Raw genomic sequence first — 69,230 nt, forward strand, 5'->3', positions numbered from 1 at the left:
ATGGGCGGTTGCACAGGGCCTGGGGCCACTCTGGGTCTTTGTCCCCCAGGGCGTGGGAATCCTAGGGAGGTGTTGCGACCTGCCTGGGGACCTGAGCTGGCTGCCTGGGGGACTGGAGGGTGGGTGCTGGGGACAGGCTGCGGCACCTGAGGAGGTCACTTCCTGTGCCCTGCCTGTCCCGCCGGGTGTCTCTGAACTGCCTTGTGGAGTGCGTGCTGTGGTCTGGCTCGAGATCCTCTCTGGACTTTCCCTCTGACACCGATGCTGGAAGCCCACCGCCTCCTGCAGGCCCGTGTCATCGTGTCCAGCTGAGGGGGCAGGACTGGAGGTCTCTTCTGCGGCCTTGTGCCCTGGTTCCTGTCCTCCTGACCAGTGCCCGGCCTCCACCCGGCCTCTGGGCTGCCTCTGCGACGTGCTGATGTCCTCAGTGCCTGAGCTGTGGGTGGCCACGGAGAGCAAGTGACTCACTGCCAGGTACTGAGGGTGACGGCCCCGTCCCAGGGTCGTCTGCCTGGTCCCTGCAGCTGCGTGGCTTCTCTGGACTCGGGTTTTCCTGCCGTGACCGTCTGTGCTCTGACCACCGCGAGTCCAGACCTTGCAGGCTCCGACAGTGAGCCCCGGCTGGCGTGCCGTGCGGGGGCTCGTCCCCACCCTCGTGGCCCTGAGGGCCTCTTCCTTGCCCCCCACTTTGGCCCCGTCTGGTCCTGGCTGAGCGACTCGTTCCTGTTTCTCCCACTGAACCGGATCTCAGTCACCCCAGCCACCGTCCCCCGTGCAGTGTCCCCGATTCCTCCTGAGACCTGGCTCCACCGGCGGGGACGGGAGCAGGCCATGACTGTGACGGAGTGTCCCGGGGCTCCCTGGGCAGCTGGAGCAGAGCCCTGAGCGCTGCACCTGGGGTCCCTGGAGCTTCAGGCCAGGGCCACACCTGCCCCTGCCGGCAGTGACCAGGTGTGGAGGGCGAGGGCCGTGGCCGCCCGAGGGCAGCGTCCCCTTGGCACCACCAGCTGAGGGGCAGGTAGAGGCCGCCCAGGGCCACCAGGGCCTGAGCTCAGTGGAGAGCTGGGGCACCTAGAGCTGCTGCCCGTGGCACGTAACACTGCCCAGCAGGGGCCTGCTCCAGCCCGGGCCTCTCCTGCCTCCTGCTCTCCCGGTGGGAGGAGGTGTCCTAAGGAATCACAGGTGGCTTCTCCTCTGTCCCCCTGGCCACCAGCCCCCAAGGCTGCAGCGTCTTGGACCCGCGGCCCAGGCCACAGGAGTCACATCAGAAACACGTGCGTGTCCCCTGCCCAGGAGCCAGTCAGCTTCGGGGCCGGCCGCTGCGGTTCTGGGTCTTCCTGGCCCCGACGGCTCTTGCTTCTTTTCCGTTTTTCATTTTTCTTAAGCGGTGTGTGGAGGGGTACCAGCGCCTCAGCATCTGTGCCCTGCTGTCCTGGGGATGGCAGGAGGGGACCCAGACTGTGAGTCCTGGAGAGTGTCAGCCTTCCTGAGCTTGGAGGGTGGACCCTGGGCAGAGCAGGGGGTTAGGGACCAGAGGCAGCCAGGCCTCCCGGAGATGGCCTTGGCGTCCCCAGGTGTTACTCCAAATGGTCCAGACCCCGGGTGACACCCCTCTCTGTGGAGGGGACAGTGTGTCTTTCCCACCCCTGAGTCCCCTTTTGGGCCCCCACCAGCCTCAAGTCACAGGGAATAGTGGCCATTGTCACATCTTCCAGGGACAAACCCAGCTTCGTTTTCACGGGTCTGTCCTGTGCTTCTGCTGACAGCGGCTGAGAACTTAATTGTTTTATGACCTTGAAAAATATAGACTTTGAAAACCAAATGTCAACTTGCTGATTCAAACAGGAGAGGAAATGCTGGGCCCAGTGGTGCAGGCCTGTGATCCCCGAGACTCGGAGGCTGAGGCAGGAGGATGCCAAGTTTGAGGCCAGCCTCAGCAGCTGAGTGAGGCCCTGTCTCAAAGCAAAGGGGACGTGGTTCAGTGATAGAGCCGCCCTGGTTCAGCACTGGGGGCGAAATGGAGGAAAAAATTAAAAAACAGAATGAAGCATACAGAGTGGCAGGGAGCGAATACCCGGGCAGCCTGCGGCCAGCCAGCTGCTCCCGCGGCTCTTGAGGCTGCCAGGCCAGCTTTCGGCCTCCCTGGGCTGTTTCCTTGGACGGCTTTTTCAGGTGGCCTCCTGAGTCCCCAGGACAAGAGCCGGCTTCGGCCTCACCAGGACCCCGCCTGCAGGAGGCCTGGGCAGGAGCAGCAGGGACACCGCCCCCCAGCCCCTGGCTGGTCACGCTTCCTCTGGGCCCTTTGGTTCCCCTGCCCCTGGGCCTGGCTCAGCAGGTGGCCGAGCTCCCAGGGCCGGGTTGGCTGCCCGTCCGCCAGGACAGTTTGTCCTGGAGCTGGAGCCCCTGTCCCGATGGCCCTGTGGCCTTGACGCGGTGGGAGACATAAGCCCACGAGTTTGAGACCAGCCTGGGCAACACAGTGAGCCGCTGTCCCCAAAATCACGTAAATAATCAATAAAAGAACTTGGAAGCCGCTGCCCTTTTGGTCCCCCAGCAGGGTCAGAGGCCTGTTTCCTGCCCTGTCACTGTTCTTCTCCTGGTTGTGTCTGTTCTAGTGGGTGTGAAAGGGGATCTCACGTGGCTTCGTTTTGCATTTCTCCAGGGATGAGTGACCCTGGGCTCCTTTTCATCTGCTCGGTGTCCGTTTGCACGTCTACTGTGGAGAAAAGCTTGTTCAAACCTGTTGCCCGTTTTTAAGTAGCATTATTTGTGTTTTTTTGTTCAATAGCAAATGCTCTTTACATATGCTAGAAACCAGTCCGTCTCAGGTTCGTAATGTGCATCATTCTCTTGCCCCCTAGAGGTTGTCTTCCCGCTTTCTTGACAATACCCTTGGAAACACTCAAGTCTTTAATTTTGATGAAGTCTAGGGTGACACTTTTTTAGTTGTATTTGACATCCTGTCTGAGGACACTTTGCCTAACCTGAGGTCACAAACATCTACTCCTGCGTTTTCCTAACAGACTCTACTTCCAGCTCCTGTGCTGAGGCTTGGGCTGCGTTTGAGTAGGCTGTTGGGTGACCTGCTGGCCCTGGTGTCTAGTGGTCCTGGCACTGTTTGTTGGAAGACGGTTCTCTCTAACCGACTCCACACGTAAGGTCTTGTGAGGTCTTGTTCTGGATCCCAGTTCTCCAGGCCTGTCCATCTACGGCACCGTGTGCCTCTTACGAGCTTGAAAAGGGAGGACTGTGGGGGAGGAAGTGGCACGTGCAAAGCCGAGGCACGGATATGCTCCCCTGCGAATGGAGGCCACACAGCCGGCGTCCCCCACAGCTCTGGCCAGCCTCGGGCCTGGCCACATCTTGCTTGGTTTCTCCCCCAGCCCAGTGCTGACCGGGGCAGGAGCAGAGGTGGGGGCAGCCAGACAAAAAGGGGAAGTGGCGTATTTCTCATTTTTACTAACAGCCAGTGTTGGCCCCTGGAGGGGGCCCGTCGGCGGAGGGTCACTGCAGCGTCCCCTTCTGGGGTCTGGGATGGGTGTGGTGGCAGTGGCTGCCACCGTCCTGCAGCCCACCCCCACTCACCCGGAGCTGGCCGGCCTCTTGGGCCTCAGGTCCAGACGCTCAGAGCTGCTCATCTGCAGACGTGTGACGGGGTGGCTTTGGGGACGTGGACAGGTGACAGGTGATGACCACCAGGTCCTGGCCTTCTGGTGTGCCTGATCGTGGATGTACCTGCAGCAGGCTATGGGCTCCACAGGGCCTTGGGCAGAGGGGCTCCCTCCCAGGCCACCTCTGTCTCTTGCTGGACACCTGCCGTGGCCGCCAACCGTCTCCTGCCCTCTGTGCACTCTGCACCTGTGTTCTCTCAGCCACCAGAGGGTCCCTGAAGGGGACAGGTGGATGGTGTGGCCTCATTCACAGCCCTGTCGCCCTGTCACCTCCCATGCTCCTGGACGGAACTGGGTGCCCCTGGCCTCCGAGGCTCCTCCGACTTCATCGTCCACCTCCCTCCTTCCCTGCGCTGCGGCCTAGTGGCCTCCGCTTCAAGTCCTCCCCTTCCGAGCGCTTTCCCGCAGAGTCCAGCTCCGCTGCCAGGCCTGTCCTCAGAGGCCCTGCGCCCCGACACGTCCCTCCTCTGCGCCCCCCCACGTCCCTCCCCCCATGCACTCCCACACGTCCCTCCCCCTTGTACCCCCGGCACGCTCCTCCCCCCCCTCCCCTGTACCCCCGGCACGTCCCTCCCCCCCCCTGCACCCTGCACCCCTGCATGTCCCTGCCCCCCCCCGTAGCCCCGGCACATCCCTCCCCCCCCCGCGTTCTGCAGCCCCCCCCACTCTCACCAACCACATAAATGATTCATTACTCATGTCAATAGGTGCTAGTCGCCCTCCGTGCTGTGAGGCAGGCGTTGATTTGAGAGGAAGGCATTTCTAGGAAACGTTTAAAAGGTCATAAACAGCACAGGGACTCAAAATGCGGCCAGACTGGTTGGACTCATGATCTGCTGTGTGACCTTGGACAGCTGACCCCACCTGGCGGGGTCGACGTGAGGGTCGGCTGGGGGCAGGAGTTTGTGTGCTCCCCTGTGGGTACCTCCGCCTCCCCTCCCGCGGACACAGCCCTGGGCCTGGGCAGGAGCTCAGTGGACCCCGGGGTCCTGGGCACAGGCGTCTGGGCCTGGGGAAGGGGCCGGTCCTCAGGGAAGCAGGGCTCATTTCTGGGCGGCCCAGGGGCGGCAAGTGGCCGGGGCTTTGCAGTGCGTGTTCCGCAGGAGCCCTGCGGGGCGACAGGGGCTCATGGTGCAGGTCTCCTCACAGACACCAGGAGAGCTGCATGTGTTGAGCACTTGCTGTATGCGTACGGTGCTTTCCGTAGTGTCTGGTTCGCCTCTGCCGATGTCCCAGTCCACACCCCCCGTCTTTCTCCTCGGAGGCCCTGTCCTCTCGCTGGGTCTGCGCTCTGCGGCTGCTCGGGGAGGTCACAGCAGGACCTGCCTCGAGCCCCGAGCGAAGCCTTCGCCACCGTCATCGCCAGCGTCCTTGTTGCTGGTGTGCGATGGGGAAGCTGAGGCTCAGGAGGGCCGTGGCTGGCCCCAGCTCCCAGGGGCTCCCCCAGGAGCAGGGCAGACCTGACCCGAGAGAGCTGGTCTGCAGGGATGGTGCCTGGCCTTCCAGAGACAGAGGGGGGCGGCGGACAGGCTGGGCACGCGTCTGGGCACTTGCTGAAGGGAACTTCCTGTGCTGGTGCTGTCCAGAGGCGGGCGGGCGGGCTGGCCCGGAGGAGGGGCCTGAAGCTCTTGCCCCATATCTGAGGCCTGGCACGTCCCTGCCCCTGAGTCCCCCACCATGCCCAGCAGTGCCCGCCTGTGATCAAGGCTGGCCTAGCGTCCCGCGCGTCCCAGCCTGTGCCTGAGGTGGGGGCTGAGCTGACAGAAGGGGCGGGTGGCTGGGGTGAGCCTCACACGCCCATCTTGAGTCCCCTAGGCCAGGGGTGTCTTGCGGTGCTGGGGATGGAACCCAGGGCCTCGTGCATGCTGGGCAAACCCTGCGCCACTGAGCTGCATCCCCAGCCCCAAGACATGTTTTATGCCCATTTCACTAAGAAAACTGGGGCTGGGGCAGGATCCGTGGCCACCTCCGTGACCTGCCCTTCTCCTGTGTCTGCGTCTGTCTTTCCTCCTCCAGAGGCACTGGCTCCTCGCTGTGCTTGTTTTATACCACTCGTGCCCCTGCCCCAGGTCCCTTGCACGTGCTGGTCCCTCTGCCCTGACACTCCTCCCTCATATTATTACAGGTCCCCCTCACTTCAGCCCGTGGCTGCTCAGATGTGAGCTCCTTGAGGGTCTCCCCGACCTCCCTGTTTGAAGTCACCTGCCCCAAACCCTGGTCTGCTTGGTCTTGTGTGTGTCCCTGCTTGGAGCTGGTTCTGTCCGTGACTCTGCTCCACTAGGACGTGCTGTCCACCAGGCGAGGAGGTTCATCTCCAGACCCTAGCTCTCTGCCTGCCATCGAGGAGGTGCTTGGGTGGCCTTTATAGGAGTGCACGAGTGACGTTCCCAGCCCAGGTCACACCGGCCCCGCTAGGCCCCCACTGACGTCTCCCTCCTGCCTCTGCCCTGCCCAGGAGCTGGCCAAGAGGACCCCAGGCAAGCACCCCGACCACCCGGCGGTGCAGAGCGCCCTGCAGGCCATGAAGACCGTTTGCTCCAACATCAACAAGACCAAGCGGCAGATGGAGAAGCTGGAAGCCCTGGAGCAGCTGCAGTCCCACATCGAGGGCTGGGAGGTGCGTGCGGTGGCGGGGTCCTGCCTGGAGGGGCCGGGTGGGAGACAGACCTTAAACAGAACAGGCCTCAGCACCGGTCACCTGCTCTGAGTCCTTCCCCTAACCACCCTACAGTAGCCCCCAGTGTGCTGGGCAGTGAGAGGGACGGATGGTGTTTCTGGGGAGGACTTGTGGGGGAGGGCTTGGGGACTACTTTTGGGATAGTTAGGGGAGGACTCAGAGCAGGTGACCGAGTGCTGAGGCCTGAAAAGCCCAGGGCGGCACCCTAGGTGGAGGAAAGAGCAGGTGCAAAGGCCCCAGGGGAGTGGCGTGCGCAGCAGGGCAGGAGCCCGAGGGTGAGCCGTGAGTGGGCAGGATGGGGCTGAGGACCCCAGTGAGATACATGGCCTCTGAGCCTGGTTAGCTTGTGCCTCTCCCCACAGGGGACAAAATGCCCCCAGTGGTGATTGCCAACCCAGGATGACAGGTTTGCTCTCAGGTGATGAATCCAGGACCTGTCACTCTAACCTGTGTCTGCCCTGCTGTGGTGAGGGACCTCGCTGGTCACCTGCCCAGGTCCCTCAGGGTGGGGAGCCCAGGCTGCCCAGAAGTCAGGTGGATGCCAGATGCTGCCCCGCCTGCCTGGCTGTTGAGCTGGGCCTGCGCCACCTGGACCCTGGATGTCCCTCCTGCCATCCTGGCAGCTGGGGGTGGCTGCCTGGGCTGCAGCCCCTTGGGGCCCTCCCTCAGCTGGGCCTGAGCTCACTGGCTCTCTAGCACTGTCTGGCTGGGTCAGTAAACCCAAGGCCAGAGCTGCCCCCACCTGCTCAGGGCCTGGCCTGTGCTCAGCCGCAGCCACCTCTGATAGAGCAGCGGTGTCCCTTGAACCTGGGAAAATGCCCTCCTCACCCCAGGCTGCTGGCAGGGAGGGCCGCAGAACCCTCTGCCACTCCTTGGCCAGTTGTTGGGGAGGGAGGCGGCTGGAGGGCCTCTTGCCAGTGACCCCCTCCCCAGCTCCTTTCTCAGTCCACAGACTTCAGGACTGCAGCCTTGTCCCCAGGGGGACACAGCAAGGCTCCAGGCCCTTGCCCCCGCCTGGCTGCTCCCCTGGCTGCCCTGCTCCTCCTGGTTTCTCCTTCCCACCTCTGGGCCTTTGTCCTGCTGTCCTCTGCCCAAGTCCCCCGCTGCCCTTCCACTCTCTCTCCGCCACTGTATTGAGATTATCTGGGTTGCAGGCAACAGAAATGATGTTGGATAATTTAGCGGGGGTGGTGGTGGCAGGGGACAGGGCTCCCTGGGAGGAGGTGGGGCAGACCTGGGAGCCAGGCGCCAGGGAAGTCTGAGGAGGGGGAGCCCCGGGGACCACCTCAGGGGCCGCTGCTGGGAAGAAGCACACACCTGCCTCCTGTCCTGCCTCCACCCCTCAGGTGTCCCGCACCTGGGCAGGGAGGTTCCTGTGGCCCCGCAGGATGGTGACTCCTTGTCTGGCCCTGGGGTGGGGGTGTGTCCTGAGCACGGTCCTGCTCAGGACGTCTGCCAGGGAGGGTCGGCTGGGGCAGAACCCTACAGTGCCCTGCGCACTGGCCTGTCATCTCCAGGCTTCCGGGGGGAGACGGGTCGCCCAGGTGGCCCTGAGAGGAACCACATGCCCTGGTTCTGATGGTGTCAGTTGGCAAGTTTTCAGTTGCAGGGACAAAGCCTCAAGTGGAAGGGGACTTAGAGGAGCAGCGTGGATGAGGAGGTGTGGGCGGTGGCTCTGGCGGGATGTGGCTCAGAGTTGCCAGCTCACCTAAGGCCACTGTGCCCCTCTGTTCCTTGCCAGGGAGACTGCCAGACGCGAGAGGAGGCCGTGGCGCTCGGCGTGGGCCTGTGCAACAACGGCTTCATGCACCATGGTAACCCTTCCCCGGCCTCTGCCCAGCCCTCCCTGCCCGCCTCGCCCGTCACTCAGAGCGCGACTCCTGCTGCCCGCCAGCCCCTTGCGCCGTTCCGGGGGCCCATGTCAAGGCAGCCTTCCTGCCTGTGGCTGGGCCCACGTGGCCTTCCAGACTCATGGTTCTGCTCTTCTCCAGCCGGTGCCTGTTGTGTCCCAGGCTCGGTGCTAGATCCTGGGGACAGCAACGAGCAGGACAGGTCCCAGTCGTTTCTGTGTGTGTCCCAATCAGAAAGATCACATCTTCTGGATCGTTCCAGGTGGTGCAAGTGAGGAGGCCTTGGACTCTCACTCTGAGCAAGGCAGGAGTCCCCAGAGGTTCTGAGCAGGAGGGACGTGGTGACTTGGGTTTCTTCTAGACCCTTCTGGCTTCAGTCTGTGGGGCGGGGCAGGGGCCTGGTGGAGGTCCAGGGCAGGGCCACGTGGCTAGGGCCAGGCGGTGGCACAGAGGTGGGAGAGTGTTGGGTCAGGAGACCCTAGGCCTCGGGCCCTCGGCCGGGTCCTCCCCAGCTGCCGCTCTTCTGATGAACTCAGCTTGGAACTTTCTCTTGAAAGGCCAGGTGACAAGTGCTCTCAGCTCTGCGGGCCACAGGGTCCCTGTCACAGCCACTCTCTGCCCTTGTAACACAGAAGCAGCTACACACAGCACTGAACCAGCTGGGCATGGCCATGTGCCGTCAGACTTTATTTAGGGAACCAGGGGCGGCCACCGTGTTCCAGCCCCAAGGCCTGCCTTCTGGCTTGTGGGTGGGGCGGGACCTGCCTCTGGGGGGCTCCCCGCTGGGCCTCAGTTCCCCAGCTTTCCCAGGAGGCCTTGCCATCTGCCATGGTTTATGGGGTCCGGGCTGCTTCCTGCTGTTCGTTTCCCCCGTGAGGCTAGGTCACCCATCTGCCCTGGCTCAGTGTGCCCAGAAGCTGCCCTTGTGCCCCTGGGGCCTCCCAACAGCTCTGCTCGCCCACCAGCCAGCTGGGCCGGACCACTTGTTTGTGGGTGAGGGTAATTAGGGGTCCACCCCCGCTGCTATTCCAGGAAGGCTGCTGGGAGAGGACATTCCACAGGGGGGTCCCAGCAGTTTGGATGCTCTGGAGGGTGGGAAATTGCAGGGTGCGGCCCTTTTTTCCTGTCCCTGCCACGACCTCAAAAATAGGCTAAAATAGGAAAAAGAGCCCAAGCCCAGGATTGCGGCCTTGGCCAAGTGCAGGGCAGGCACAGAGTGGGGCTGGCGGGACCTCCTGCAGTGGAGCTGAGCTGTCCCAGAGAAGTACCCCCAGGCTGGACCCCTCTCATGCCAATACAGGCTGTCTGCTCTTTTCCCTGTGGATGAGGCTGGACGTGCATGTGGTCAGGGTCAGCAAGGGTCCAAGCAGGGGACCTGACTCCAGGTCTGTGTGGCTCATAGAGCCTGGCCAGTGGCCTCCACAGAGAGGTGTAAGTTGGGCCTCACCTGGGGATTCCCTGCCTTTTCGGGACACGCCAGCAGGACACAGCACTGCGTTCTCCTCCCACTCCCGGAATTTTCTAGCTTCGTGTTTACAGTAGAGGCCAAGCCAGCCCGCCCTCCTGGCTCCCCACTCTGGGGGAAGTAGCAATTTGTGTGTCTGTTTTCTCCAAAGAGGTGATATGGTGGCCAGACAGGTAGGGTCCTGGCGAAGTGTCCTGGGGACTAGGAAGAGGAAACACTTCCTTTGTCTTCTGTTCCGCCACCAGATCCCCCGTCTTTAGGGGTGCGTCTAGGCAGCTGGTTCTCCTGGCCGCAGGGACCCGCTAACCTTAGGCAGCTGGCTACCTGAACCTCACAGGCCGGATTCCCCTGGCTTATTTCACCCAGCCCTCGCTGACAGGCCCGGGGGGCAGCACAGGGAAAGGAGGGGCCTGCGTGGGGCCCCAGTGCGGCTGCTGACCCTGACCTGGACGGATTTGTCTATCGGCCTGGGCGTTGGTCTTTCCACCTGTGGAAGGGCTGCAACAGCCTTTCCATCTGCCCAAGGGGTAGACGAGCTAAGCACAGCCACAGAGGCCTGGCCCGGAGGTGCCTGGTGACCCTAAGCCATGGCCTCGGGCTGCATCTGGTTTCTTGTGTGCATTTTCCTGGCTCATCCTGGTACAGGGGTCAGCACTTTTTTCTGTAAAGAGTCAGATAGTGGGAATTTAGGCCCTGTGTGCCTTGTGACCTGTCACACCTGTCCAACCTTGGCATTGTGGCTGGAGAGCTGCCAGCTGCGGACAGTGTTGGGGCTCTTTCCAGTAAAACTTTATTTGTAGGAACAGGTAGTGGGCCAGACGTGTGTCCTGGAGCCTCAGTTTGCCGACCCCCTTGGTTTGTGTCCGTACCTGCCTTAGCCCCGAGGTAGCGTGCGTGTGCTTGGCCGACTGTGGCTTTACTGTTCACAAGCAGGTCTTCCACCCCCAGGAGTCCTGGTGTGTGGTGTGAGGTAGGGGTCTGGCTTACTCTTTCCCGAGTCAGAGTCCCATCCGCAGAGGGCTCCGCAGTCCTTTACGCCCGTCACACCCTGAGCAGCCAGGGGGTTTGGGACATACCAAACCTGTGTGGGGCTAGCCCAGCCCTTGGCTGCCAGGTGGCAAGTGTGGCTGACGTGTGGCTGTGAGTCTGACCGTGGCTTGTGTGTCTGGGTCTGCAGTGCTGGAGAAGAGCGAGTTCAAGGACGAGTCCCAGTACTTCCGCTTCCACGCTGACGAGGAGATGGAGGGGACCAACAGCAAGAACAGACAGCTTCACAATGACTTCAAGCTGGTGGAGAACATCCTGGCCAAGCGGCTGCTGGTAGGAGCAGGCTGGGCCTGGGCACCGTCCTTCCCAGGCCTCCTGTGGGATTGGAGGTGGCCGGAGGCCAGGTCACTGCATGGCCCAGGCGCCCTCCTCACACAGGTCCGGGGTGCTGGGCGCCCTCCCTGAGTTCCAGCTCCACTTGTCTTCCCGGCTGCTGCAGCCTGGTGCTGTGCCCGGGGACGGCCTCCCAAAGCCACTTCCCTGCCCCCCAGAGCCTGGGTCTCAGACTGGCGCCTACCTGTGTTCGGTGGCTGTCGATAGCTCTGCAATTCAGGGAGGTCTCACAGCTTTGCAGGAAGTTGACCCGCCTAGCCCCCCAAATCCTGTTTCTCTGTCCACCAGTGAGCACCAGCCCCTCCAGATGCATGGTCCCAGCGGGTGGTGGACAGGGGCTCAGAGCGGGTTGCTCACCCTGCCCATGTCAGAGCCGGAGTCGGCCTGGTGTGGAGACACTCAGTGCCTTCTGTGGGTTCCATTTCTCCTTCCTCTCCGGGGCTCCTTTCACACCCAGGGTGGGCTGCAAGTGCTCAGCGTGGCCTAGGGGACTCTGCCTCTCCCCTCCACCTCCGGTGCTGTCCTCGCCCGGCCCCAGCCACCTGAGCCCTTTCCTTCCCCTTCAGTGCCTCAGGGCCGTGGCCCGCTGGCTGCTGCCTGGGGTTCTTCCCCACTCCCATGTCCAGCCCTCAGCTCCAGTGTGGCCCTCAGCCACCCAGGGCAGGCCCCGGCCCTTAGCTGCTGTCCTGTAGTTCAAGCTGCTCACAGCCCTGCACTGCGGTCTGCGGTTGATCCCGGGCTGGCCCTCCCCTGCGGTCAGCTGCAGAGGGGGACTGTCCAGTCCATCTTGCTGGGGATCGTGTCTGCCGTACCCACGGAGCGCTTGGCGTGTCTGACCGGCGCGGCTCCCTGGATGTTATTGCATGGCTGCGCCCATTTCCCTGTGTCCCCAGGAGCCCCAGCACCTGCTTCCAACAGTAGAGGGCTGCTGCTCCTTGAGCTGCTTTTCCACTCCCACAGTCATGGGGCTGGGTGTCTTGGGTCTGCTTTATTCATTAAGTCATTTATTGAGCACCTATGGTATGCCAGTGGATGGGGAGACAGCGTGTAGAGAGGGGACTGTCCCTGGGTTTGCAGGAGGAAGGGGTGACAGATTGAACACACACCAGGCTCTGGCGGGAGCCAGGTGGTGCCCTCACCTCAGGTGCCTACTGTGTGCAGGTGGGGCTTGTATTTGGCCTGGTCTGGTTGCTGTGCTGCAGGCCCCTCATCTGCACCCCACCCTGGTGGCCCTGGGGCATGAGGAGACAGCAGGATCCCAGTCCTGTGGGCATCAGGGTGGGGTGCCCTGGGCACCTCCTGCCTGACCGGGTCTGCTTCGGGCCCCCAGATCCTGCCCCAGGAGGAGGACTACGGCTTCGACATCGAGGAGAAGAACAAGGCCGTGGTGGTGAAGTCGGTCCAGAGGGGCTCGCTGGCCGAGGTGAGGCCCAGGGCTGCTCTGGCAGGGGCTTGTGCAGGTGGGAGGGCAGCTCAGCAGGTCTGGGGACGAGGGCTGGTGCTCTCTCTTGTCCATATGGGGAAACTGGGCCCAGGACCCCTGCAGGTACTAGGGAGCCGGACGCCCTGGCCGCTTGGCGCTGTCCTGGTGCGGCCCACCAGCGCCCCCTGCTGGCGCTGTGTGGAGGCCCAGGACACACTCAAGTTCTGAATCAGTTTTGGAATGAGCTGCGAAGATAAAAAACCTAAATATTGGTGGCTCGAGCAGGAGGAGCTCATTGTCCCCTGGGCATGGTCTGGAGGAGAAGGAATGGGAGGGGATCTGAGCCCCAGACTCGCAGCTTCTCCTGGGTGGGGAGGTGGGGCTGCAGCTGCCAGGCCAGGCAGCCCAGGCTCCCAAAGCCCTTTGTGAGGGGCAGTCACGAGGTGGGCACCCTGTTAGACCCCCCACCAGTGGCCCCTGTAGCTGGGTCCAGACCCAGGCCCCGCGCCCTGCAGGGCTTCCCTGGGGGAGCCGCCTTGGCCCGCTGGGCTGTCCCTGTCCTTGAGGAACACAGGGAGGGCCCTTCACTGTGGATGGCAGTGTTTGCACTCACACGCCTGTCCTCTGCTGCCCCCAGGATGGCCGGCCTGCAGGTGGGCAGGAGGATCTACTCCATCAACGAGGACCTGGTGTTCCTGCGGCCCTTCTCAGAGGTGGAGTCCCTCCTCAACCAGTGCTTCTGCTCCCGCCGCCCCCTGCGCCTCCTGGTGGCCACCAAGGCCAAAGAGTGAGTGACCCCGGGCCTGGTGCCCAGCCTGATGGCATGCTGAGGAGGGACCAGTGCTGGGGCTGGTGGGGTGGGAGCTCTGTGGCCTGGGGGGTGGCCGTCACTGAAGCCACCATGGGACACGCTGCCCCTGCTCTTCAGTAGCCTCGGCTGGGCCGAGGGGCGTGGGCCTGGCATGCGGCCCTGTCAGCATGGACGCAGCTCCTGCCCTTCATGGGCCCCTGGTCAAGTGGGGGACAGAGCAGGGGACAGAAGTACACTGGTCGGGGCGTGAGATACGTCCCCAGCTGGGGCAGCGAGTGAGCCATGGAGACGCACAGAGCTGGCCTTAGACTGTGATAAGGTGGCCAGAGAGGTCACCAGGGCTCCTCATGGGGACTTCTGGGGGAGCAGGGCTCCAGGCAGAGGAAGCAGCGGTGCCTGGGCCTGTGGTGGGGCCATCTCTGGCAGCTGTGAGGCCCAGCAGGGAGGCCGAGGGGTGCGGACGGGTGGGGGAGGCCAGCGGGACAGGGCGGCCAGGCCTGTGGGGCCCTGCGCCACGGTGAGCCCTATGGAGAGCGGCTGGAGGTTCTGACGGGTGCGGGGGCTACAGGGGGAGAGGGAGGGGCGGCGGGACAGATGAGTTACAGGGGAGAGTCGTCCATGGAAAAGTCATGCTGGGTGTCTACGCCTCTCTTTTATTTGAGGCCAGCGCTCTGTTGCCGGGAGGGGGGCGTTCTGATGTGACAGTTTCAGTAAAAGGCCAGCTCGTTCAGGGAGATCTGAGCACGGTTTGGCCCGTGCAGGTGGCGGAGCTGGCCAAAGGGGAGCCAGCCGTCTGCTTGACTTCCGGAAGCACCTGGGGTTTGGAACAGGCTTAGGGGATGGCTTTATCTGGCACACGAGGGGACGTGCCAGAAAAGGAGGGACAAAGGCAGGCCTGGGGACATAGCCTGGGTGGGCGTGTCCAGGACAAAGGACGCCTGCTGCCCACCCTAGCAGGTGTGGCCCCTCTCTGCTGTGGTCGAGAACGGGCCCCAGCGTGTCTGACACTCGGGCTTTCCAACCCCTCTCTAGGGGACTGGTGGGTGTTTTGGGGGGACAACACCAAGGTGTGCTGGGCCACTTCTCACCCTGCCGTCTACGATAATTGAGTCAATGTCCACGGGGGTGCTGGCCTGGCCTCCAGGGCTCCTGGGTGTGGGGGCAGTGCAGGCAGGCCTGTGGAACTTCAGGGCTCTTGGCCACTGAGGATTGGTGGCGTGGACTCTGGGTAACTGGCATGTCCCCTCATGTGGGACTGGGCTGCCTGGTGCTGCTCTTGTTTTGGGCTGAGTTTCCCAGAAGCCTTAGAGGCAGGGGCTCCCCAGGTGGCCCCAGGTTATGGGGAAGGATGCTGCTTTCCTACGGCCTTTCCCTGTCACTGTGCCTGCGGCAGGACCATCAAAGTCCCCGACCACCCAGAGGCCCTGTGCTTCCAGATCCGAGGAGCGGCCCCGCCCTATGTCTTCGCCATGGGGAGAGGTGAGCAGGAGCCTGGCTGACCAGCAGCAGCTCTGGGCTGGGGCTGTCTGTGTCCCCGGAGTTCAGAGTCATGGGGACCCGTGCACCCAGCTCTGCCGACCCGGGTGCCATTGGCATTTTTCTCCCTTCCTGAAGCTAAGACTTGGGAACACTAAGCACACGTGGGCGGACCAGCCTGAGAGACACCAGGGAGCCCTGGGGACCACGGCAAGGTGACGGGCGCTGTTCGTCCCTGAAGTGGCAGCGCTCTCCAGGCTTGGCCTTGCGGGGCAGGGACTGGCCCTGGAGCCAGACTGGGCATGTCAGGAGAAGTCAGGGTCCCACAGAGCCATGCCGCAGCCCCAGGGCCACCAGCTGGAGGCCTCTGCTCTCTGCAGCGCCTTGTCCTGGAGAGGAGACGGGCAGGTCTGCAGGACTGGGCCCAGCATTGTATCTCAGGGCTTCCTTCTAAACTCTAAAGGTCACTTTTGAGGTCAGAGTTATACCTCTAATATCTGTTCACTGAGAAAGTGAACAGAGGGCTCCCGAGAAACGGAGAGCATTTTAGAGTGAGCTTGTGATTTATCTTTGAAGCAGTGATCTGTGACTGCGGGTGACTTGCCTCCTTCTCCAGAGGACATCTGGCAGGACTGGAGATGTTTTCAGTGGTCACAACTGGGGAGGATGTGCCATTAGCCTCTAGGGCAGACCGGAATGCAGCTGTCACCCCGTAGTGCCCAGGGTGGCCCTACAGAGCCGAGCTCCCTGGCCCAGGTGGAGGGAGTGCAGGGGAGAAGCCCTGCCCTGGAGCAGCCACAGCGTGTAGTGATCAGTGTGCCAGCAGCTCTCCGTTACTATAACAAAATACTCAAGACTGTCACCCTACATGGAGGAAAGGTTGGCTGGGCATGGTGGCACATGCCTATAATCCCAGCAACTCAGGAGGCTGGGGCAGGAGGATCCCAAATTTAAGGCTAGCAACTTGGTGAGACCTTGTCTCAAAACAGTCCTGGGGCTACCCCCTTGGCCCGGCTCTTCGTGTTTCCTCCACCTCTGAGAAAGCACCCAGCTGGGTCCAGGCCTTTGGGGACATTCCAGGTCTACACCGTAGCAGTGGGTGAACCAGCCAAGCCCAGCAAGGCTGCCATGTTCCCGAGCCCTTGCCCAGAGCCGGGCTCGGTGCTGGATGCCTCCTGTGCCAATTCCCTGGTCTCTCAGGAACCTTGTGAGTGGCTTGATCCTTGTCCCCTCTTAGCAGTGAGGACCCTGAGCCCAGCAGGTGGAGGAGTCCTGAATGATGGTTCCGTGGACAGCAGGGTGTGCCCTTGTCACCTGCCCACACAGGCAGAATCTCAGTCTTTGTCTGCAAGTCACATTGTCCCCAAGGCCCCAGGGGATGCGGGAGGAAGGTGCACCTGGCAACTGGTAGCGCCAGCTCGAGGCCCGGCTTCTGGCCAGGTGGCCTCGAGGCTGCCGATCCTCCTGAGCCTCTGCTCCCCTGGCCACACGGGCTGACCCTGGTGCAGGACCACGGGTTGTGCAGGGCAATGAGGGAGACGAAGCTCTCGAGTGACCTGAGCCTGGATTCAGACCCGGCTCCTCTGTGTGTGGCCTTGGCTAGCTGTCCCCTCTGAGTCTGTCTCTTCTGTGAAGTGGGGTGCCAGGTCCCACTCTGTGCACTCGGGGGCCACTGCTGGCTCCAGGGGGAGGTGTGGCCAGGTGCCTCCGGTGGCCTGCCTTGCCTGCTGCACCCCGCCGCCCTGGCCCTGCCTCAAGCGCTCCTCCCCCAGGCTCCGAGGCCATGGCTGCTGGACTGTGTGCCGGCCAGTGTGTCCTGAAGGTCAATGGCAACAACGTGGCCAGCGAGGGTGCCCAAGAGGTCCTGGAGCACTTCCAGGCGTTCCGGAGTCGTGGAGAGGAGGCGCTGGTGAGCGGCCGGGGCTGGTGCCCCCCCTGGGGAGACGTGCGGGCAGCACAGGGGGCTCTGCCCAGGGCACCAGAGGACTGGCCCCACCCCCCACCTGGGTCCCCAGCTCTGGGATACAGACAGGGGCTCTAGGCAGGGTGGCATCGTCCACCCCCTCTGCTGTCTGTCTGGGTGTCCACGGCCAGACTGTGACTTGGCCTGGGGACTCGGGTGCTGGCACTTTTCAAGGCTCCCTCCCCTGGCAGTGGTGGGGCGGGCTCCATCCAGGCTGAGGGCAGGGCGTTCCCGGGGGCCTTGGGAGCTCCAGGGACATCTGGAAGCTCCTTTAGGGTAGTGTCCCTAACTGGCCCAGAGCTGAGCCGGTGGCCCCTTGGCCCCGTCCCCTCCTCCCTGGCCGTCCCTCTCACAGCGGCTCCTCCCAGGGCCTCTACCACTGGATCTACCACACCCATGAGGACGGCCAGGAGGCGCGAGCCAGCCAGGAGAGCCCCAGAGAGGACCTGGGGGCCCTGGAGGACGACCAGCCAGACTCTGGTAGGGGGAGGCAGGGTCGCGACAGGGACAGGGCGGAGTCCTGTTCTGTGCCAGTGTCCTGCCCACCTGTGGGACTGGGTGTGGGGGGCAGGTGGGCAGGCTCTTCCAGGGCGGGGTGGACGGCAGCAGGCAGCAGAGGCAGCCAGCGCCGTGGAACGGGCTCCGGCCGCCCTCGAGTTGAGGCTCCCGTTGCATGCCGGTGCCAGGGCTTGGCTGCGTGGCGCGGTGCCCTCCTCAGTGTCGCCTGCCCCCTGGCTTCCAGCCTGGCCCCTGCTGTCCCTGGGCCCACAGCTGAGTCTGCGCGAGGACAGGCCGGTGGTCAGCCTGACGGTGGACAACGTGAGCCTGGAGCACGGCGTGGTGTACGAGTACGTGAGCACGGCCGGCATCAAGTGCCACGTGCTGGAGAGGATCGTGGAGCCCCGCGGCTGCTTCGGCCTCGCCGCCAAGGTGCTGGGCAGGGGCCCTTCTGGAGCCCGAGGTCCAGTCCCTGTCCCTGCACCTGGCGGCCATGGGCCGAGGAGGCGACTTGTCCCTTAGCCTGAGTCTGCAGCATGGCCGCCGCGGACCTGACCTGGGGTGCTGGTAGAGCCTGGACCCTCCCGGCTCAGTGGGTGCTCAGCGGCCACTGCTGCTTCTGCAGGTCCTGGAGGCCTTCGCTGCAGAGGACAGCGCCTTTGTGCAGAACTGCGGACGGCTCATGGCCAGGAGCAGCGCCATCGTGACCATGCCCCACTTCGAGTTCCGCAACATCTGTGACACCAAGCTGGAGAGCATCGGCCGGAGGATCGCCTGCTACCAGAAGGTAGCTGCGCCCCAGAGGTCTCCACCGCCGGCTGCCAGGCATGGGACCTCACCTGGGGTATTTTTTTTGTCAGTGTCAAACTCCAGTCCAACTTTGCTTAAACAGGAAATTTTATGGGTTTCTGTCACTGAAGAGTACATAGGTGAACTTCAGGCATGGTTGTATCCAGGCTCTCAATCGGATATGACACTATTGCAGGAGTACGGCCACTCTCCGTCCCTCGGTTTTGTTCCCCACGTGGCTTCACACTCGGGCCATGAGGTGGTGGCCCTCATAGCTCTGGCCTTAGCGCTATCAGAGGGAGCTCTTGCTGGCCCTGTCCTAGTCCCTGTTGGGGGGAAGGCAGCCCTGCCTGAACCTCAGAACTGAGCCAGGAGAGACGGTTCCTTGAGGCCAGCTCAGGTGCAGCAGCTGACGTGGAGAAGTGGGTGCAACTAAGTCCTGAGGCCCCCACGCCCCGGCCTCTGCCTGGCCCAGGAGGGACAGTGTGGGGGCAGTGCTTCCCATTCGGAGGCCCTGCTTCCTAGGGGTGGCCCAGAATCCCCGGTCCCCACTCACGGTCCGTGCCCCCTCTGTTCTCAGTTTGCAGCTCAGCTGAGGAGCCGGGTCAGCCCCGCCTTCAAGCAGGCAGCCCTAGAGCCCCACCCCCTGTGCGGCCTGGACTTCTGCCCCACCAACTGCCACGTCAACCTCATGGAGGTGTCCTACCCCAAGACCACCCCCTCGGTGGGCAGGTCCTTCAGCATTCGCTTCGGACACAAGCCCTCCCTCATCGGCCTTGACCCTGAGCAAGGTACCTGCTCGTCTCTGTTAGAGGCGGTGCTTAGACTCACACTCTGGTACCTCAACAGAACCGTGTCTGGGGGCCAACAGTCCAGGCTAGAATGGTGGCTCCGTGGTCATTAGGAGTCCAGGCCCTTCTATCTTTCTGCATCACCATCTCTAGAAGGGGTCTCTAACTTTCAGGGTGCCTCATGGTGGAGTATGGCTGCTGGTATGCCAGCCACCATGTCTGCATTTCCAGACAGGAAAAGCCAACCGTGGTTAAAGGTGTATTAGCATCAAACTGAAACTGTCTTCTTGAGGTAACTTAGTGGATCAAGATTCTGAAAAGGGCAGTCGGACGCTGTGGTGTGCACCTGAAACTGAGGCAAAGGATCACAGAGTTTGAGTACAGCATTGGAACTTAGTGAGACCCTGTCCCGAAATTTAAAAAAAAAAAAAAATTAAAAAGGCTGAGGTAGAACTCAGTGGTAGAGCATTTGCCTGGCCTGCACGAGGCACTCAGTTCCATCCCTGGTACCGCCAAAAGAAGGAAAAGAAAAAGAAAGTTCTGGCAGGGAAGTTCCCTCTCCCGGAGTTCTGGGAGTGGGTCTGCTTTCGCTGACTTCCCGCCTGCCCTCCTCCCCCGCAGGCCATCTGAACCCCATGTCCTACACCCAGCACTGCATCACCACCATGGCTGCCCCGTCCTGGAAGTGCCTGCCTGCTGTGGACAGGGACCCCAACGGCCAGGCTCTCAACGACAGCCTCGGGCCCCCCAGCAGGGCCCTGGGCCAGGAGGACCGGGGCCTGAGCTTCCTGCTGAAGCAGGAGGACCGTGAGGTGCAGGACGCCTACCTGCAGCTCTTCACCAAGCTGGATGTGGCCCTCAAGGAGATGAAGCAGTACGTCACCCAGATCAACAGGTGAGCCGAGGCAGGGCCCGCGGGGCGGCAGGGCCCTTGGCCTCACTCCACAGCAGGGGAGTGAACTTGTTGAGGCGAGCGGTCCTATACACAATGGCCTGCGCTCATCAAATGCTAGGGGCACTCCTACCCCCAAGGTGACAACCCAGAGTGTCTACAGACATTGCCAGATGCCCCTGGGGGCCATAGTACCCTTCCAGCAGAGCAGTGAGTGCTGCAGCCTCCTCAGGGAGGCCGAGGCACTTGGTGAAAGCCTTGGGATCTTTGTTCTTTTAACATCCCAGGAAGATAGAGAGCTGGACCTGAGGTCCCCCTTGCTGTGACACAGCAGGGCACATGCAGCACCCCCTGTGCCAAGGGTGGGCACTGAGTGTCTGCAGGGCAGCAGGGTGGGGCAGAGCAGGGTTGATGGCACCTCTGGGATGGGCAGGCCAGAGGTGGGCCATTCTGCATGACAGTGACCCCTTTCTTCAGCAAACATGTGGGGGAGGAGACAGGACGTAGCCATTAGGACCCTGGAGACCAGCCACCAGAAGCAGCCTCTGGATGGGGCTGGGGCCCTCCTGGATGTCGCCCTCTAGGAGATGAAGTAGTACATCACCTGCCTGGAGGGGACGATTTTGAGAGTGTCAGGAACACTTGAGCAGGGACCAGGTACTAAGGGGTCTAAGGAACTGCTGATTCCGTTCTGCAGAGTGAGAGGCACATGGTCACCTTAAGACAGGGCGTCTTCCTGGAGCCTGTTGGCATTTTGGGTGGGTCATTCTGTGTTGTGGGCCGCCCTGGGCACTGTGGGTGGGTGGCAGCGTCACCAACCTCTATCCCCCAGAGGCCCTAGCACCCCTTGCCCCTGTGGTGACAACCCAGACCATCTCAAGACGGCGTCCAGTATCCCCTGCAAGGCACATTGCCCCTGGGGGAGATCGGAGGCTGAAGAGCCCTGTGCTAGAGTCACAACGGGGATGGACAGGGTGACTTGCTCTCGAGGCTCTCTTAATCCTCAGGGCTGGGAGGGGGGGCTGCAGGGACAGGTGGACCCCCTCGTGCTGCGCCCCTGCTGCAGGCTCCTGAGGTCCTGTCGCGCTCTCTGCCTCATGGGTGGGGACTTCTCTGTGGAGGCCGCGGCTGTAGGCTCAGGAGCCCGAGGCCTGGGCTTTACTCCTGGCCTGTTGGCCGTGTGACCTCAGGCTGCCTCTCTGACCCTCGGTTTCCTCACCTGCAGAGCGGGGCCAGTTGTGACCCTGATCTCCTGAGAGGCGGGATGGTGGCTAGCCTGGGCTTGTGGGTCGCCTGTGAGGCCCAGCACTGTGTCTAACATGTGGCGTGTCAGTCCCACCTCCCAGCCTTGAGACGCCTGTGACACCATCCTGCTGCGCAGGTCGAGTCTCATGAACAGTTTGCCTCGGGCCTCTCAGACAGGAGGTGGTGGCGTTAGGGTTTGAAGGGGCTGCAGCCTGGGCAGGAACTGCCTTTTGAATGACTTTTCCTTGTGCGCGTGTTTACCTGCCATCTGTCCCAGGTGCTCTTGTCCGTGGTGGCAGAGCCCAGGGGTGTCCGAGGCCCTGCGGCCTGCCGTCTGGAAGCCATGCCCTCTGGGCCATGTGCAGAGCCCCAGCCCGTGCGCAGAGCCAGGCCAGGAGCCGCCAGAAGGCGTGAACCTGCGCTCTCACCCCGGCAGGGCTGCGGGCGGCTGCGCAGTTGTGGTTGCCTTTCCAAGGGGTGACACAAAACCCTGGACAGCTACCTGTGCAGGATCAAAGGTCACAGCTGGTGAAGCTGGGGCCTGGGCCTTTACCTGGAGCCCTTGCCCTGCAGGCTGCTGTCCACCATCACGGAGCCCACCCCTGGCGGGGCCTGTGACCCGCCCCTGGCTGAGGAGGCCTCCTCCTCCTCACTGGTCAGCGAGGAGAGCGAGATGGACAGGACCGACCATGGGAGCATCAAGAAAGTGTGCTTCAAAGTGTCCGAGGAAGACCAGGAGGACTCGGGCCACGATACCATGAGCTACCGTGACTCCTATAGGTGGGCATGGTATGGGTGGCCCGGGGCTTGGTGGGACGGCCAGCAAGACAGTGAGCCTCTGACCATATGGAAGTTGGGACCATGGACGTTTTGTGGAATGCGGTGGTCTGGCCCTGAGACCTGCCCAAGGTGCATCCCAGAGAGCCCACCCAGGTCCCCGCCCAGGCTGGCGCTTCCATCTGGCCTGGTAGACGCCACCCTTTCAGCCATACGTGTCCCAGTGCAGAGGAGAGGGCTGATCTGCCCACACGGTGTGCTTCAAACTTGGTTTAAGACCTGTGGTTTCTGCCAGGCATAGGGATGCACGCCTGTAATGCCAGAGCTAGGGAGGCCGAAGCAGGAGGATCCCAAGTTCAAGGCCATCCTGGCCAGCTTAGTGAGGCTCTGTCTCAAAATAAGTAGATGATAGGTAGGTAGGTAGGTAGGTAGAGCTGGGGGTGCACCTTAATGGTAGAGCACCCCGAGGTTCAGTCCCCAGCACTACAAAAATAAACGCTATTTATTTTTACTTGATCTGAGGAATAAGTCTGTTTCTTTTTCTTCTGAGGGGCCGTGAGCTGTCTTGCCACTGGTTAGATTAATTGTAACGACATCAGTGAGGCCTTAATTAGCGGTTAAGTAGATTAGAACTCAGTTCCCTGTGCTAACTCTGCCTGGCTGCTGGTAATTCCTTATCTCAGCCTAATGAGCCCCGGACCCCCTGAGAAGGGCCTTGTCACCTTCAGCTGCAGCCAGAAGGAGTCCTAGGCAGCCAGACCCCTCTGGTGGGCAAAGCCCAGGGCTGCAGGGATGCGGCCAGCGAATGCTCCTCTTGTCCCCACGGGACCTGCCTAGTCCTTGTGCCCAGTTTCCTGGAGTCTGTAACCGGGTCGTTCTCGCTGCGTGTGTGCCTGTCCTCGGAGCTCCGAGGCCAAGGTCCCTCGCGTCTCTGGGTTTTCCTTCTGAAGTTCCTGTTCCTCTGGTTTTTCATTGAATTGTCAAAGAGCGTGGGGTGGAATTTTGGAACAGTTGCTCCTGATTCCTTGAGTTCCTTTTGGTCAGGTGAGTGGTGGGTTGTGCCCAGAGTCAGGGTTGTCCCTAAGAAGAGCCAGGCACTCGGGAGCACTGGGGACCTTGGACAGTGGTGACAGCTGAGTGGAAGCAACTCTCCGCTCTGTTTCTGTGCTGGGCCATGAAGCGCTTCCCCCCGGCGGACCTGAAAGACCCCGGGCTGGTTGTCCCCTGGGCTGGGGCTTGACCGTGCTCTGGAGCGGGTCTGGGTGCGGGGCCAGGGGTGCGAGCGAGGGTGACTCGGCCGTCTCGCCCCAACGCAGCGAGTGCAACAGCAACCGGGACTCGGTCCTGTCCTACACCAGCGTGAGAAGCAACAGCTCGTACCTGGGCAGCGACGAGATGGGGTCCGGTGAGTGGGCCGCCCAGCGGGGCCGGTTGGTTAGCGGGTGTCCTCCTGCTCTGTTCCGTTGTTTGGAGTTCGTTGCTTTGAATCGCATGGAGCCTCCTTCTGTCTGCTGGTTTGGCAGGTACTTAGTCAAGCACCTCTCACGCACCAGGTGCTGGAACTTAGCAAAGCTAAGATCGCCACACAGAGCAGATAGAGACCTCGGTGCGGTCGTGCACCATGGCCTATGGTTGCATGGGATGTGTGGGTGGTGGGTGCTCCGAGGTCCCACAGATCCCTGGAACCAAGGGGGCCCATAGGGATGACCATGCACCAACCCAAAGTCCAGATAGCACAGGAAGGTTTAAAGAAGCCAGTGAACTCGAATCCAAACCCGTCGTGCTCCCAAGTGTACCCACCGATGGTACTTGGATGCCGTCGGCAAGGGCACATGTATGCAGAGGGACATGCGGTGGCTGGCGGGCGGCTGGATGGACAGGTGGATGATCAGAGGAGGTCGTGCTGTGTCTGCAGCGCTTCCTGAAGCCTGACGTTGCTGTGTGTTAATTTCAGTCTCATTCTCTCAGACTTAGAAAGTACACTTTGTGCATAAATAGGTCACACGTCCACATGGGCCATTATTGGAAAGATAAGAGACAGGCTGAGGTGGCGGATCCCTCCCACCCTCAGCCACGGCCTCCTGCTGCCCAGGCCGCCCCCCTGCACCCCGTTACTGCTGTGTCCTGCCAGAGGACGTCTCTGCATAAAAACTTGCCCCCATCATGTGGCAGAAGAAAAGAAGGCCCAGGCAGGCGGACTGTGTGGCTGGGCTCTAATGTCTCATGATAGAAGATCAGGCCATTGAAATATGTCCCCAGAGGGGTTCAGTGGAGCTGATTTCACTGGAACAGGGGCTGTGACTCTGTGGGGCTGGGATCCAGGTCTTTGTCCTCAGTGCCCTCATTTGTGGAGTGGGAATGACAACAGCTTGCCATCTGGGGGGTGTTTGTGCTTCTTGACCATTTTTTAGATGAAGAAACAGAAGCTCAGAGAGGTCCAGGGATTTGCCCAGTGACTCAGCTGGGGCCTGAGTCTGGCAGGCTACATGTCCCCTGTGGGTCTAGGGCTCTATAGCCGTGTGGCCTCCTTGAGAAGAGGTTGGGGAGGAGCGGGGTGGGGCAGCAATGACTGACAGCCACGCTCTGTCTTCTGCCAGGGGACGAGCTGCCCTGTGACATGCGCATCCCATCGGACAAGCAGGACAAGCTCCATGGCTGCCTGGAGCACCTCTTCAACCAGGTCGGCCTCGTCCCAGCCTGGTGTGGCCCTGGGTCCTCGAAGCCCCCTGACCGCCACGCTCACCGGGGGCTTCTTGTCTCCAGGTGGACGCCATCAACACGCTGCTCAAGGGGCCGGTGATGGGCAGGGCCTTCGAGGAGACCAGGCATTTCCCCATGGAGCACAGTCTCCAAGGTGAGGGGCGCCCGGTGGGAGCAGGCTGGATGCTGGGCACACACCCCTGCTGCATGGCTCTGGCTGGTCCTGGCTGGCAGACTCCTGCCTGAGGGCCACATCAGCCCACAGCCTGCTTTCGCTCAGAATCTGTCTCCACTGTCATCCTTATATTTTAAAGTTTCGTAAAAGCCAAACAACAAGGTCTGTGTGGTAGAAGCTGTAGGAGCTGCAAAGCCTGACCTGGCTCTCTACAGGGACAATTGGTGTCCTGGGGTTGGTCCCTGGGTCCCCTGGGCCTGCCCATTTGTGACACGAGGGACAGCCTGGAGTGCACTTCCTGTCTGTCATACCCACGGAGATCTGCTCCCCTCATCACACTTTCCAGCCTTGTGACTTTGCTGCGGAGTTTATTATTGATGTGACTTTTGTTTTGTTAATGGCATCTCCTGCAGAGTATGGTGGTGCAGGCCTGTGGTCCTAGTGACTCAGGAGGCTGAGGCAGGAGGACCTCAAGCTTGAGATCAGCCTTGGTAATTTAGCAAAACCCTGTCTCAAAGAAAAAAAAAAGGACTGGGGATGTAGCTCAGTGGTAAAGGGCTGGTGGTTCAATTCCCCAGTACCTAAGTGAATGAACAAATAGGTTTTGAAAAGGTATCTTCCTTTTGGAGATTGAATTTTAAAAGGATCTTATTAAAATGCCCCCATAGGAAGAGCCAGTGTAGTAGGCCATATATTGATGATAAGCCACAGTGATCAACTTAATGGGAAAGCCACAGTGTCATCCCACTGCCGTCAGGTGGGCACTGCTCCCTGCCCGGGGCCTCTGCTGCTCTTCAGGAGAGGGCTGTGTGAGAGAAGAGTTAAGGCCTCACCAGCACCAAACCGAGGCTTTCCTCTGCAATGATTGAGATGAAAAGAATTGGCATTTCTTATGTCCTCCTGCCTTTCATCCCACTAACCCCCCCACCATCTGTCCGTCCCCAGCTGCCAGTCCATCTGTGCAGCTATGCAGCAGGTAAATAGTTCCCTAGAGCCAGCTTGTGCCAGGCCTTGTGCTGGGTGCTGGTGACCCTGAGCCCGATGGGACACTGCTGACCTCGCGGGCTCCCAGCTGTGTGCAGGAGACGGGGATGTGGACAGCCTCTGCCTCCAGGGGAGCATCGGGTCTGCTCAGCTGTCCCTCCCGCTGTGTCAATCCCCTGTCCAGGGGTGAACCTCAAGGAGAAACAGCAGAGAGGGCCCCAAGCCACAAAGACCTCAGAGACCCAGGAAGAGGCCAAGGGAACAGGGGCCTGCGTCTGCCTGGCCTTTGGCTTATTAGGGCCACATTCAGGTCCCAGTTCTCCCACTACCCAGTGTGACTTTAGGCAAGTGACTTGCCTGGGCTTCCCCCTCTGTTTAGGGAAGGGTTAGAACGAGGTCACAACTCATGTGCCTGCTTAGTTGGTTGTGGCATGAAGACCTGTGCCTGAGAAGAAGGCTTCTGTGGCTACCGGGTCCAGATCTGGGAGCAAAGAGTGCTGTGATTGATTGGTGCTGTCTCCACTGGATTGTCTGTGGCTGTGGATCCTGGCCCCCGACTGGCAGGAAGGGTGCTGAGATGGATCCGTGGTGTCTGCGATGGGAGTGGCATGTGAAGTGGAAGCACACTGACCATGCATTTGTCCTCCAAGGCCTGGATTACATCCTAGAGCCTGTTGCTCCCCGGATCTAGGTTATAAACTTTGGAATCTGGTGACAGGGCATGGGCTTTTGTGCCACTGTTCTCCAAAGCCACCTCCGTCCCTTCCCGGCCCTCATGCTGCTTTCCTGCCCCAGAGTTCAAACAGAAAGAAGAGTGTATGGTCCGTGGCCGGAGCTTGATCCAGATCAGCATCCAGGAGGACCCCTGGAACCTGCCCAGCTCCATCAAGACCCTGGTGGACAACATCCAGAGATACATGGAAGGTCTGCGGGCAGGGAGGGTCATGGGGGGCCTGTGGCCTTTGGCTGGGTCTGGAGAGCAGCAGGGTCCTGTTGGGGCCCACCTCTGTGCCCCTTCCCCTGTGTGCTCAGGGAAGGGGAGAAGAGTGGCTGCACGCTGTCAGCTGAGTGGCCTCCCCGGGCCGGCTCTCCTGTCGCCTGCCAGCCCCCCTTAGCCGCCTCCTCCTCTCCCTCCTCCTTCAGATGGGAAGAACCAGCTGCTCCTGGCCTTGCTGAAGTGCACAGGTGAGGGCTTTGCGGGGCAGCCGTGAGTTCATGGGCCCAGGGGTACGCGGCGAGGCCTGCCTGGCTGTAGGCGTCCATGAGGACAGCCTGGGGGGCCTCTTCTGTGGCCAGGGTGATTTTTTCTTGGCCCATCAGGATCTGCACTGGGGAAGGCGACCCTTTGGCCTCCTGCCCCTCTAAGACTTGCACCTTGTGTCCAAGGGACAAGTCTCAGTCCCTGGAGCTGGGAGCCCTGTCTTGGGCCACCTGCTTCCTGGGTGATTATGACGAGGACACAGGATAGAGGGCGGAGGGCGAGGGAGGCTGCTTGTCAGTAGGCTCCAGACCCAGCAGACGGTGGAGGCCAGAGCTGCAGGTGGGGTGGGCCATGTTTGTCCACCTTTGTCCCTCCCTTCTTCTCAGAAATTTGTAGTCAAGGGAGGATCCATGTCAAAACAGGCAGCTGCACGCAGCTGGCCAGATGTTGAGGGTAATTCCTCTCAGCAGCTGAGACCTGCAGCCTCTTTGCCTCAGGTGGGGTGGGGTGGTGGAGGGGCGGGGCAGCAGGAGAACCCGGTTCTCAAAAGCGCCGGTGGAGCTTGGTGGCACAGCCGCACCACTGGCACACAGCCGGCCAGGCTGAGAAGTACTGCATCCCAGAGAGATGGCCAGGGACGGGCCTGGATAGTGGCCAGGAACCCACAGGCCCACCTGCTTGGTCGGGGGAGCAGCAGCTTTTGGGTGAGGTGGCTTGCTCACGGAGTGGGGAATTCTGTGGACCTGGCTTTTGGCCCCAAGAAAACTTTTGGCCAGTTCGCCCCATGCAGGGTCTGTGGGGGGCTCGGGGCCAGGGGTGGTGCAGCCTGCTGCCAGCACCTGCCCAGAGGCCTGTCTGTCCATCACAGACACCGAGCTGCAGCTGCGCAGGGACGCCATCTTCTGCCAGGCCCTGGTGGCCGCCGTGGGCACCTTCTCCGAGCAGCTGCTGGCGGCCCTCAGCTACCGCTACAACAACAACGGCGAGTACGAGGAGAGCAGCCGGGACGCCAGCCGCAAGTGGCTGGAGCAGGTGGCCGCCACCGGGGTCCTGCTGCACTGTCAGTCCCTGCTGGCGCCAGCCACAGTGGTGAGTGGGCAGAGGAGGACGGGAGGCCCCCCAGCCTGTGTCCCCTGCAGTTGGCTCCCAGGGCCCCGCTGTTCACACAGCAGGTGTTTATTGAGCACCTACCATGTACTGCTGTTAGGAACTGGGGCCTTACGTCCTGGTGGGAGGGAGACACACATAGGTAAAAGACATGGCGTAGACCATGGTGCTCAAGCTAGGCGGTTTTGCCCCAGGGGACACTGGCAACATCTGGAGACATTTTTAGTTATAGCAGTTGAAATATCCAGGAGTAGTGTCTCTGGCACTTGGTGTGTGGAGGCCAGAGATGCTCCTCAGTGTCCTACAACAGTCCCAGGACAAATACCTGCAGTGCTGGGTGGCTCTGGTGGCCAAGGCCCAGCCGCTGGCTGGTGGGAAGTGTGGCCTCGGAGCGCCCTCTGCTGGGCAGAAGTCTGCTCTCACCGGACTCAGAAAGGCAGCCTGGGCACCAGCCCTCATGTCTTGGAGCCACATGCTAGTCCCTGTCCGTTTGGTCTCTGACGTCGCGAGGCACCAGACTGCTGGGGTCCACAGCTCACCTTCCAGCCGGGGAGGCAGATGAGAAGACACAACGGAAGGCTGGGGGGAGAGGCAGGGAGTGGAGGCCATGGCGTTCTTGGGGATCTGTGGTCAGAGCTGGCCGTGTTGAAGCGGTGACTTTGAGCCAGTAGACAGGAACAGCCTGGGGCAGAGGGAGCAGCTGTGGCCCCAGGAGCAGGGAGGCAGTGGGAGGTGAGGTGCGTGGGCTGGGTCTGCAGGGCTGGGCCTCGCTCTGGGCAGGAGGCTCGCGGGTTGGAGGCAGGTGAGAGACAGGATGTGGGTTCAAGTTAGACAAAGGTAACAGCACGGGGAGAGGGGGGTTGTTTGGGGGAGGGTAAGGGGGAACTGTGGGGTCCTCCTGGGACGTGGACCCCCCTGGAGTGGTGGCTGGGAAGTTGGGGGGCTCTGGAGCGTGTTTTGATGGTGGGCCCCAGGGCTTGGTCATGGCTGTGTATGGGGCAAGGGGAGAGAGAATCGGGTGGGTTGGGCCTGCTGGAGGGGCAGGAGGTGGTGGGTTAGCTTTGGAATGGTTGTTCATGACCGTTGGTGCAGGGAAGGGCCACTCAGCAAGTCAGAGCCAGATGGGTTCTGACCCTGGGGGAGCAGGACAAGCTGTAGGCAGAGCACACGCAGGACCGGTGGGAGGAGCCTGCTGTGTAGCACGTGGCCTAGATTCGGACCCCAGCTTGTCCAGGGAAAGCTTGGGGTGGGTGGCACCCGAGGTCCCTCATGTGTCTTCTTGCAGAAGGAGGAACGCACCATGCTGGAGGACATCTGGGTGACCCTGTCGGAGCTGGACAACGTCAGCTTCTCCTTCAAGCAGCTGGATGAGAACTACGTGGCCAGTGAGTGACTCCCCACCACTGTGGGTGTCAGGACGCTGAGGCGGCAGGAGCGTGTGGGGCCACCTGGCCTCCCGTGCGAGCAGGCCAGCTGCCCGAGCCTCACTCCCCAGCTGGAGTCTGAGAGCTGAATTGCAGCACACGTGGAAAAGGGGTTCTTCCACATCAGCCAGCTGCCCCACCACCCGTGAAAGACCCACGAGCGATTCTCATTCAGATCCCACCCTCAGATCCCATTCAGATCGCCCCTCTTTGTGGGGAAGAATTAAGATTCTTAGGGACTAAGGCCGTGATTACCTGAGGTTCCTTGGTCCTGTCTTCCTCCCTCTGCCCTGCCCACCTGCCCACCCACTCGCACCACCCACCCCAGACATGTCTGCAGCAGGGAGCACTCGGTACTTGCCAGCCAGAGACAGGCTCTGGGCCACGGTGCTGGGCAGCATGACCACAGCTTCTGCCCTCCCCATGGTGGTCTCACCCTGGGTCACCTGGGGACATCAGAGATGCCGATCCCAGTCGCTGGCTGCTGTGGGTCAGTTGGGGCCTGGGTAGGGGTCCCGGGGGAGCGCAGGTGACCTCCTGCTGAGGCCGAGAACCCTGTGGGTGCTTCCTGCGCGGCTCTGCTGGGCCCTGGGGACCCCGCCCAGACCTCCACCTCAGGAACTCAGGGGTGGAACAGGGCGCCCATGTGCCACGTGCTCTCCCCAGGACTCCAGAGCTCATGGGCCCTTTCACTTCACTTCATAAAAAGCCCCCTGAGACGGCTTTTTCCCAAGTGCCACCCCCTTGAAATGGCTGTGTGTCTGGGCTGCGTGTCTGGGCTCTCGGGGACATCCATCCTCCCCTTCAGGGACCAGCTCTGACCTCCTTGGGGCAGTACCGTCCCTGCTGAGGACGCAGACTGCTGCCCAGGGGCCAGTTTGAGTTGGCTGTGGTGCTGCCTGTCGTGGGCCGAGCTGGGGTCCGGGAGAAGCCCTGGTCCACCAGTGACACCTGCAGGCGCAGCCGGGGTCCCCAGGGCCGCACTCTGCCCCCCTGCCCGCAGCTCTTCCTCATGGGGGTGAATGAGATGCAGGTCCTGTTGGAGGGCAGCTTTTGCCAGGTGGGGCCCTGAGTGACCAGCAAAGGGTGACAGGAGCACCCTAGGGCTCTGAAGACACCCGGCTGGTTCCCCTGCCGGGCAGTCAGTGTCGGGGCCAAGAATAAAGCAGTGGCAACCAGCAGCTGTCGAGGGTGTCCAAGAGGCAGGTCACAGGCGGCTCCGCGGGGTGGGGCTCTCTGAAGCGCCCTGCGGGTTGGGAGTCTGAGGCGCTCTCTAGGCTGGGGAACGGGGGTCACAGGATGCGACTCTGGCGTGAGTGGACATGGAAGTCCCAGGGTGCCACCTGAGGCTGGGAAGAAGGGGGTCTGGGGTTATCCCCCTGGAGTGGGCCGACAGGGAGGCACTGGGATGTCACTCTGGCACCTGGGGAAGGGAGATGTGAAGCTCCTGTAGCAGGGGGCGGGGCCCTGCGGTGAGCCTGTCTGGCCTTGTCCTCCGCAGACACCAACGTCTCTTACCACATCGAGGGCGGCCGGCAGGCCCTGAGGGTGGTCTTCTACCTCGACAGCTACCACTTCTCCAAGCTGCCCTCCCGCCTGGAGAGCGGGGCCAGCCTCCGCCTGCACACCGTGCTTTTCACGAAAGGTGAGCTGCGGCTATGGGGGACCGCAGGGGCCGAGCCAAGGCCACCAAGCACTGGGGACCCAGCCCCTCCCTCCCTCCTCTCCCTTCAGCTCTGGAGAACGTGGAGGGGCCGTCTCCTGCGGGCAGCCAGGCAGCAGAGGACCTGCAGCAGGAAGTCAATGCCCAGTCCCTGGAGAAGGTCCAGCAGTACTACCGCAAGCTCAGGTGTGTGCCTGGGGCTGTGCTGGGGCCAGGGTTCAGAGAGCTGCCACAGGGCGTGGACACAGCAGTGCCGGGCAGACCCTCTGCGGGAGGAGTGGGCCAGACGCCCCTTTCTGGGGCACCTGCTCTGTGTGGGGCCTTTGCATGAGAGTCCAATGGCGGTGCGCACAGTAGTTCATGCTAACTCATTTTCCAGATGAGGAAACTGGGACCCAGGGGCATACACAGTGTGCCCAAGGTCACACAGCCAACAGTCTGGCTTCAAAGCAGGTCCTTTCTGCTGAGCAGAGTTGCCTGTCCACTCTGCGTGGGGACCGGAGCTGAGATGGGTGCTGAGATTCAAGGGCCTTGAGAGGGGCGTGGCCCCTGGGCCTCTGTCCTGGTCACACCTGCAGGGAGAAGTGGAGGGAACAGATTTTGCTGGGAGCAAGCACGTGTCCAGGGGAGCAGCTCCCACGTCCTTAGCAGCCTCAACCGTGGCCCTCCGATTCCTGCCTTGGTGACAAAGGGTTTCTGAGAATTAGGAGATGGCAGGTCCAGTGTCAGGGCCTCCTCCCCTGGGGCCTGGTTGGCCACTTGCTATCGTCCACCTGCTCCACAAGCGCGTCTTTCACCTGTGGCTTCTACTCCCTTCCACGGCCCAGTGGAGACCGCCTGGTTCCCAAGGCTTAGGTGCCTGTGGGTTGGCCCTTGAGAGGAACCTCTGTGGCCCAGTGAGTGGCGCCCAGGGCCAGGCGGGGACGGGCTCAGGGAGGAGGAGCAGGTCTGGGCGGCAGCAGGGAGGGCGGGGGCTGTTGAGGACAGCACTTGGGGGGCTGTCAGGGAGCCCTGAGGGTGACCTCCTCCTGGGAGACCACAGCCCTGCAGCTGTGGCTGGGGGTGGCCCCTCTCAGCCTCTCTCTCCCTCAGGGCGTTTTACCTGGAGCGGTCTAACCTGCCCACGGACGCCAGCACCACCAACGCCAGCACCACCGCCGTGAAGATAGACCAGGTGCGTCCCCCCTGCAGCGGGGCCTGAGGGACCACTTGGCCCACCTGGGAGTCCCCAGGTGGTTTCTGCTCACTGGTGGCCTGCTCCTCTCTGCTCTTGTGGTAACTGCGGGTCTCTCTGGGGCTGGCGCCCTTGGAGAGGTGGACCCACGCCGGGTGGGCCTGGGTCCTCTTTTTCCTTCACATTGATGTGGGCACTTAGAAATCAAGAGATCTCCTCAGAACAACGGAGGCTTCCAGCTGTTTTGAGAAGTGGACAGGTGTGAGGCCTCCTGGGGGCTCCTCCCCACAGGCTGGCCTGTGCGGGGCGGGGCTAGCCAGGGCCACCAGCCTGTCGGCCCCTGCTGACAGTGTCTGTGGCCGGCCTTCCCGGCTTGTGCAGGCCTCACCCCGGCGTGGCGTTCTGGCCTTGGGGCTGGAAGCTGCCCTGGGAGATGCTGGGCACCGCGCTGTGGGATGTGTGGCCGGCAGGATCTCGCCATGGCACAGGAAGACTGAGCCACCTTTACCTCCACGCGGTGGCTGGGGGTCTGGGACAGCAGGGAGGGCTCCTCCTCAGGAGGGGTCTGGAGGGCACGAGCGAGGCACTGTTTGTGCTCAGAGACGTCCTGGGCCTGAAGAGGCCGGGCCAGGGGTGAGACCTGAAGTACGGGGCGAACACCGAATGCCAACTGCAGGGTAGCGGGGAGCCACAGATTGCTCTTGAGCAGAGGTCATGGAAACCTTGGAGAGGGTGCTGGGGGGACAGGTGCAGGGACCTCTGGATGAGGAGGAGATGGGGAGGCAGGCCAGAGGCCCTCGGCTGTGCCCCGAGCGTCCCCATTGTATCTGTCCCACGCCTTGCAGCTGATCCGCCCCATCAACGCCCTGGACGAGCTCTGCCGCCTCATGAAGTCCTTGGTGCACCCCAAACCTGGGGCCGGCGGGAGCTTCGCTGCCAGCCTCATCCCCGTCTCCTAGGAGCTCTGCTACCGCCTGGGGGCCTGTCAGATGGCCCTGTGTGGCACCGGCATGCAGAGGTAGGCCAGAGACGGCTGGGCCTCGGGGTCAGGGCGGCTGGGCCCGAGGCCTGGTCCTCCACTGCTTGCCGGCCTGGGGCAGGGCCTCGGGGATCTGGCCACAGGTTGCTGTGAGATGTGGCAGCAGTGGAGGGTGGCAGGGCTGCGGGTGTCCTGGAGCCGGGCTCGGGAGCAGGAGGCGGGTGCCGGGCTCCTGAGCCTGCCATCCGCGAGGGAACGGTGTCGCACACCTCCTCGGGATGCGCTGGTCTCTTGGCCTTGCTGGACACTTCTGCCTTCTGTCCCCACCCTTGTGTTGGCCCCAGGGAGGAAGACCGCCCCTCTCCAGTGGGCCCTTCCAGGCCCCCTCGTCCCCCCACTCAGGTGCCTCCCGCTCACCAGGGCCTCTGTTTGCTGCCCGCCCCCCCCCCCCAGGCAGGGTCCCGTGAGGTCAGGGGCCGTGTCACTCTCTGCCGTAGCCCACCACCTAGCCCCGTGTCCGGCACTGATAGGCACTGATGGACAGGCATCCAGTTGTGTCCCATCAAGGGAGGAGGGCGCCCTGCCAGCTGGGCACTGCCAGGTGTCTGCGCCCACGGGCTCATTTCCTCCCGGCTGAGCCGGTGTGGAAGGGCTCATTCAGGGGCTCTCAGCCAGGGGCAGTTCTGCTCCCCAGGGGACATTGGCAGTGTCTGGGGACTGGCATCTAGTGGTGGGGCCAGGTGCTCTCCGTGTCCTGCAGTGCGTGGGACAGCCCTCTTTCTGGTCCCCACGTCAATGACACATTCGTCTTGATTCTCAGGAAACTGGGGTGTGCAGAGATGGACTGTCTGTCCCGGGTCCCGGAGTGAAGGGCGCAGGGTGGGGTTCCAGCCGCAGGCCCGGTGCCGAGCCACTTCTGACCTGATAGGGTCTGAGCCACGTGGCTGTGCTGGGGGCCACTGAGCAGAGGCCAGGCCGGAGGAGTCCCCTCGGTCAGCCCTCAGCTCACTGAGAGCCCCCAGGCCCTGCCTGGCAGCAGTGAACTGCCGAGGGGTGGCAGCTGCCAGGAGGAGGAGGGCAGGTGGGGGAGGTCAGCCCGGAGAGGACGCAGGGCGGAGGTGGGCCGCGCAGCCACACGGGGTGAGGGCACTGGAGGTGGGGCCTGGCGGTGGGAGCCGCTGCCCACGCCCTCTCCCACCCGCAGGAGCACCCTGAGCGTGTCCCTGGAGCAGGCGGCTATCCTGGCGCGGAGCCACGGGCTGCTGCCCAAGTGCATCATGCAGGCGACGGACCTCATGCGGAAGCAGGTGGGCCTCGGCGGTGCTCCGGGCTGGGGCCCAGGGGAGCTGCCTGCTCCCTGTGTGTGGGAGGCCACCTGGGCCTGCGCGCCCTCAGCCCAGACCTAGCCCACCTGGGAGCCCCCCACCCGCAGCCAGGTGCCCCTGCCTGTCCCCACTCCTCCAGGCCCCAGACTGACACTCTGACCTTCCAGGGCCCCAGAGTAGAGATTCTGGCCCAAAACCTGCGAGTCAAGGATCAGATGCCCCAGGGCGCTTCGCGGTGAGTGGCCCCTGCCCCGTCTCCTCCAGGGGGCCTTCAGCCTGGCAGACCCCTGGGCTCTGCCAGGGCCCCATCTGGCTTTTGAGGACCCTGCTTTGGGAGAGACGAGTCTGGCTCAGTCTGTAACCTCACGAGGATCTGCTTCTCCTGGAGCCCTGGAAAGGGTCCCTAAAGGTCCCAAGTGAGCGGCGGGTGGCTGCTGGGGGGACCTGGTCAGTCTGCCCTCCCGTCCTCCACCCCACCGTCTCTCGGTGGCACTGAGCCCTGTGCAGCCCCTGGGACCTGGGCTCACTGGGCCAGACCCTGTCCCCCGCCCACCCTGCCCAGTTCCTTCTCCGCGTCTGCTCACGGTGTTCAATAGCTTCCCATCTGGAAACAGCTTGGATATTGCTGAAGTCGTTCAGTGTCCCCGCACGCCCTGGGGCCACTCCCCCAGTGACGCTGTCTTCTGTGGCCCCAGCATGTGGCCGGGCCAGGCCGCTGCCCTTGGTGGTGCTCCAGGGTCCCACACGGCTCGTCACCCTCAGCTCTTTTCCTGATACTCTTTGGGCGGTTCCCCGCCCCAGGTTCCCGGCCCATCTTCCCATGGGGACCCATTTGACCCAAATAGCTATGCTGAGAGCAAGGTCCTGCTGTGGTCCCCAGCTGGCAGGTGGGGGTGCTGAGGCCCAGGGAAGTTAAGCATCTCATCCAAGGTTACTCAGCTAGGAGATGGCAGAGCCACTGAACCCAGGCCCAGCCCTGTCCCCGGAGCCTCTGGGGCCTGGCTTTCCCGTACTGCGGTGGCCTGCTGCCCGTTGCTCCCGCTCTGCGGTCAGGACTCCTCGTGGCCCATCTGACCTCCTGTCCTGTTGGAGAGCCAGCAGCCGCACCCCCCTCAGGTGCAGGCTCGGCTCGGAGCCCTCTCTGCACCCTGCTGCATCTGGGTCCCGGGGTCTGCGGAGGGAGGAGCTCCGGTAGAGACCAGGTCTCGCTAGTGGCCGCAGGTGCAGAAGGGCACCCCACGCCCCACACACCCGTGTCTGAACACACAGGTCTGCTCACAAAGACACGCCTGTGTCTGTAAACACCTGCTGGCCTCTGGGGGACAGATGTGGCCCCGGAGGGGACCGGGCAGCTGGGGAAGGTGTGGCATGTCCACGTGTTCACGCTCTGTCTCTTGATTCCTGCCAAGTGGTGTCCTCTGGGTGTGCATCACCTATAAGGTCAACAAAGTGGCGGGGGAGTGCTGAAGGGCCTCTGGGGTCCCACTCATCCTCTCTCTCCTGCCCCTACCAGCCTCTACCGCCTCTGCCAGCCTCCAGTGGACGGAGACCTCTGAACACCACGGGTCACCGCTCAGCTGCGCCCACGGAGCCGCAGAGTGAGGGGACCCAGAAGGCCATGCCACAGGCAGCAAAGATGTCCCGAGGCTCCTGCCCAGCTGTCCCTGGCCAGCTCCCTGCACTGCTGCGAGGACAGGGCCTACTCGGCCATGACTGCCCACCACCCTGGACCGCACATTCTCCACCCTGGGCACCGGGCTCCAGGGCTTGTGGAGCTCACGGTGCAGCCAGGCTCCGGACTCCATCCCAGTCCTAGGGACAGTGTCAAGGTGCTGGCCCGGGAGGCCTGCGGACAGCTCTCTCGGGATGGCGCCACTGCACTTTGAACCCGGGCTCCCTCCAGGCCACATCCCAGGGCCCGCGCCGTCTCCGCCCGAGCTTCCTGCACACCCCAACCTTACTAACCGGCTCGGTGGACTCAGGGCACCCAGCCTCAGCCAGGAAGGAGAGAGGGACAGGTGCAGCTCCTGCCACCGGAGGACACGCAAGAGCCACACCAGCTAATGACGTCACTCACCGCCATCGGAACTGGAGCCGCCAGCCCTGGGCCGAGACGCACTCGGACTTATTTATATGGCGTGACGTCTCTGGTGTTTTATTTTATTTTTTGTTGTCGTTGCCGTCTTTGAGATTTTTTCTAAGGTTGTATAATTATATATTTGACATTTTAAGTTTCAAAGAAGGGCATATTGTCTAACAGGGACCAATGTGAGGTAGTATTGCAGTTTTACCCAGTTCTACTAAAAAAGAAAAACTAAATTATTGAAAATTTTAAGAACACTGTCCTCTGTTTTAGAGTTGGGGTGGCAGGGTGTCCCGGTCTCCACAGGTGCCTGCTGCCCACCCTGCTTCTCCAGCATTGACTCGGGGTTAGAACTTTCTAGATGGTGGCTGCAAAGGCTTGAGAGGTGGCAGAGCTGCGGAGGGAGGCGGGGAGCCGGGGGCCACTGAGGGGCCTCCTGCACGGGACACTGCGTGGCACCTCGGGTGGACTTTATTTTCTTGATGTTAACTTCTCAGAGCAGGGCATCTGGGACTCTGAAGCCACCTGCCCTTGTGGGCAGAGGGACCCACAGAGGACCCTCAGCAGGCTGTCCCTGGCGTTGGCATCTGCGGGAAGCACGGGGAGGGGGGGTGTCTTGTCACTCTCGCCACCCTGGCTGGCTGGGAGAGTGGGTGTGGGCTGCTACTGGGCACCCTGGTCCCTGCCGTCCCCAGAGGCCACCCCCTCTTGTCACCGTGCACAGGCCCACCAGAGGTGGCTTTGTTGCCACATCTTGCTGCAGGTTAAAGCCCAGGGCGCGCCTCAGCCCTGTTAAGGGAGCTAAGGGTCCCTGGGGCGGCCATTGCGCACTGGTTTTCTTGAATGTCCGGGCTCCTCTCCTCACAGTCGCGATGGGCTTTTAGTACCATTAAAACCAGTTGATGACACAAAGGAGGCGGCTGCGGCCTGCCTGGTCTGTGTCACCTGGCCTGGGGTGGCTCTGACCTCTGACGGCCACACAGGATGGTTGGGAGCTCTGTGCCGGGTCCTCCAGCCAGTGGCCCCCCGGGTCTGGTGCCTCCACCCGGTGCCTCAGGTTTCTCCTGGTCATAGGGACAGAGTGGCTTCCTTGCCGGGCACGGCGGGGATGGTCTGAGATGCCACGGGGCTTGTGACTCGCTGGTAGCGGTGCATGATGGGTCTTGGGTGGGTTTTCCCTGTGTTTAGGACTGGACCTGGGGTTTCCGTGACGTAGAAGATGGTGACTGCCATCTCCCCGGCAGCTGGCTGCCCCCTGCTGGTGCCTTAGGTGCCAGAGTCTTAGGAAGGTCTGAGGGACAGCACCCGGTCGTCCTGCGCCCCAACCTGCAGGGCCACTGGATCCGAGCAGGAGTGGAGCTGAAGCTCAGCGCGGGCGGGGTGGGCTCCCGCCGGGGTCCAGGCTGACCCTCCGGGCCCATTCCCGAGGGCCCCATCGGGCCCCTTCCAGGGTATCCTTGTGTCTTTCAACTGAGGTTCCAAAAGACTCGATGCTGTGACAGCATTTGGGACTTTGGGATCTGGGGTGTTGTGATGGCTCGATTCTTTAGAATTATCTGAGCCAGTTTCTGGACCCAGAGAAACTCAGGGACGACTGTCACCCCCAGCTGGAGTCGGGGTCAGCGGGGAGGACTCAGCGCCTTCCTTCGGGCAGACGCTGCCACAGGAAGGACGGGTTTCAGCCTGGACACTGCCTGGGGCCTGCAGAGAAGGGCTGGATGGGCAGCCTGGGGCCGGCTGGGGCTTGGCGGGGTTAGGGGGATGGGCCCCACTTCCCTCTTAGACATGCCCTTCCAGTGCTCAGCAGGACAGAGGGCTTCCAGGGCCAGGGGCCTTCTTACAGGAGACTAGAGGACCCCCGGCGGGCCCTGGCAGGACCTGGAGTAGGAGTGTCCCCGCCCGCTGCCTGGCACCCAGATGTGGTGTGGACCTTTATTTATCAGCTGGTGGATTTCACTCCTGAACCCTGATGTGTTTTCTTGGCAGTAGGTGCCCTGGTCACCTGGTCCACCTTCCTGCCAGGCCACATGCAGTGGGTGAGGAACAGCTGCTGCCTGTAGCAGGGTCCCAGTGCTTCAGGTCCCCCAGTCCCTGGGGCCTGGCTCCCATTGACAGGACCTCTGGCACTTCACCTTCGAGGTCCTAGGCTTTGGAGTTGCCTGTCCCTGCCAGCCAGGGCAGGAGCTGGTGGCCAGGAGTCACCGCTCGTCAACAGTGAACCAGGGCAGGTGCAGCCCAGGGAGAGGCCTCTCGGGTCCTGTGCTCCTGCGTCCCTGGCATCCAGGCCCCCGAGGCCTGAACCTGCAGGCTGCTGTCTGAACTGTCAAGTGCAGGTGATGTGGACAGGGTCCCTCAGGAAGCCAGAGTGGACGGATGTGTTGGCCACTGCATGATTTTATGTAATCATAACTGTTTATGGGGTTGGCAGCCAGGAAGAGCACCCCGGGAGCCAGCCCACCCATCCTGTGTGTGTGGCCAAGCACCAGCCCAGAGCCAGCCACCAGGGATCATGCTGAAGGAGAGGAAGGCCCAGCCGTCAGTGCTGGGAGCAGCCAGAGCGTGTACCGCTGACCATGGCTCTGGCCTGGCTGTGGCCAGGAGGTCCTGTCTGATACCTTTGAGGTCAGAACCCTGGCCTGGCTCCCGGACCCGACAGCCTGCCGTGCTCACTGAGTGGCCATCTCCAGGCGGTCACCGTGCTCAGAGCCTTCCCCCTCCACCTCCCTCTGCAGTGCTGGGTGTCCCATGGGCTAGGCCCTCAGCGGCTTCCCGGAGGCGTGTGGCGCCCAGCCTGTCCAGCAGAGGGTGCCAGGGACCATGTTGTGCCCGGAGTTGAGGTTCCTGAGCTCCTGGCCTGGCACCAGGTTTCAGGCCTGAGGCTGGCTCCTGGGTGCACATTGGGGACAGGGCCAGCCAGCAGGCAGCGCGGGGGCCATTTGGACAACGGGCACTGGCCCTCCTGGGGGCTCAGGTGACCGTCTGCCTCGGCTTCTGTTTGCTTCGCCTTTGCTGTTTCTTTTCTCAGCTTTGCTGTGTCCCTGACCTGCGGGGATCGTGACTTGTGTTCTGTCCCTCTCTCTCTCGGTGACCCTCTTCCTCTCTGTGTCTTCCCCCTGCCGAGTGGATCTGAGACGGGGCGAATGGCCCTGTGACTGAGAAGAGCGGTCCTCCGAAAGCTGTGGCCCCGCACCCACGATTGCCAAGGCGCCCCAAGTCCCTCTCTGGGGACCATGGCTACGTGGAAGCTGTGACCACCAGGTGGCGCTGTGGGGCAGGCCGTCCTGGCTCCTGGGGACTGTGGTGAGGCAGAGGACTGAGCTGCAGGAGGCCCCTGCACCCTGGTCCCCTGTCCTCGTCCCCTCGACTGTCCGAGGCTGCCGCAGGACAGCAGGGTGTTGGAGGAAGGGCCCCGCAGGCTGTGGGTCCCCCCACCTGTGAAGAGAGGCTGCGATCCAAGAGGAATTCTCCTCTGGCCACCTGACCCCTCCCCGACTCATCTGAAGGAGCGGTGGGGACATTTGGGATCACTCCCGTGTGCTGAGTGCTGTGTGTCTGTCCGACTCTGCTGGGCAGGCGCCACCTCATCAGCCTCTTGCCACCCCTCTGAGGGGCCCCCTCTAGGATGAGCAGGAAATGGGTTCAGAGGGTTTAGTGACTTACCTGAGGTCACACAGCCGGCAAGTGGAGCCCCTGTGTGGCTCCGGGTCTGAGGGAGCAGCTTCACGTTTGGCAAATCAGAAGCAGGGTGGCCACAGGGTTTCCATGGACCAGGAGCACCCCAGGAAAGAGCCGACTGTGTCCTGGAACCTGCAGGAAGGGGGAGGGGGAAGGGTTGGACAGTCGCTGTCCCAGAGAGAGGGGGGAAGGTGGTCAGCCGGGAAGCAGACGGAGCCTCACTGCCTCGTGTCACAGCACGGCCTCAGGGCCTTCCACGTGCTGTTCCCGTGGCTTGAAACACTCTTCCCAGGGCCTCTGGCTTCACTCCCTCATGTTTTTCAGGTGGGCTTAAAGTCGCCCTGTCCGTCCATTCCTGATACCCTCTCCCCTCACCGTGTTTTGTTCTTCGTAGCATTTCCTGCTGTCTGATAGAGCATGCGCACGCGCGCGCGCGCACACACACACACACACACACACACACACACCCTGTCTCTTGGTATCGTGTGCCTCCTGAGGTTTCTGTCAGGAAGAGACCATTCACCATGAAGTGACACAGCCAATGGGGGCCCTTACCAGAGCCTGTGCCGTGCAGTTTGGACTTTCAGCCTGTAAAACTCTGAGCTGAATTAACCTCTTTTCTTCAAAAGTATCCTGCCTCGGGTATTTTGTTACGGTAAGGAAAAGCTGACTGATGCCCCCTGTCAGGAGTGTGTCCTCACCCCACGTTCTGGCCATCAAGGTTTTGCAGAAATCTAAACGTGATTCTAGGTCTGGCCCTTCCCTTACCCTCCCTGGCTTCATTCAACAACTATTTATCAAGGGCTCACTATGCACCAGCTTCTGTTCTAGGCCTAAAGCCACACTCTTGAGGCCCCTGGAGTTCATATTCTGCTACAAGAAGACAGATTTTATTTGTATCAACATGTGGAATGGCAGCTGGCATAAATACAGCAAGTTAAATACAGTAGGTGAGAGCCCAGGGACAGATGTGTGAGCCACTCTGATTGGTGATCGTGGAAGGCCTTTCTGGGGCAGACCCTAGAATGGGGACCAAAGGAGAAGAGATCCATGGAGAGATCTGGTTCCAGGTAGAAGCACCAGTGCAAAGGCCCTGAGGTTGGAGGTGTGAGGAGGCCACGGCAGCTGGAGCAGTGGAGGGGAGAAGGAGGTGACCTTGGAGGGGCAGGGATCACAGCACGCAGGTGACCTGTGCACTTGGGATTTTATGCCTAGAAACCATTGGTAGGTTCTAAGCAAAGCCAGGCAACTTCCTCCTCTGTGCGACCCAGCAGTTCTGCCCCACCCCCGGGCCTGCCATGTGGGGGCTTTTAGAAACGTGCAGAAAGCACCCCCCCGGAGCCAAAGTGGCGCTGCGACCCTTTAGTTCTGGGACCTGTTGGGCTTCTTCTGTGGTGTTTTATGAAACGTGTGGCCTTACGATGACACAGGTGAGGTTTCTGTTCTCTGCAGCAGCGCTGGTGACTCCAGAGCAGGGCTTCGGAGAGCTCGAGGGACCAGCAGGTGACCCAGGAGGCCCTGCAGCCTCCAGGACTGGAGTGGGGGGGAGGGGACTTCTGTAGTCCTGGGTCACCACTGCGTGGCACCCACAGGCCACCAGGGACCTGGGTCTCGTCCCAGAGGAAACCAAACAGCAGTCACACTGCTTGAGCCTGATGTGTTTGGTGACAGCTTCCCCACAGCTCGCTGGGCCTTGTCCCCACGCAGGGACTGCAGAGCCAGGCCAGGAGCTCATGGACCTTGGACCCGGGGCTGCTGGGGCTGTGGTGTCCCCTCCTCACTCCCCGGGCCTGCCCCCTGCTCCTGAACCCCCAGACCTGCCTGGGCGGCAGGTGCAGCCCAGGAGGTGACCCGGGGGATGGGCTGGCTTCAGGGTGGTGCACAGGGACCTGCGGGCAGGGGGCCTGTGTGGCCTCAGGCCCTGCTCTTGCTCTCGAAATGCTGGTAACTTCTGAACGTGGGGCCTGCGTTTTTATTCTACTCTGGGCCCCACACACTCTAGAGGTGGACTCACGCGGGAGAGGCCATCTCAGGACCACGTCCCTGTGCCTGTGGTTGGTGGAGGGTGACCCACTTTTTGATTGACTGTGAGGTATTTTTACATGTCACACATCCACGGAGTGCAGCTTCCCATTCTCGTGGCCGTGCGTGGGTTGAGTTACACGGGTCACGTGTTCATGTGTGATGCTAAGTCTCTGGGGAGTGCTGAGGAGTGGCATGCTGGGTCAATGGTGGCTCCGTCCCAGTTTTCTGAGGAATCTCCACTGCTTTCCAGGGCGGTTGACCAGTTTGCAGTCCCAGCAGCCGTGTGCGAGTGTGCCTTTCCCCACATCCTCGCCAGCGCTCATTGGTACTTGTCTTCCTGATGGCTGCCGTTCTGACTGCAGTGAGACGGGGTCTCCGTGGCACCGTGACCTGCATTTCTCTCATTGCCAGAGCATTTTCTCACATGTCTGTTGATCAGTCGTATTTCTTCTTCTGTGAAGTGTCTGTGGCTCCTTTGCCCACTCGTGGATTGGGTCTTTCTCCTTTCTGGTGTGGAGTGTTCTGAGGTCTTTGTGTTCCTGGGCAGTCCTGCTCTACCCGAGGTGCAGCTGGTCAAGATCCTCTCTGGTTCTGGAGGCTCGCTCTCCCCACGTTCTCGATTCTTCCCTTCACTGTGAAGAAGCTTGTGAGTTTGGCGAAATCCCATTTATTCTTTGCTGATTTTCCTTCGTGTGCTTTGGGGGTCTGATTGGGGAAGTTGGTTCCCGAGCCACATGATGGAGATTTAGGGCCACTCTTCCTTCCAGGAGGCCCAGGGTCCTTGTTGACCCCCTTCTCACCAATCAGATGCAGGAGTCCGGTGCTAGGGATTCTGGGAAAATCTTCTCTGTCTCATCAGGAGGGATCTTGCTGGGTGCTCCCTCCTCAGGCCTCGTTCCCTCCTTCTGGCCACCTCCCCCTACTGCCAGCACCATGGTTTGACCGGAATGTTCCAGTCTCCTGGGCCCCCCAGCTCTCACCCTCACCCCCAGGGGCAGCCAGAGACGCTGTGAGGATGGCGGTCAGGCCAGGTCCTGCCTCTGCTCAGAACCCCAGGGACTTCCGCCCCCTCCACTGAAGCTGAAGACCCCGGCCCTCCCCTGCAGGACCCTGCCTCCCACCCACTCACCCTCCCGTGCTCCGGCTGGGTCTGTGCTGGTGGCAGGCGCAGAGCCTCTGGGCCACAAGGGCATGAGGGGAATCCAGCCTCCGCCTCCCAGGGATCAGGTGGCCCCTGTCCCAGTGCCATGTGGGGACGGGGTGTGGTGTTAACTGAACACCTACTAAGTGCTGGGCACGCTGTTCAAGGCTCTGACCAGTGCTGGGCTCCTGTACCTGCTCAGGGGACGCTGCCATGGTCATTCTGTCCTACAGGTTCTCTGGGACTCCAGGGGACTCTGCCTCATTTGGAGGGGACTGGAAAGTCTGTTGTGACAGGGAGGCCCACCCTGACAGGCTGGGGCCCTGGGGACAAATGGCATCCATTTACTTTACCAGGAGCATTTATCTGCGTTTCCACCTCAAAGCTCCAGGGAGAGGGGTGAGGAGGCTGCTCCCCAATAACCTGATTTCATGGAGGAGCTAATTAGGCGGAATCAGGGGGGTGGACCCCAGAGAGGCCACTGCAGACAGGGGCAAGAGAGGAAGGACGGGGCCTGGGGCAGGCGGGAGGTTCTGGGTGCAGAGCTCTGCCAGGGCCACCCACAGCCTCCAGCAGCAGCAGGCCCTGCAGGACCCAAGTCCTGGGGGGTCTGACACCCACAGTCCCCCGGTGGCACCCTCAGGTCTGGGGGTGGCAGAGGCAGGACATGCAGCCCTGGGCCCCTGCACCCCACAGACCTGCCCTGGTCCCCAGCATTGTCACCACAGGGTTCCAGGTGACCTCAGCACCGTGAAGAGTCAGAGGATCCTGGTTCACTGTCCAGCTCTGCCGCTGGCTGGCTGCGTGGCCTCGGGTGTGTCCAGGGCTGCTCTGAGCCTCAGCCTCCTGAGCTGGACAGTGGGAATCACTGACAGTGCTTGGCCCCAGGGTCACCACGAGGCCCGGGGACGTGACTGTGTTCCAGTGCTTAGTGCCCAGCAAGTGCCCGCCGCCGGTGAAGCATCATTTCCTTCTTTGCTAAATGGAAACACTAGTTACCACGTTGACCTCATCCCCGCGCCCGCCGCCTTAGGATGGACGCTGGGGCACGTCAGTGCTGGCCTTGTCTCTCTGGGGATCTGGGTCAGTTCACGCCCTGCCAGGCAGCCGGGTCACACTGGGGCCACAGCAGTCCCCACACCTAGGGGCTTCTCTCCGTGGGGACTCAAGCTCTGCTCAGTGTGTCCTCACGGAGGACCCAGGGGAGTGGCCGCCCCATCATGCGCCACCCTGCCTTGCAGAGAGCACAGAGCTTGGGGAGGGCCCTGGCAGGGTGGCCAGGTGCCCAGGCCCGGGTGACTCACAGCCTCCCTGTGCTCAGCACCCAGGCCTGGAGAGCCACGTGGCCCCGTCTGGCCACCAGGGGACAGGAGGGGGACAGGAGGGGCACTGGCGATGCCTGTCAGGGGAGGGCGGTCGGCATTGGCTGAGCACCACCGGGGCCTCCAGAGCTGCTTGAGTCTTGGGTTTGGTCGTCGCTGCAGGAGCAGAAGCAGCGGGCAGGGGACGCTCCTGCTGGTCAGCGCACTCGTGGCCAGGTGCTGGCCTCCGCTCCGCTCCCCTTTTTCCTGGCTCAGGTCAAACTACAGACCCCTCCGTGGAGCACGGCCGCCCTGTGGCCACTCACTCTGGTCTTCTCCCCTGGACCAGCCTTCGCCATCACAGCCCAGCCGTGGGAGAGAGGCAGGCGGATGGTCTGATGGGCAGGAACCCTGCCTCTGTCCCTGTCAACCATCTTGATGACAGCAGTTGACAAGGGGCAGCCCCCCAGGGGTGCGGGGTGTGTCCTCTGTGTGTCGGATGGATTGTGGGGGGTGGGATTCGTGTGTGTGTCCTCGTGTGCACGTGTGTGACTTTCACAAGTCTCCCTGGCCCAGCCCACTCTCTGTTAGAGTCCCCTGTCCCTGCCCCTGTAGGTGCTGGACAGTCATCTGGGGCAGGCTGTCCTGTTTCCCACCCAAGTTCCAGTGTCCTCTGGGCACTCACTGGAGTACCAGCTATTTGACCATCTTAGCTGAGAACTTTAGATGGAAACAAGATTCTTCCAAGATTTCAATGTGTGCTCATGCCCATGTGTGGCGGGCATTTCCCTTGTCCTCTGTGGCTGGCCACTAGGGACCCTCCTCCCCCTCCAGCGGGTGCCCTCACTGTGCTGCTTCTAGGTCTGCTCATTTGCATATTGAAATATGATTTATTAAATTGCAAATTATTGTCCTTTTATTTCTTTTTTACAATCCACTTGGGGCCTCGTAATGCGATTTTAAGTAGGTGTGGGATATTATGGGTCAGTTATTTATGACTCTCACTTCAGGGCAGGAAAGAGATCATTAAGCACATTCTTCTTGGGAAGATCACGGGGTCTGATACGGTGGAGAACTATGGCTTGGATCCTTCAGGATTGGTGTCGGGGACAGGGGCGCCCGGCCTCTGAAACGCCCGGCTGTCTGACTTGGCTGCAGGGGGGCTGTGTGGGGCTCAGGCTGAGAGTGGCTATGGGGTTGGTGCCACCCGTGTCCAGCTTCCACGGTTATCTGTGTGGCCACTGAGCTGCGTGGATGTCTGGGGAGGAGCTGCCTCCTCGTGGAGGGTGGAGGCCCCGGGGGCCCTGCGAGGCGCTAACACAGCCCCTTTAAAACTGCAAACAACTCCTGCTCACACTTCTGGTCACGTGGAGAATGGAAACTGAGGAACCACCGCTGGCCAGGCTGGGCGCTGGGGCGACCTGTCCCCTGGTTAAGTCAGCCTGCTCTCTCCCGGCTTCTCCCCACTTTGATCCGTTGCATAAAATTCATTTTTTTTTTGCATTGTTGTGTTTATTTGTGGCCAAATCCAGCCTGAGACAGTGCTAGGTTTGCACCTGGCCCGAGTCAGGACGGAGGACCCAGCGTGCTTCAGTCCTACTGCTGTCCGTCACTAGGACTGCCTTGGTTTCTGACCGGGAGAGAACTTACCTGTGGGAATGGAAGATCAGTTTATCACTTTGAGAAATGGAAGGAGGGTGCTGTGTGACCAAAGCCCAGGCGAGGCGGATGGCTCCAGCAGAGCCTCCGGAGGCAGCCCCACCCCAGTCCTTGCTCCCACACTTGCTGAGCCGTCTGCTTGAGGTCATCTGCGCCCAGCCGTGCAGAGCCAGTGGCGTCAGACCTGTTTGGCCTGTGAGGTCACTTTTTTTTTTTAAGAGAGAGTGAGAGAGAGAGAGAGAGAGAGAGAATTTTTTAATCTTTTATTTTTTAGTTTTCAGCGGGCACAACATCTTTGTTTATATGTGGTGCTGAGGATCGAACCCAGGCCGCACGCATACCAGGCGAGCGCGCTACCACTTGAGCCACATCCCCAGCCCTGTGAGGTCACTTTTGATGACCTGGACAGTTGGGGATTCTGCTTAAATTCCCTGAGAGAAAGGGCTACATTTCAATACTGGCTTTATTTAAAATAAAAAAATATATATAGAATTTCAGCCATAGACCATCTTCCTTGGCTACCAAACGGGAGCCACTGGCCGCAGGTTCTGGGGAACAGGCCCAGAGCCCCAGCCGGTGGGGAAGCCTGTGCCCTGGGGCCGAGAGCGCAGACTCAAGCAAACAGAGTGGTGAGATTTGGGGTCACGTGGTCAGCCCAGGACTGGGGGATGTTTTCTAGGTTGGTGTCCCCGCTTGGGCTCAAAGGTGGCGCTCAGCTAGTGTCAAGGGGATGACATGAGGCAAAGCGCACGCTGCCGAGGCTTGGGGGGGGTTGACTCACACGACCCTCCAAACCCACCACGCGCCCCAAAGGCCTGGTGGACACTCGGTTCACCATCACTGATGCCCGAGGGAGCACGTGAGGCCTTGGACAGCTCTGTGGGCATCCCAGTGGGCCAGGGACGATGGTGGAGATGGCCAGGGAGACACCAGGTGGGAGACACCAGTGGGGGTGGGGACAGGTGACAGCAGGCACCGCCTACAGACAAGGCGGCACACTCACCCTGCTCCCCAGGAGGACAGAAGTCGTCACGAGGATGATGGAGCCAGCAGAACCCAAGGTCAGACCTCAGGGGGCCTTTTGCAATGGAGTGGTCATCAAGGTGACCTTAGAAAAAAAGTGAGCAGAGTCTGTCCAAAGGCAACTGGATCCACCTATTAGAAAACCTCCAGATCCAGTGGCCAGGGCCACCACAGTGAAGAGCCATAGCCCGTGCCCAGTCTCTCTACCGAGGTCGGGCGACAGACACAATGTTGACCCACGTTCAAGTCACAGTGGGCCAGTAGGTCTGGGGTCCCACCCACCAGTTTCTTGGCAACAGGAAGAATCTCGGGGTAAAATCCAAGTGGAGTCCCCAGCCAGGAGAGCAGCTTGGAGGGAGTGTGGGACTCCCAGCCTCGGAGACTCGAGGGGTGCAGGAGGGGTGTCTCATCCCCACTAACTTGGGGTGCAGAGTGACCTTACATATAACCAGGTGATGACGTCAATTGTGGCCGCTGTCCCAGACGCGCTATTTGTGGTTGAGCACCCCAACCCCACCTGGCACCTCCCACGCAGCGTCAGACCTGGGGACATGTCGTTTTCCTGGAGTAATTTATGAGGACCAGAGCGCAGCTCTGCCTTCCTGTCCCAGCCACAGCACACAGTCCCTGTCCTGCCTCCAGTCACCCAAGGCTCCCCACAAGGCACCGTGCACTCTCCCTTCCTCTGTCTCGGGGAGCTCTGTGGCCCAGGTGCCTGCAGCCACGGACATTTGCTTTGGGTCCATCCAGATGAGTCTACCCATGGCCTCTCTGGATGGCTCTAGCCCCCTGAGCTGCTTCAGACGTCCCACTCTCATCCCCTTCCCACGAATGAGCAGAAAGTCTGCGGCTCTAGCCTGCGGGACGCTGCACATACTGAGCCCGCCATTTTAATCCATATGAGCAGCTCTCCCTCATCAGGTCAGTCCTCGGGCACTTACCTCGACACCACAGAGGTTTATTTGCCTAATTGTGATCTCTGTCTCGAGAAGAGCAGGCCACCTGGTCACACTGAGAGCTGGTAACTGCCAGGGTGGCTGGCAGCCAGGGGTCGGCAGGGGGCACAGGAGAGCAGCCGTTAGCTGCCAGGACCTTGGGCTCCAGCTGCAGGAAGAGTCCCCTCGTCCTGGTACCGTGGGCTCCAGCTGCTCAGGAGCAGCAAGGAGAGCTGCCACCACTAGAGAGGGAGAGCGGCTGATGCTAAGGGAGCTGCACTTTGCTGATTTAACTTCTGTCCAAATGGACAGAAGAACAGCCAGCTGGCTGTCACATGCTGACCCAGCCTGGGCCACCGTACAGTCTTCAGAAAGTCTTGATGCCTCCTCATGGTATGAAACATCAAGATGCTGATGACCCTTGGCTGTTGGGACTGGACGGGAGAAAAATGGGAGCCCTACCCCTGGTTCCCGTTTCTGGATGAGCTCGGGTCCAGCTGGGAGAGGAGGCCAATCATTCTAACAGCAGAGCCAGCCTCGCCATGGCTCCATGTGGTCATCAGTGGAGGGTGGAAAATGGAAAGGCAGAGACGGCCTGAGGCTGGGGTGAGAGCTGCTGAGCCATTTATGGAAACTGCTTTCTCTCAGCGCCACCGTCTTGCCCACATGTCCAGACCCCGCGTATGGCTGCTGTCACACAAGGCTGGGAGCGATGGGTTGCCCCAGAGACCTGGGACCAGGAAGCCTAAAATATTTATTATGTGGGCCTTTGGGCAAAAGTTTACTGACCTAAAGGGAGTCACAGGCAGCAACTGGACTTGCAGACCCGAGGTGGTGGGCTGAGGGTCATCTCCACTGGAGAGTGGAAGTCGCGGGTGTGTTTGAGGGCACTGCGGTGACACTGACAGGACAACACAGAAAACAGGAGGAAGTGAAACCAGATGGAAGCAACAGGATGTCCTTTCTCCCTCCTGCAGCCTCCCCTGCTCCCTGCTCAGCTTCCTGGGATGCGTCTTTAGGTCAGCTCATGGAGGGCCAGCCCCTCCTACAGGTCGCCCAGCGCTCGTGCCATCAGACATCACCTTCCTCTTCAGCTTAATAATTGCACCAAAAGACATCAGCTCGGCAATACGTGTGTGACCAGTGGTTCCATTCCCCCCCCCCAAGAAGCGAATTTATGGGAGATCCACTCTGGGGGTGTGTGTCATCATTTCCCAATAGTTACTAGTACCCAGGTTCCTTCACCCCCCAGTCAATCTCACTTATCCGGGTGGCAGATCCAGCAGTGCATTTCCTGGCACCGAGGGCTGTGGAGCCTCGGCTCTTCACAGGCTTTAGGAAACTTGGGAGATTAAGGTTTTGCATAATGCAAATCAGGAGGGGAAGATGTTTGCCTGCCTCTGCTGCCCAGGTAATTAGAGCACCAAGTCCAAAAGAAATTCATTTTCCGGGGGAGAGAGAAAGGTCTGCTTGGTATGCAAACAAGCACGGTCATCGGCAACACAAGAGCCAGCACCAGCGACTGTTTGATTTGCAGCTTTAAAGAATTTAAGGATGAATAAAACACTGAAATAATTTTTAAAGAGCTGTCATCAAATGGCCCACAGTCTAAGCACTGGGTGGGAGGGCATAGAGATGGCACATGCCAGGTGCTGTGGGCCCCGGGCCTGTGAGGTGCTCTGGGCTCCTGTGAGACCTGCACTTTGCCTCTCCCAAACCATCGGTCCCAACCTAGTTCCCTCTTCCAGGAAGTCCTCTGGGCTTACTCCTGCTGCCTTCTCCCTTGTCTCCCTCCAACTCATTCATTCAGAAAGTTTCTCTGACCCCCCCCCCCCCCCCGCTGGGTGCACCGGCCAGGCTGGCAGGGGGTGGAGCGGCAGCAACACGGGGAGCAGGCCATCCCCGCCCTCTTGGGGCTGAGGTTCTAGTGGGGATGAGAAGCCGTTAGTGTCTCAGAAGATGCTGTGGGAAGAGCCACCAGGGGTGGTGTGGAGGGCAGGGAAGGCTGGGGGGGGGGGCTTTGGTTGTAGCAAGGTGGTCCAGGGGGTCTGAGCGGTGGAGGCACAGGTGACCTGACACGAGGAACAGCTGCTGCAGCTCGAGTGTCCCCAGGTGTCCCAGGAACAAGGCCAAGGTGGCTGGAGCTGGTGATGGGGGAGCAAGGGGAGGAGCCCATGCAGGGCCAAGGTCAAGGACGGCCCCTGTCTGTCCCCACACACCTCCAGCTCAGTCATTCTAACAAAGCCCTGCCCACCTGCTGGGGGCCAGGCCTGTTGTGGAGGCCCTGGGTGCAGCAGGGGACTCCGCGGGCAGGGCCCCTGCTCCCAGCCTGCGCTCTGCTGGGAAAGTGGAGAAGAAAGACATCAACAAGGACGGGATTCCCCAGAGTGACGGGGCGGGGAGAGGCCATGTTGGAGGAGTGGCCGGGACATCCGGTCACCGACAGGAGACCCAGGCTCCTGAGGGCCGCAGCCTGGCTCCTGCTCTTTGCTCTCCCCCTGCAGAGTCGGGACCTCGGCAGGAGAATCGGCTTCCTCCTCCTCCTCCTCAGGGGCCAGGAGCAGGTCAGGGCTTCCCCAAGGGGACCATGACCAGTCCTGGCCCTGGCCCTGTGCTGGCCACAGAGAAGGAGCCGCTGGGTTCTGGCACAGGAGACCCTGGCTGGAGGGACCCTCCCACCCTGCAGCTGTCCCTTGGGGAGAGGGCTCCTGGGGGCGCAGGCCACGTCCTCTCTGGGCCCCGAGTTCTGGTGGGGGCTCTGTCAGAAGACAGGCTGGAAGCCCTCCCTGGGGGTGGACAAGCCTGGTTCAGGCGGGGTGGTGGGCACAGGACCTGCTGGAACCCAGATCCCAGTGCTTCCACCCGGCAGGACCCCGGCCACTACGCCCAGCAGTGACCCTCCTGAGCCAGGCTGGCCAGGGCCTCCCCATGAGGTTTGCCCCAATTCTCTAGCCACTGTTGAGGGGCTGCCCTGTGGCCACCGTCCCCCTGAGGCTCCGCAGCACCTGTTGAGTGAGCGAGTAAATGGACGGGCAGAGCCGGGAACGGGGACCCACTGCTGTTCCCAGAGCCAGGCTGCGGGGGCCGGAGGGGCCCACAGGGTGCTCTGGGGCTGCTCCCTGGGGCCACTTCTTGGTCCAGCCACCTGCTTCTCTACTATGGGCAGCGGGGTCCCTTGGAAGCAGAGGGCCTGCCTGTCTGAACATCCGAGGCTGCTAGACAGCCAGGTGCCAGCTGTCCCCACTGTGGCCTTGGGATGCTGGGAGGGAACAGACAGGAGGAGGCAGGTGGGGCCGGAGGCCAGGGAGTGAGAGGCCAGCAGAGGCTGCTTGTCCAGGGCTGTGCCACCTGGCAGGGTCGTGGCCTTGGGAACGTGGTGCTTGGGGAGGCCGGCTTGGTGGACATCTGTCTGCTGTCTCCCCCATTTTCATGTGAAAGGGGGGGACGTGCCTTGGGCTGCCATCTGTCCTGGGAGCCCCATTGTGCTGAGACCACTGCAGGGCAGAGGGGCCAACTGTGGGCAGAGGTCGTGGGGAAGGACACGGCCAACAGAAGGAAGCTTTCAGGGCTGGTGGCGCAGAGGGCGGGCTTCGCCGGTGGGGCTGGGGGGGCAGCAGCCACCATCTGTGCCCACCCTCCAGTGACGTTCTGGACCAAGAACAGCTCAGGGCCCCTCCTCTCCCAGGGCCAGGCCGTGTATGCAGCAGGCGCTTACCTCTCAGCGTGGCAGCCCCAGGCCAGGATCCCAGCCCCTCCTCTGGCTCCAGGTCTGTGCCCACCAGGCCATCCTGCCCGTGCACTTGGGGTCAGGTGCTGGGCATGGCCTCCAGGCTGCACTGGTCCGTGGCCAGCAGGCTATGCCCTGGGAGCTCCCTCTGGGCCTGGACAGCAGCCGGACTCGGCCAGGAGGAGGTGCAGAGAGGGGCTTGAAGGATGATGGGCAGAGGGGCCAGAGATGCAGCATCCCTGGGGCGAGGAGCGCGTGTTGGTGCCCCTCTGGCAGCCTCTGCCCTGGGCTCTCTGCTCTGCGGGTGCCAGAGGCCCCTGGCTGAGACCTCCCTGCAGCCCCGTCCCAGCAGATGGCCGCTCCTGTCCAAGGCTGACCTTGGTGGGAGCCCTTGACCTGGTCTCAGTGGACACCCACCCAGCTGCCCTGTCTCAGCAGGCTCAGGATGGAGTGGAGGGGCTGCGGGGGGGCACGAGCTGCCCCTTGGCACAGAACCCCAGAAGCACTGGCAGGGTCTGTTGGTGGCAGGGTGGGGGTCACCTGGGCACAATCCTGGCTGCACGTGTGACAGAGAAGGGCACCATTCATCTGCCGTGCTGGGACCAGGTGGGACCCTCCAGGCCCAGGTGCCCCCTCCACACCCGCCCGCGCTCACCCAGGGGCAGCAGGTACTTTGCTTGTAATTAAAACGTCACTTCATTGTCCACAGAGGAGCACCCCAGGCTCACCCTGGGCGAGTCCTGCTGGGCTCTGCAGGTCTCCCACCTGTGCCCAGGCCGAGGGCGAGGAGGCCCCACAGCAAAACCACCCTGTCCCCAGCGTGTGGGCGGGGGACACAGCCCAGGACACCAGACCCACGGCCCCAGGGCCTGGCCAGAGGGAGGTGCCCGCCAGGTGCTGCGGGTGGGGCTGGCTCAGCGGGCAGCCCTGTGCCCTGGGCCAGCCTCTGGGCCCTCGGAGCTCGCTGGGGTGGATTGTGACAACTGCACCTCTTGCAGGGCTGAGGGGGCCTTGCCACCCTGCTGCAGGTCATGACCTAGATGTCACTTTAGGGTGTGGCTGTCCCTGGCCACCCCACCTGAAGTCCCCTCCCGCTGGCCCCTCAGTCCTGTCCCTGGCCACCCCACCTGAAGTCCCCTCCCACTGGCCCCTCAGTCCTGTCCCTGGCCTTTATCACCATCAGCAAAGCAGGTGTCCTTGTCTGGACGCTGTGAAGCCAGGTCCTGGGGTCCTCCACTCTTGGCCTAACGATGCTCACCCCAATGTGCCACTTGGTTCTCGGGAACCAGGAATGGGCTCTCAGCCGGGGCGCAGGGATCAGCTGGACAGACACCTGCCCGAGTGGTCAGCCTCCTATTGGCTGGGCCAGCCCAGCCCCTGACTTGTCATTTGTTTACAAATTCATCATCTTTTTTTTTTTTTTTTTTTTTTTTTTTTGTCTAAAAGCTACAAAGAGATTCGAGTCTGGCCTCTTCCTCAGGTTCTCACTCGGGTGAGGGCCCTGTAAGCAGGTGAAGAGCTGTCTGCTCTGTCCTGGTCCTCTGTCTTTAGGCAGAGGGGAGAGGGCAACGCCTCACTCCTACTACCTTTCCCTACTGTGCAGCCGTTGCTGGAACACAGTAGGTGCTCGGCAAGGTGAAATGGTAAAGAGATGAATGAATGAATAAGAAGTGTGGGCGGGCGGCGCTGGGGACAGGGTGGTTTCAGGCATCATGTGGTGACGCGCCGGGCTCCCACGTCCTCTGCTCAGCTCCCACGCAGCCCCTTCCCGGGCACTCGGTGGACACAGCAGGAGAAGGTTGTGCACCCCACCTCCTGGAGCTTGTTCTCCGTGACAGGATCCAGACGGCCTGGGACTCAGCAGCAGGCGGAGGGGCCGTGCCCTGTGTGACCAGCAGCAGGGATCCTGGATGGGTGTTAAGGGGTCCCTTAACAAGGGGACTGTGCCCCGGAGGCCACGGAGAAGACAAGCTGGCCCTTGGCAGAGAGCTCCGCCGCCCAGTCCCCATCAGTGAGATGTGGCTGCAGGACAGGAAGCTAGCTGGGGGACGGGTCCCCGAGCCCCAGAACCTCCTGTAGTGAAGGCTGCCAGGGGAGGAGCCAGGCTGGGCTGGGCTGGCCGCAGAGCCAAACCAGGTCCCGACTCTCCCGGGGTCTTCTTCCTGCTCCTGCAGAGGCCTCTGGGATGCTGTCCACACCCGGCCCTAGAGGACTGGTTCCCAGGACTGGTGACAGGACAGGGCTGTGAGGGGCAGGGACGCTGGGACCTGCTTCCTGGATATGTCCACAGGCACCTGCCCAGAGCAGGCGTTCGCAGCTGCTGGGCGGCCTGCGGATGTCCAGCTGCAGCTCCTGGGACTGGCTGGTTGCTGGCATTGGTAGGGGCCCGGCTGTGGCTCAGGAAGTGGCCCTCAGTAAGTGTGTATAACTGGGAAGGAGCTGGCCTGGCGAGGCCTGTCCCGGGCAGCAGGGACCTGACAGGGGAAGGGGGCCAGGGCCTCCAGGATTCTCCCTGCTCTGTCTCCCCTTCCTCCCTGTCCCTCCCCGTCCTCCTTTCTGACCAGATATGACCCTCTGGAGCCCTGGAGTCGGGGACCATGGGGTCTGGCAGACACACGCCCGGGCAGGGGGGTCCCCAGCAGCTTCCCTGGGTTTCTCCAGCTCCATCCTGGGGGCAGGACGTGGCCCCCAGACCCTTCCCCTGGCCTGTGCCACACAGAGGCAGTGGATCTTCACCCCAGGGCTGGGGCTGGACTGGATGCAGGGGACGCAAGGGGGACACAGATCCTGTCCCCACCTTTGAGGACATCACAGTCCCCAAACTATGAGCATAAGTCAGACTGTGGAGTGAGTCCAGTGATCACAGTGGACCTCACCCTGTCCTCATTCATGATTCATGTTCAGTGGAGAGAGGGCTCAAGGCTCTGTGTCCACATCTGGGCCGATGGCCCATTTTAAATCGATGTTTGCACAAGGTGTGAGATTCAGGTTGAGCCTTTTGCTATCAGGACAGTTCCAATACCATTTATTGAGTAGACTATTTTCAATCAACTTATTTGCACCTTGTGTTAAAAATCCTTTGGCAAAATTTAGGTGGTTCTGTTTCTAACTCTCGGTTTCCGTCACTGTTTTCCTTTGGTATGGCACTGTTGATTGTATAGATTTATATTTAGACTTAAAATGGGATAATGATCTTTCCATCTTATTGGTGTGTTTCAAAATTGTTTTAAATGTTCTAGCTCCTTTGATTTTCCCGGCACATCCTCAAATTAGTTGGTTTATATGTATAAACAATCCTGCTGGCTTCATCTGGCACTAAATTTGTAGATCAGCGAGGGGAGAATTCCCATCTGTGCTATTTTGGTCTTCCAATCCATGAAACTGGTGTATCTTTCCATTAATTTAGCTTTTTCTTTTATTTCTTTAATCAGTATTTTGATGTTGAAAGCATACAAATCCTGCCCAGGCTTGTTAGATTAGTATTTAAGTACTTCATTCAGGAAGTTTTTATAAATGGTATTAAATTTTTTCTAGTAGTACATTATTATTATTCAGAAAATGATTGATCTTTCTGTGTCGACCTTGCCAATATGTGTGCCCTTTATTTATTTTCTTACTTCAGATGGTTCTTTTAAAAAATTGTTTTTTTTCCAATATTAAAAATAAGCAGCAGCAGCAGACAGTTATTTCACATAAACACCTGACCTTCACCAGCACAGAGCAGGAAGCCCTCAAGGCCTGGCGCCCTCACACCAGAGCTGAAGAGCAGCCAAGCACACTGACCCCTCTCATAGCCCCCAGGGCTCAGTCACCTGCAGAGGCCTCTGGCCACCCCTCAGGCACCCACAACCCTAACCCTGTCCTGGAAGACAGCAGAGAGCACCGGCCTTTGTTCCACTTCCCTGGTGCAGGAAACAGGGGTGGTTCCCAGAGAATCCCATTGGCCAGGCTGAGGTCACATGATGCTCCAGCAGAGGATAAGGTTCAGCAATGGAATGAGGGTGGGAGGGGTTTCCACTGCCAGCAGATGACCACACACACCTGGTCTTCCTGCAAATGCCCATGCACAGCTGGTCTTTCTGCAGATGCCCACGCACACCTGGTCATCCTGCAGATGCCCACGCATACCTGGTGTTCTCATTCAGATGCCCACGCACACCTGGTCTTGTTCAGATGCCATTGCACACCTGGTGTTCTTGTTCAGATGCCCACGCACACCTGGTCTTCCTGCAGATGCCCACGCACACCTGGTCTTCCTGCAGATGCCCACGCACACCTGGTGTTCTCATTCAGATGCCCATGCACACGTGGTCTCATTCAAATGCCCACGCAAACCTGGTGTTCTCATTCAGACGCCCACGCACACCTGGTGTTCCCATTCAGATGCCCACGCACAGCTGGTCTTCCTGCAGATGCCCACACACACCTGGTCTTCCTGCAGATGCCCACGCACACCTGGTGTTCTTGTTCAGATGCTCACGCACACTTGGTGTTCTCATTCAGATCCCAAGCACACCTGGTGTTCTCATTCAGATGCCCACACACACCTGGTGTTCTCATTCATATGCCCACGCAAACCTGGTGTTCTCATTCATACACCCACGCACACCTGGTGTTCTCATTCAGATGCCCATGCTCACCTGGTGTTCCCATTCAGATGCCCACGCACAGCTGGTCTTCCTGCAGATACCCATGCACACCAGGTGTTCTCATTCAGATGCCCATGCACACCTGGTATTCTCATTCAGATGCCCACGCAAACCTGGTCTTCCTGCAGATGCCCATGCACACCTGGTGTTCTCATTCAGATGCCCACACACACCTCGTTTTCCTGCAGATTCCCAGGCACACCTGGTGTTCCCATTCAAATACCGAAACACACCTGGTGTTCTTATTCAGATGCTCATGCACACCTGGTGTTCTCATTCAGATGCCCACGCACACCTGGTGTTCTAATTAAGATGCCCACGCACACCTGGTCTCCTGCAGATTCCCATGCACACCTGGTGTTCTCATTCAGGTGCCCACACACACCTGGTGTTCTCATTCAGATGCCCACGAAAACCTGGTCTTCCTGCAGATGCCCATGCACACCTGGTGTTCTCGTTCAGATGCCCACACACACCTGGTGTTTTCATTCAGGTGCCCACAGACACCTGGTGTTCTCATTCAGATGCCCACGCACACCTGGTGTTCTCATTCAGATACCCAGGCAGACCTGGTTTTTTAATTCACATGCCCACAAACACCTGGTGTTCTCATTCAGATGCGCACGTACTCCTGGTGTTCTCATTCTGATGCCCACAGACACCTGGTGTTCTCGTTCAGATGTCCATGCACACCTGGTGTTCTCATTCAGATGCCCATGCACACCTGGTTTTCTCGTTCAGATGTCCATGCACACCTGGTGTTCTCATTCAGATGCCCATGCACACCTGGTCTACTGGCCAATGCCCACGCATACCTGGTGTTCTCATTCTGATGCCGACACACACCTGGTGTTCTCATTCAAATGCCCACCCACACCTGGTGTTCTCATTCAGATGCCCACCCACACCTGGTGTTCTCATTCAGATGCCCATGCACACCTGGTATTCTCATTCAGAAGCCCACACACTTGGTGTTGTCATTCAGATGCCCACCGAAACCTGGTATACCTGCAGATTTCCACGCACACCTGGTGTTCTCATTCAGATGCCCACACACCCCTGATCTTCTCATTCAGATGCCCACAACCACCTGGTGTTCTCATTCAGATGCCCATGAAAACCTGGTGTTCTCATTCAGATGCCCATGCACACCCGGTATTCTCATTCAGATGCCCACACACACCTGGTGTTCTCATTCAGATGCCCACCAAAACCTGGTATTCCTGCAGATTCCCACGCACACCTGGTGTTCTCAATCAGATGCCCACACACACCTGGTCTTCTCATTCAGATGCCCACGAAAACCTGGTGTTCTCATTCAGATGCCCACGAAAACCTGGTCTTCCTGTAGATGCCCTTGCACACCGGTTGTTCTCATTTAGATGCCCAGACACACCTGGTTTTCTCATCAGATGCCCACACACACCTGGTGCTCTCATTCAGATTCCCACGAAATCCTGGTCTTCCTGCAGATTTCCACGCACACCTGGTGTTCTCAATCAGATGCCCACACACACCTGGTCTTCTCATTCAGATGCCCACGAAAACCTGGTGTTCTCATTCAGATGCCCACGAAAACCTGGTCTTCCTGTAGATGCCCTTGCACACCGGTTGCTCTCATTTAGATGCCCAGACACACCTGGTTTTCTCATCAGATGCCCACACACACCTGGTGCTCTCATTCAGATTCCCACGAAATCCTGGTCTTCCTGCAGATTCCCACGCACACCTGGTGTTCTCATCAGATGCCCACGAAAACCTGGTGCTCTGATTCAGATTCCCACGAAATCCTGGTCTTCCTGCAGATTTCCACGCACACCTGGTGTTCTCAATCAGATGCCCACACACACCTGGTCTTCTCATTCAGATGCCCACGAAAACCTGGTGTTCTCATTCAGATGCCCACGAAAACCTGGTCTTCCTGTAGATGCCCTTGCACACCGGTTGTTCTCATTTAGATGCCCAGACACACCTGGTTTTCTCATCAGATGCCCACACACACCTGGTGCTCTCATTCAGATTCCCACGAAATCCTGGTCTTCCTGCAGATTCCCACGCACACCTGGTGTTCTCATCAGATGCCCACGAAAACCTGGTGTTCTCATTCAGATGCCCACACATACCTGGTATTCTCATTCAGATGCACACGCACACCTGTTCTTGTTCAGATGCCCATGCAAACCTGGTGTTCTCATTCAGATGCCCACACACACCTGGTGTTCTCTTTCAGATGCCCACAGACACCTGGTGTTCTCATTCAGATGCCCACGAAAACCTGTTCTTGTTCAGATGGCCATTCAAACCTGGTGTTCCATTGAGATGACTACGCACATCTGGTGTTCTCATTCAGATGCCCATGCACCCCTGGTGTTGTCATTCAGATGCCCACACACACCTTGTGTTCTCATTCAGATGCCCACGAAATCCTGGTCCTCCTGCAGATGCCCATGCACACCTGGTGTTCTCATTCATATGCCCACGCACACCTGGTGTTCTCATTCAGATGCCCATGCACACCTGGTGTTCTCGTTCAGATGCCCACGCACACCTAGTGTTCTCATTCAGATGCCCACACACACCTGGTGTTGTCATTCAGATGCCAACACACACCTGGTCTTCCTGCAGATGCCCACGCACACCTGGTGTTCTCATTCATATGCCCACACATACCTGGTGTTCTCATTCAGATGCCCACGCAGACCTGGTGTTCTCATTCAGATGCCCATGCACACGTGGTCTTCCTGTAGATGCCCATGCACACCTGGTGTTCTTGTTCAGATGCCCACGCGCACCTGGTCTTCCTGCACATGCCCACACACACCTGGTCTTCCTGCAGATCCCCATGCACACCTGAAATTCTTGTTCAGATGCCCACGCACACCTGGTCTTCCTGCAGATGCCCACGCACACCTGGTGTTCTCATTCAGATGCCCTCGCACACATGGTGTTCTCATTCAAATGCCCATGCACACCTCGTTTTCTCGTTCAGATGCCCATGCACACCTGGTGTTCTCATTCAGATGCCCATGCACACCTGTTGTTCTCATTCAGATGCCCACGCACACCTGGTATTCCTGCAGATGCCCATGCACACCTGCTGTTCTCATTCAGATTCCCATGCACACCTGTTCTTCCTGCAGATGCCCACGCACACCTGGTGTTCTCATTCAGATGCCCACGCACACCTGGTGATCTCATTCAGATGGCCACGCACACCTGGTCTTGTTCAGATGCCCATGCACACCTGGTGTTCTTGTTCAGATGCCCACGCACACCTGGTGTTCTCATTCAGATGCCCACACACACCTGGTGTTCTCATTCAGACGCCCACGCACACCTGGTGTTCTCGTTCCCATGTCCATACACACCTGGTGTTCTCGTTCAGATGCCCATGCACACCTGGTGTTCTCCTTCAGATGCCCACGCACACCTGGTTTTCTCCTTCAGATGCCCACGCACACCTGGTGTTTTCATGCAGATCCCCATGCACACTGGTGTTCTCATTCAGATGCCCATGCATACCGGGTCTTCCTGCAGATGCCCATGCACACCTTGTATTCTCATTCAGATGCCCTCGCACACCTGGTGTTCTCATTCAGATCCCCACGCACACCTGGTGTTTTCATTCAGATGCCCACGCACACCTTGTATTCTCATTCAGATGCCCTCGCACACCTGGTGTTCTCATTCAGATGCCCACGCACACCTGGTGTTCTCATTCAGATGCCCACGCACACCTGGTCTTCCTGCAGATTCCCATGCACACCTGGTATTCTCATTCAGATGCCCACGCACACCTGGTATTCTCATTCAAATGCCCACGCACACCTGGTGTTCTCTTTCAGATGCCCACAAACACCTGGTGTTCTCTTTCAGGTGTCCACGCACACCTGGTGTTCTCATTCAGATGCCCATGCACACCTGGTGTTCTCATTCAGATGCCCACAAACACCTGGTGTTCTCATTCAGATGCCCACACACACCTGGTGTTCTCATTCAGATGCCCACGCACACCTGGTGTTCTCTTTCAGATGCCCACGCACACCTGGTGTTCTCTTTCAGATGCCCACGCACACCTGTTGTTCTCATTCAGATGCCCACGCACACCTGGTGTTCTCATTCAGATGCCCACGCACACCTGGTGTTCTCATTCAGATGCCCACGCACACCTGGTGTTCTCATTCAGATGCCCACGCACACCTGGTGTTCTCTTTCAGATGCCCACGCACACCTGGTGTTCTCATTCAGATGCCCACGCACACCTGGTGTTCTCATTCAGATGCCCACGCACACCTGGTGTTCTCATTCAGATGCCCACGCACACCTGGTGTTCTCATTCAGATGCTCACGCACACCTGGTCTCCCTTCAGATGCCCACACACACCTGGTGTTTTCATTCAGGTGCCCACGCACACCTGGTCTCCCTTCAGATGCCCACGCACACCTGGTGTTCTCTTTCAGATGCCCACGCACACCTGGTGTTCTCATTCAGATCCCCACGCACACCTGGTGTTCTCACGCTTGCTTTGTGTGGAAACCGCTGGGAGGACCCACTGCCTGTCCCTCCCTGGTGCACTGATCTCACCCGCGTATCCAGTGCCCACCATGCAACCAGAGCCAGCTCCTTCCTGGTCCCTCCTCTGCTGGAGGCCGGGGCAGGAGGCTCATCTCTGCTCCAGGAGCCTGCCGCAGATCCCTGGGAGAAGCCACCATCGGAACCTAAGTGACTCAGAGCCTGGCGTAGCACCCAGCATCCTGGGAGGGAAGGAGAGTTCCCCAGGGCCCACTGTCCCAGAAGGTGACGTTCCATAGTCTCCTGCGGGAAGCGCCACCCAGCTCCTCGGCCTCCCCAGGGCCCTCAGCATACTGCTTAGGTTGCCCACAGCTCAAGGCTCTCCTGGGGGCTTTTCTCACCAAGGACTTAGCATCAGACGGAACACAGGTGGGGTCATGTCATGTCTACAAGACCATAAAGCAAAGATGTGGCTTTAAACCTCAGCAAATATTTAAAAGTAATGAAATGACATCCTGAGCCTTCTAAAGACGGCCACAAATCTACCGCCCACGTTGATTATTGCGGGTTCCCCACTGTAATAAAATGCACCATTGTATGTCATCAATACACACTCCAGGCCCGTCAATCTGATTTAACACTAACACCTTTGCTGCAGCAGAGCCGGGCATTCATGAACACCAGCTCTGCTCGTCTTCTGAGAATTTACGCTGTCCCCTCTGGAATCATCTGGGTGGCCCGGGAGTGTGGTAAGAAGCTGATGTGCTGGGGGGGATCATGGCTCAGCAGGCGGGGTGCGAGGGTCCTGTTGGCCCTGGACCAGCCTGCAGCTCCCCGTGCTCCCCTCCTGCTGACAAGCTCAGTGCCTGTCCCCTGGGGCTGGGAGGTGACTGATACGGCAGACTGCTGTGTGCTGGGTTCTCATGTTTAATTTTACCATTCGATGGTGAAATCATTTGTCCACGAGGAAATGTAGAGATTGTCATTTGTTTTTAATATTTGTATTAAAGAGAATTTTTAAAAAAATCTCTGGATATAAGGATATAAACCCAATTCAAACTTACATATGCCAAATGGGAAGTTATGGGTCCACAAGTGGGAAGTTCAGGGGTTGCAGGAGGGGCTGGATCCAGGAGCTCTACTGTCACTATAAAGTGTTTGCCTGAGTCTCTCCTCCTCAGTCTTCTGTGCTGGCTCATTCCCTGGAAGGCTCCTCCTCACTGTGGTGGGGACCTCCCCCGTGAGCTCCAGCCTGCTGTCCCCCCACTCAGCCCGCCCCATGGCCAGGGCTCCAGCCTTGTCCCAGAGGGGCCCTCCCTGGGCTGCAGGGGAAGCCTCTCGGCTGGCTGCTCTGAGTGACTGGAGCAGGTCCCCGCACAGCTGCCGTGGGAACAGTTATCCCCACCCAGCCACACAGTCCCAGTGTGGGGACGTGGGGACGTGGGGACGTGGGGACGAGGGGAGGAGCTCTCCACTGGGGTTCTCTGTTTACGGGAGCAGAGGGAAGCTGCTGGCTGAGGCGGAGGGGTTTCTGGTGACAGAGGGAGGTGCAGGCGACCAGGACAGTGGGACGGAAGGACCGACTGCATGGCCCAGTGGAGGGAGCCCAGGCAAGATGAGCCCTGACGGGGGCCTTGGAGCTGCCCAGAGGCCTCTGTCCCTGCAGGCTCCCCAGCACTCAGAATCCGTCCTCGCTGTGGTCCCTCAGGTCTCACATCCGGGGACCCGTCCCCCCCTCCCCCTGCTCCTCCCCTCCAACGCCCTGTGGCACATGGCAAGTGACCCTCATCTTGGACCCAGGACCTCTCTCTGGGTTTTTGGCCTACTTTTCTCAACTCCGGGATCCGGATCCCATTTATTGGGCACCTCCTGCTGCCGGCCGCCTTGCTAAGCCCAGGACGGTCCCTCCTGCGTCTTCCCCGTGACACTTGCCGTCCTTGGACAGTTTTCTGTTGTTCCCTTTCCCTGGTTGGCTAAACCTCTGCACCAGGTTCTCCAGGAGGCTGAGGGGTCTCCTGCCCTGTGCCCAGGGCTGAGGACGTGCCTGGCACAGGAGACCGCTCCACGGATGTTTGTGAGTTGAATAGACATGAGGAGGGACGTGAATGTGGGGGCAGGAGTGGGTCAGGGAGCGGAGGGAGGAGTTTCAGAGACTGGCCTGGGCCAGACCGCAGGGCCTTGGAGGCCTTGGGGGTTGGTCTCATTCTGGGAACAGTGGGAGTCATTTAGAGCAGGAGGGTAGCGTGGTTTGACTGGCGCTCCTACAGCTCAATCTGACTGTGATATGCATTGAGGAAATGTGGTGGGGGCTGCAGGGGCCAGGTGAAGGCCAGGTGTCCTGCAGCGGGCTGTGGGACACAGTGGAGGGACGTGGAGGTGGTGGACCAGGGCACACTCTGGTGACTTGCTTGCTGTGGGGAGTCGTTCTGACCCTGGGTGCGCTTCCCTCAAGCCTATGGGAAGGAGGGGACCAGGGCCGCTCCTGACCGTCCCCCAGGTCTCGCTTCTCCAGGAGGCCCAGGCGGCCTCCAGCCCGGGCTCCCCCTGCCGAGAGTGTCCCCAGGTCCTCGGCTGCTCTGCAGAGCCCCTCTGCTAATTGATATAAACCTTCCCCTCCCGCTGCCTCGCTGCCTCGGGCGTTAACTGGGCTGGAGGAGGAAGGAGGGCCTCAGCCGCCTTTCAACATGACAAATAGGAAAGGGGACAGCCACTTGGCAGAGGACCGAGAGCGGAGGCAGCACCCTGGGGAGGGCGGAGGCTGCCCGGGGAGGCCCACACTCCTGGGGACACCGGTGTTTAACAGTGACCGTGGTTTTCAATGCAGGGTGTGATTTAACTACCAGGTGCCCCGGGGATCCCTGTCCTCAGGGACACAGAGCTTCGTCCACAGGTACAGACGAGAGCTCAGTGAATTCATTGTCCGAACACTGGCCACGACCCCAGCGCTGTGGCCTGAGAGTAGGGCAGGAAGGCAGGGTGAGCGGCATGGGGCGGTGGGGGCTGGGAAGGCCTCACTGACCGGAGATGCCCAGGTGAAATGGAAGGTGGGGCGGGCGGATTCCTGAAGAAGAAGAAAGAGGTGCAAAGGCCCCGAGGTGACCGTTTTCTCAGCACGGGGTGGGGGAGGGGGCGGGACGGGTGGGTTAGCGCCTGTGGGTCACTGTGAGGACTAGCTTTTCTTCTGAGCCAGCTGGGAGCTCTTGCAGGCTTTGAGCCAACCAGTCTAAGAGGCGGCACCCCCTGAAGGTGGTGACCGGGACACACGCCTGCCCTGCCCTCACCATGCTCCCAGGCAGGTCCTGGGGGGAGGGGACTGACACTGGACAAAGGACATGTGTTCTGTTTTGCAGGCCTGGCACATGCTCTGAATCCCCCTCTCCCCTGCAGCCCACCCCACATCACAGCCTCTCCAGAAAGCGGCCGACGGTGGGCTTGGCCACCGGGGCAGGACCATGGACCCCTGGAGGGGGAGAGGGGCCGTGAGCAGGGAGCTGGGCTCCCCACGGGCCCCTGGGTCCAGAGCCATCTGGGGACAGGACAGAGGGCTGAGGCAGCCCTGCATCTCCTGGAGAAGCCCCTCCCAGTCTCAGAGGACACAGCCAAGGGCACCCTGGGCTCCCTCAGCCCCGATGCTGTGGTTCCGAGTGGCAGAGACTCAGGTCACACAACCTAAGTGAAAGGGGAACGTTTGCCATCTCGTGTGGTGACCGGCCAGGTGCGCTGGGCTTGTGACCCAGATGGACCCCGGACGGAGTCGCACACTGCGTCTCCGCCAGGGGTTCTCTCCTCTGCGGGTCTCACCCTCCATGGGCTGCCTCCGCGGGGCAGCTGCGATGACCACAGGGGCCACCCGCTGAGCCTCAGCTCCCCGCCCTGAGGGCCTTGGCAGATGCGTGGAGAGAGCTTCCTGCAGAGCCAGGGGTGAGCCACGGTGGACGGCCGCCCACCTGTGAGTGCCACGCCCACCTCTGCCCATGTGTCCACCTACGCGCAGGCTCCTGCAGGGCCGCCGCCAGCCCCGCTCCCTTGGAGGTGAGCAGACGCTCATGGTCCACGCTGATCGCGTAGGGCCAGGCCAGCAGCGGACAAGCCCGGGCTACTTCCCTGCCTGTCCGCTGCTCAGGGTTCAGCGTCCCGTCTGTCCAGGGCAGGGGCTCACCTTTGCCCACGGGGTCTGCCGGGCAGGGACAGAAGGCCCAGCTCAGACACACTCAGGGGATCTGTCTCGGTGCCCTGCCCGGGTCTGGACTCTGGTTTGATCTCCAGGTGTCTCCACTTCTCCGGGGGCAGCAGGGAAGGCCAGCAGCAGCTCTAGATCACCGTCCTCCTCGCCCACCACCCGGCTGACCATGGCCACCTCTTCCCCGACATAGATGAGAGGTCCCGGGTCCAGCGAGGTGCCGAGTGACCGGGTCACAGGCACAGCCCTGGACCACCCGGGGGAGGATGCTCTGATTGGCCAGATCTTGATTCTGGGAGCCGCTCGCTGGTGGGCAAGCAGTTGCCTGGCAACCAACTCCCTCTCCACCCAGTCACCTGGCGGCAATGGCCCTCACAGCCCTGAATGTGGGTGTGAGGGCTCCCCAGCGGGGCTCAGCCGCGGCTGCTCCTTGGACAAGAGGGGAGAGGGGTTGTCAGAGCAGAGGCCCCGAGGTTCCACCCACCAAGGCTCAAGGCCACCAGGAGGTTTTGCACACGGGGGAGGCTCAGATGCCAGCCCTGCTGTGGGCTCCGGGGCTGCGGTTCACTCCGTGAGACCCGGTTTCCTTGTCTGTAAAGGGATGTTGGTGCCTCCTGGGGCAATAGATGGCCTGGAAGGGACCTGGCCCGCCCCTGGGGCTCAGGACAGCCCTGGCGGCCACCTGACCTGCCAGAGTCTTCCCCCCAGCTCAGGGAGGAGTCTTGGGGCTGCTGGGCCCAGAGCGACAGCTGAGCCGGGTATTTTCATGGGGCAGAAATCCAGGGGGTGCACACTGGCATCCTGGCCCCAGTTCCAGAGGCGGCTGGTGGTGGAGGCTCCTGTGGGCCTCCACCCGTTTCCCTGGCCCTGCTCCTGCCCAAGTGAGCCGGTCCCAGGGCGCTGGCAGCCTGCTACTCAGACCCAGCTGTGGCAGTTCTTAAATGACAGCAGCATCTGTGTGTGGCAGCAGGGCATGTTGAAGCTCCCCTGGGGACAGGAACCGGCTTCATCAGAACAGCCAAGCGGAGAGGATCTATAAACAGCATCTTTTACACAAAAACATGATCTAATGCAGACGCACAGCTCAGGAGGGAGGTGAGAGCCAGGGGACCCGCCAACAGGGCACAGAAGCCGGCTTCAAATGCTTCAGGTGAAGCCCAATCTGCTTCCCCCCACAGCAGCCTGAGGAGGAGCGGGGAAAACAGACCCGGTGCCTTTCCATGACTCAGCGTCCCGCAGGGGGTTGGCACCGTCACCCTGAGACCTCTCCCTGTGACTCTGACGGGCTGGGAGGACGGCCCCCGCCACACCCTGGACTCACCTCCTATAGACGCCGGCCTGCCGGGTGCTCCTGACCGGGTCTTCCCCGCCGGGGCACCAGGCTGTGCTGGTTAGGGATTGCTTTCTTTCCCTTTTCTGTGGCAGGATTGAACCCAGGGTGTGGGTGTTTTACCCCTGAGCCACATCCCCAGCCCCCTTTTTAATTTTTTTTTAAATTTTGAGTTAGGGTTTCCCGAAGTTGATTAGGGCCTCCCTAAGTTGCTGAGGCTGGCCTTGAACTTGTGATCCTCATGCTTCAGCCTCCCGAGACGCTGGGATTATAGGCGTATGCTGCCACGCCCGGCCTAATGGTCTGCTTTCCATGGACTCATTCTTTTAAATTTAAGCGTGACCTGTGCAGTTTGGTGTGAAATCATGGAACTTATGTCCTTTTTTCCTATTTTAATGTACATAAACAGAAATGCGTGAGAGGAGAAAGGCTGTCCCAGGTGATGCAGGCGGAGGCAGCGGTGGTTGGAGACCTAGAGGCCACCAGGGCCCTGGGATTCACCAGAGCCGGGTGCTAAGTGATGGCCCAGTGACTGCCCAGGACGGGGGACATCTGAGCCCTGAGGCTCCTCAGGCAGCACCTTCTACTCCTCTGGTCCAGTGACTGGCTCAGGGACAGACCCACGACCCAGGTCTGGCCAGTGAGAGGGATGCAGACTCAGAGAAGGATAAGGCTGGACCAGTCTGAGGCTGAGCTGAGGCTACCGCACATGTGGTGGTCAGTGATTGTTCCTGGGTAGATGTATAACTAGGACCGGAAGCAGAATACAGAATGTCAGGTTAAATTTGAATTTCAGATACACAATGAATATTTTTTAGTATAGTTGTGTTCCAATTTAAATTTAGGATGGTCTGCATGCTTCTTTGCTAATATAGCAGCCTATATATTTATCTCCCAGTGTGAGCAGAAACAAACAAACAAATAAAAACCACAGAAGGGATAGCTACTGTAGGGAGAAGGGAGCCATGTGGCTGGGTTCCACGAAGCACTTTGATCTCGGCTATTCCTGCCTGCCTGTGTGAGGATGTGATGTCTGGAGCTGTGCAGCCATCTTGAGGCCATCAGACATGAAGTCTGGGTACATGATGAGGTGGTGGAGCAGAAGGATGGAAGGATTCTGGCTCTTGAATCATGTCCTTGTGCGGCCATAGCAGCCTGGTGAGCACCCTCACCTGGACATCTTGCAAGACGAGGTCATTAGATGCCTCTGTTACTGAAGCCAGTGTTTCTTAGCCTCGGCTGCTGTCAGAAGCCCCTGGGGAGAGTTACACCCAAGCCCAGGCCACACCCCAAGCCCCAAACCAGTTAAATTGGACTTTCTGAGGTGGGGCTTGGCTGGCCTGGGGACGGCAGTGTTCCGCTCTTTGTGGCTCCGAGTGTCGTCCCTGGACCGGACACGTAGCTTCACCTGAGACCATGGCGGCTTGGCCGGTTGTGTTTCCTCCATGGACAGGGATTGCACTGGGCTGAGGTGCTGGTGCCTGACATGCTGGTTTTCCTTCCTTTCTGCTGTGCCAACCCAAACGTGGCGCTATCTGCACTTTGCCCCCTCCTTCCTGGGGCGGGGGCAGGCCTCTACGCTGTGACCCTCGGGGTCAGAGTTTCTGAAGCCATTGTCCCCTCTTCCCATAATTCCCAGCAAGCTCCATGTGGCTCCGTGGCCAGGCCCCACTTTTGGTCAGCGTCCTTCCAGGCAGGTGGGGACTGCTGGCCCCACTTGGGGACTCAGTGTCTGCTGGGGACCTGCAGGGCCTCAGGGCTCCGATGTCCCCCAGCCCGGGCAGTGGCCCAGCCATGGTCCACTCGGGCCTGGGTGGCCTCTGCAGAATCCTCAGGACTTGGTGGCCTCCAAGTCTCCAGCCCCTGACCCCATCTGCGCAGCCTGGGACCATGCCCCAATGACGTCTCTCCCAGAGGTGGTCCTGGCTGGACAAGTGGCCTTTCACGCTCCTAATGCTGCACCCCTCCCTGTTGGCTTTACTGTGATGGGGACCTTCCTCTGGACACTACACACCTCGCCATTCCTCCCGCATCTTGCTTGGGGGCATCTGGGGAGAGTCCTGACTAGGCTCAATGACAGAGGGGCCACTGCTGCCCGTCTCTGCCCTGAGGCTGAGCAGCTCGGTGAGCACCTTCCTGGCTGGGGGGCCGGAGCTTGGAGCAGATGGGGTTTAATGAGGGTCCTAAAATTCTTGGTTTTCATGCCTCTCTGCAAATCAACAGGTAAAGGAGACACGTTTCAGTGGGAAAGTGACTGGGCCCTGGGGTCTGGGGGCTTGGGAGCCAGGGATGCCAACCTGGGGTGCAGATGGCCCCAACAGCCCAGGAAATCGGGTCAAACTGCTTCCCCCAGAACAGAAGAGGCTGCAGGCGACCTCACGGGCTTGGGGCAAACTCCCCAGCTCCTGCGCGGGAACAGTTGTGCAGCATCGTCCCCAAGATGCGCTCCTGGGCTCCATCCAGCCTGCGTTTTATTTAGGCCCAGGTGTCCGGTTGGTGGAAGGCGACTCCACGAGGGAAAGCCTTCTGCATCCTGAGACGTTAGGGTG

At 60.6% G+C, this 69,230-nt stretch overlaps 1 pseudogene across 1 annotated transcript; it reads left to right on the forward strand.

The window, feature by feature from the left end:
* Window positions 1-6,234: 6,234 nt before the first annotated feature.
* LOC308631616 (phosphatidylinositol 3,4,5-trisphosphate-dependent Rac exchanger 1 protein-like) lies at window positions 6,235-36,769 on the forward strand (annotated as a pseudogene). The gene is made up of 27 exons (XR_014024315.1): window positions 6,235-6,288; window positions 8,090-8,162; window positions 10,841-10,983; window positions 12,374-12,466; window positions 13,105-13,253; window positions 14,671-14,756; window positions 16,526-16,662; window positions 17,085-17,196; window positions 17,459-17,646; window positions 17,840-18,001; window positions 18,584-18,794; window positions 19,416-19,689; window positions 21,505-21,711; window positions 23,025-23,113; window positions 24,306-24,388; window positions 24,472-24,562; window positions 26,363-26,491; window positions 26,711-26,752; window positions 27,637-27,857; window positions 29,161-29,260; window positions 30,801-30,944; window positions 31,034-31,148; window positions 32,055-32,136; window positions 32,982-33,154; window positions 34,320-34,422; window positions 34,608-34,675; window positions 35,954-36,769. The product of XR_014024315.1 is annotated as a phosphatidylinositol 3,4,5-trisphosphate-dependent Rac exchanger 1 protein-like (transcript).
* Window positions 36,770-69,230: the final 32,461 nt, after the last annotated feature.

This window comes from Spermophilus citellus, assembly GCF_964194105.1.
Source record: "Spermophilus citellus genome assembly, chromosome: 12".
NCBI classification, from domain to species: Eukaryota; Metazoa; Chordata; class Mammalia; order Rodentia; family Sciuridae; genus Spermophilus; species Spermophilus citellus.